The sequence below is a fragment of the Callorhinchus milii genome, unplaced genomic scaffold (genome assembly GCF_018977255.1).
Source record: "Callorhinchus milii isolate IMCB2004 unplaced genomic scaffold, IMCB_Cmil_1.0 Scaffold4, whole genome shotgun sequence".
NCBI lineage: Eukaryota > Metazoa > Chordata > Chondrichthyes > Chimaeriformes > Callorhinchidae > Callorhinchus > Callorhinchus milii.
This window is the reverse complement of record NW_024704745.1, coordinates 27,045,398-27,117,486: the sequence shown is the minus strand read 5'-3', so window position 1 is coordinate 27,117,486 and position 72,089 is coordinate 27,045,398. Positions and strand designations below refer to the sequence as shown.

Sequence of the window (72,089 nt, the reverse complement as noted above, 5' to 3'; positions counted from 1 at the left end):
ATTCTGTGAAGGGTTTTGAGACATCTAGAAGACGTGAAAAGCACTATATCAAATGCAAGGATTATTATTATGACCCTCTCTGACTTCCCCCACCTCCGCAACGTCGCCCAGCTCTTCCACTGCCTCATACCGCAGGCCGCCGAAACACGCATACACGCTTTCAATACATCGAGGCTTGACTATGCAAACTCCTTGCTTGTCGGCCTCTCCAACTCCTCCCTCCATAGGCTGCAGATCATCCAGAACTCTGCAGCCGATGCCCTCTCCCGCACCAGGCTCCGTGACCCTATCACCCCCATCCTCGCCCAACTCCACTGGCTTCCCATCACACAGAAGTTACAATTCAAGATCCTCACCTTCAAAGCCCTCCACGGTCTTGCTTCCCCCAACCATTCTGCTTGCTCCCTCCGCTCAGTGGGCTCCAGCCTGCTTCAAATCCCCCACCTCGCTTGCCCCACTATTGGCGGGTGGGCCTTCTGCTGCTCTGCCCCCACCCTCTGGAACTCCATCCTACAGTCCCTCTGCCTGGCCCCCTCCCTTGCTTGCTTCAAGACCCATCTCAAGAACCTCCTCTTTGACCGTGCCTTCAATCTCCCTGCTCCACCCCCACCTCCACCCTCCCCACTCGGGTCCAAAACTCTGTCCAGCGCCTCGGGACGTCCTCCTGACCTGAAAGGTGCTATACAAATGTAATTTTGTTGTTGTTGTTGAATCCTGTTGTATTTCACGCCTGATCAGTCAGTCGTAGCACCCTGTTTGCACAGAGTAATATATTGCTGTCACTGTTCAGTTTTACAATCCCAAAAGCAAGATGCTTCCTGATTCAGGTGAGATGAAAGATAGGAATGCAGAATTATTTGCATATGAAAGGTCTCTTGGCATTTGTCATTGATGTCTAATAAAAAAAATTCTCTCCTTTGTTTCTCCTCCAAATTAATAGACATTGAGTTCAGGATTTCTTTAAAGGTTCATGAAACCGTTATTCAATGGTAGCTACCACTCTTGATATTATAGAAATGACCATGGTTATATTTTTCAGTTTGTTCAAAACTTTTAAAGTGACAAAGTCCACATATTAAAAGTATTCAAGGAGCAGGTACAGTGAGTTAGTTATTGGTGTAACATGGAGCCCTGCTCACAATACTTTAATATCCATCTGACTTAACATTATCTTTAATGTACTCCATTCCTCTGATATTGGTATAGTATGCTTTGACTGCTTCAAGGACAACACGTCCCAAATAGCCTCAATTCTTCAGTGCTGTGCATTTCTGTCATGGGCTGAGCATTCAACTTTAGGTTAATTTTGGAAGCAAAAAATTTGTCTTAGAATCGAACACACGACTACATTTTCATTTCACCTTTTGAAGAACATCTAGGATCACTCGACCAACTCCTTTTATATTGGTTCCAAATATTACTTGTGTTTTTCATGTATATAGTTGTTTACTTTTAATCATTGTAATTTACAGGCTGAGGAGCAATTGAAAATAGTTGAAGAGCAAAGAAAAATCCATGAAGAAAGGATGAAGCTAGAGCAAGAACGACAGCGTCAACAAAAGGAAGAACAAAAACTGATCCTGGGCAAGGGGAAGTCCAGGCCAAAGCTGTCCTTCTCATTGAAAAGCTCTGTTGGATAACTTTGTGCTTGTATTCATTTTCTCTTTTTTTTACCTTGTAGCTTCATGTTGAAGTGTTTTTGGGAAAGAACAACAAAGTTAGAATGGTCAAATGTGGGCTGTGCTCTACAACATTTCTTAACAGAATGAGAAATGTGATTTTAAAACTGAACTTCAAACATCCTGTTTATCAATACAATGGAACCCTGTATAGAGCATCTCTGATTTGCGAATCTAAACATTCTCCTAAGCAAAAATTCTCATCAGTTTTCAAAACAAATTGCCAGAAATAATAATAGATTGGCACGAAAAGATTACTGGGATCTTCATAGAGATGATCTTAAGATGGGTTCCGCTGTAGTTTATCTTAGCAAAACCCAATGTGATGTAAATGTTTAGTAGTATTGGGATGATGTAGTAATATCAACTGTAAATTAAACAATTTACTAACGGTGCCCATTTTAAACAGTTATGTTTAAAGTTTGATCTTTAATCAAATTGGTTGCCCCCCCAAAAACTGAAGTAAATATGCAGTCTGTCTGATGTGTTAACAAATACAATGCTGTTGTCGGCAGAATGGCTCCAAACATTCACAGGTAAGGGAAAATTTAACCCACCGATTTTGGGAAGGGGGGGGAATTGCCGTTTTGGATTTGCAGTACATATTACCTCTTCATGTTCTAATTTTGTTTTTATCATCTAGCACACATTAACCTGCTTTTTTCCCCATACTGTAAATGTACAAACTTCACAGAATAAAATACAGTCTTAAACGCATTCCAAAGCTGGTGACTGTGTGTTTATTAAATAAGCTTTCCGAGGTACCTTCACATGCCATGACTAATGATTATGTTGCATAACTGAGTGTAAGAAGTAAAGAATACTTGCAGGATACTAGAAGGGATTCTATTGAAAATATTTATAGAATAAGTGGTCATGACTAAAAAAAAAGTGACAATGTTGTGAGGGAGTTTTGTCAGATATACAAATATATTTGGTGGGAATTTTATAATCCTTGCATTTAATATAGCTCCTTATCGCATCATTGAGACGCCTCAAAGCGCTTCGCAAAATATTCTGTAAAGTGTAGTGGCTATTATTGCAGTGTGCACTTGCAGTGTTTTCTATTAATTCCATAGTTTGGTGACTCCTGGTGATAATCGTTGCTGTAATATGGTTTTCATATAGTTTGTGGAGGACTTCTGAAAGCTGTTCTAGATCTAGAAGAAAGAAAAAAAAATGTGTGGATAGGATTTCACCATATGTACCAAATATTTTGGTAGTGGTGGGGGAGATGGACTGAACCAATTGAAAAGACTAATGCAATGGATCAATACCTTTAATGAGCAGCTGGAATGTGTTCAGTTAAACTTGTGCGGGAGATTTGCAAATTTGTGCTCTCGAAGAATCTTGATGGCAAGCTGCTGAATCTGGAAATTACACAAGCATTACAAGTGATTTGTGTACGTCTCATTGTTGAGTTAATGGTTTGCCATTGAGTATTCTGTTCAAGCACAGTAGCGATATAAAATTTAATTGAATTCAATTTTATTACTGTACCATTTAATTTTAGTCTGGCCTGTTACAAATATGAAGGACCCTTTTTAATATATCCCATATTTTAATGTGAAACAGATCTTATCTCATCAAAGTATTTAATCTGCTGTCTTAAATTCCATTAGTAGGAAGTAAAATAAGAATTTATTAGCAGGTATCGTTCAAACTCATGTTTTAATAACTAGTTAAAATTTCTAGTTTCAAGACTTTGGGGCACTAGATATTAGGCCTAAATGTTATCCATGCCCACAATGCGGCAATACAACTGAGGATTGATTAAGTGGAACAATTTTGTTGCTTCAGTTCTTTCTCAACTTTATGAACTTCAACTGTCTTTGTAATTTCCATTCCAGTGAGTCACAGACAGGAAATTAGGCAAGTCTCTGTGACTTTAAAACATACTTTTTTGGGGGAACACTGAATGATTGGAATATAAGGAAGTTTGTCCTTGTACTAATGCTGTATAAGTTGCGAATTATTTGATTAAAAATAGTAAGAATTGTACTGCCCCAAAGGTGCTGTTAACTGGTTATCCAATGACTTCCTTGATTAGAAGCATGGTTTAAATGTTGATATGTATTTGCTCTGAAAAGATGGCCTCCTGTATTGGTTGTAGCATGTGGAAATCTGTAATGCATACTAACCTTGTTCATGCCTGCCAAATTACTTGACATTTGCTAGTATTATGTTCTCCGCTTTTAAGTATTTAATCATTTTTAACGAAATTAGTTAGCATTTTATTAACTGTTTCTTTTTAACAATTGCTCTTTGAGAGGATGCATTGAATAAAGTTTGTGATATACCATAATGCAACATTGTTATTTTATTTTTCCTGAATCTTAAAATTTCAACCTGGAATAGGTGGTCCCACACCTGCTGCAGTATAAAAGCAGTTTGTGCAAAGCTTTGTGTTGAGAAGTGCTTTCCTCAAGTGATAATTAACTTTACCAGTATCCTGTATTGTAATTTCCGTTTCATGGATTTAAAAGTAGATTAGCTCCCCAAATTTTAATTATCAAAAGACATACTTGTCAGAAGTGCTTACTAAAATCAGCAAAAGAGGAATGAACAATACTACATTATCCTATGGGAAAATATGCCTGGAATTACAACTTCCACCATTGTGAATGTGCAGTCGGTGAGTAATGGGGTTATAAGTAATGAAGATATATTGCATGTGTTTACTGTGGGGGAAAGGGGGAGAAATAACATAAAATAGTTGGATATTGTGTCCAGTTTTGGGCTCCTTACTGCAGAAAGGATATCGAGGCCGTAGAGCAGGAAGGATATTTATTTGGATGACAACCATTAATTCAATTTTATATATGACTGGAGAATATTGGGCTATTTTCTCCGTAATGGAGAAGATGACTGGGGTTATTGCAAATGAGGAGTTTTGATAATATAGATGTAGAAATTCTTTCCACTTGTCAGTGAGTCGCAGAAAACATCCGCCTTGCAGCCTCATCCTCCTTCCCCGTGTCCCCTACCACCCCCCACTCCATCTCCATCACCTACCCCGACACGTCAGCTCCTACCATGAACCCCATCCTACATTTATTGATCCCCATCTCTCTTTCCTCCCTCTCATCCTCCATCACTCTGATGAAATACACCACCTGCTGCCTTGACCCCCTGCCCACCCAGCTGCTGAATACCCAGTTCCCCCTCTTCTGCCTACTGCTGGCAGACAGCATTAATCAGTCTCTCTCAGGATCAGTCCCACTCCCCCTCAAAACTGCTGTCATCACCCCCCTCCTTAAAACCAACCTACCCTCGATCCCTGCAACTTCATGCACTACCTCCCTATCTCAAACCTGCCCTTCCTGGCCAAAGCTTTGGAATGTGTTGTTGCCAACCAACTTCGCTCACAGCTCTCCCTCCACTTCCTGCTCGAACCCCTCCAGTCTGGTTTCCTCCCTGTCCACAGAACAGTGACAGCGCTCATGAAAGTCACAAACTATGTCTTCTATCTGTGAAGAGGGCTCCCTCTGCCTCCTTGTTCTCCTGGATCTCCGCTGCTTTCGACACAAACAATCACGCCATCCTTCTCCACCGCCTCTCCATCATCCACCTCAGTGGGACCGCACTTGCTTGGTTCGAGTCCTACCTTAACCGCCAGCACTGAATTTCCGCAAAATGTTTTTTTTCTCGCCCCCGCCCAGTCATCTGCAGGGTACCGCAAAGCTCCATCCTTGGCCCCCTTCAATTCCTCATCTATATGCTCCCTCTCAGTGATGTAATCCGTAGGCACGGGGTTAACTTCCACATGTATGCAGATGACACTCAACTGTATTTCTCCAGCTGCGACCCTACCCCCTCACCCCCCCCCAGTCCTCTGATGTCAGCTTGATGGACAGACATCAAGGCCTGGATGAGCGCAAACTTCTAGCAGTTAAGCGCCAACAGGACAGAAGCCATACTCTGGCTCCTCTCAACGTCTTCCGTCCTGCAGTTTAGACCTCAACCTACCCGATCTGTCCTTGAAGTCCTTGAAGAGTTTGAATACTAAAATGCCCTTGTCACCGGTCTCTCCTCCACTATTCACAAAATTAACTCATCCAAAACTCTGCCCCCCGCATTCTCACCTGCACTAAACTATGCCCCCCGATTACTCCAGTCCTTGCCAAACTCCATTGGCTCCCTGTCACAGAGCGGATCGACTTCAAGATTTCACTCTAGTGTTTAAATCCCTCCACGGCTTGGCACCGCCCTATCTCTCCAATTTCCTCTATCCTCAAGGCACTACCTGCAGCCTCCGCTCTACTGGCTCCGGCTTCCTCAGCCCTCGAATCCTTCGCTCCACCATCGGCGACCGCACCTTCAGCCATTAAGCCCCGAAGCTATGGAACTCCCTCCTTCAATCCCTTTGCTTTGGCCCCTCTCCCCATTTTCAGGTTGAGCCTGAAAACCTTCCTCTTCGCGCATGCCTATAGTCACCTTCCCCTCCCCCTGGCTCAGCATGAGCTCCGGCATTGTTTAGCACTCTGGGATGTTGCCTGGCGTGGAGAGCACTATATGTAAATGCAAGTTGTTCAGTAAATAATGAAAGCATAGATTTAAAGTTATTACTAAAAGAGCAAGGGAAAGTTTAGGAGAAATTTATTAACACAGATCGTGAGGAAGGTCTTGGAATTATATGTGCGTTTCCCATTGGAAGGATATCTCAAAGTGCTTCACAGATTTACTATAACGTATGACTGTATAGTATTTTATTGGTGAACTTTGCCAACTAATTTGTGCATAGAAGTGTCTGACAAGCAGTTATAAAATGAATAACCAAATTTATCTGGGGGATTGTTGGCCAGAATGCTGGAATAAGTTCCCTTTTTTAAATAATGCCCTCGGATCTTTAACCTCCACCTGAACAGGAAGAGAGGATCTTGGTTAGTGTCTTATTCAGGGCAGCGTGTCAAACAATGCAATGCTCTCCCAGCACTGCACTGCAGTTTCAGCCTACATAATGAGCTCAAAGACTTGACATGGGTCTAGAACTTGTAACCTTCTGACCCACACGCGAGACTGCTATCAGCTGATCCAGTCTGAAACGCTTAGCTTTAGCTTTTAAGAGGGAAGTTGGTAAATATCTGTAAAAGGAGAAATAATAAAAGGGTTGGAGGTGAGTGGGGCGGGGGGTTCCAGGAGAATGGGACTAAACAGCTCTTTCAGAGAACTAGAACTGGCAAGATGGGCCAAATGGCCTGTGCTGTGCGGTATAAGTAATTTTTGTGAGGTATAAGTAATTTGTACACCAAACTGATCACAATTTTAGGCTTAATTTTACTAACTACTATTTTCCTTAATCAATTAAATTACACAGAAACCATAATTATCCCATTGAGGGAGAGTCATGTGGGAATACTATATCTTTAAAAGCGTTGCACCATGTGTGTCTGGTCAGTTGATGAAAGTACTCTTCAACCACTAAATTAGTTCTCAGTAATGAAGGTTTTTTTTTGCAGTTTTAGTTAGTGCAAGTCATCCAAACACTCAGCACACAAATTATGGTTTGAGAAAGTACTGTTGTGAAATTTTGGAAATGAGCTAAAAAGACAGACTTATTAAACATCACAAAGGCTTAGTATATCTACTAAAGCAAAGAGATCAGAGAAACTCAACATGAAGAACATCTGATGAAACCAACAGGATTTCAGTGTCTGGAACATTGAGAATATATGCAGAACTCTGAGAGAAACTGACAGTGAAATGGCAAAGAAGCAGCTGACGTAGAAAGAGAAGCTAAGACAACACAATAAATGAATTTGAACTGTGAGAGAAATGGTAAGTCAGCCAAAGAGAGATTATAAGCAGGAGAGATCTGGAATAACTTGCTTGTATTCATCATGTGGGAGTTGTATGAATTTGTTTGTGGGATTGTATCCTCAATTGTCATATATCCTATCCTTGGACATGGAATAAACTGCTTTCATTGGAGAAAGTTATCAGATCTGTAGTCTTATTCGTGTTTAGGCCTTTGCTCTGCTGAGTCAACAGAAATTGGAGATTTATGTATATTTGATGAGACTTATTTGGGTGAGGTAGTGAAAGTTCCAGATGAGATTGGAATTTAGGTGAAATTTAGGTGTCAATTTGGTAACATTCTCAATAGCCAGGCTGACTTCCAGTCCAGTGCTTGGGAGAATGCTGGAATTCTCAGAGGTGGCCTACTTTGGGTGAGGTATGAAAATTGAGCCCCTGTTTGCCTGTGCAATTGGAACATAGAAGCAGGAGTTGGCCATTCAGCCTCTTGAGGCTGTTCTGCCATTCTATAAGATCATGGATGATCTGTATCTCAACTCCAATTACCTGTCCTTGCTTCATAACCATTGATACGCTTACCTAACAAATATCTATCCACCTCAGTCTTGAAAATTTGAATGGATCCAGCATTCCACTATACTAACAGAGTTAAGACTGTACTAGTGTCCTGATGAACAAACCTTTAGATAAATTGGTTGTTCACTAAATGGATATTTGTCGGACATTGCTGTGGGCAAAATGATGGACTTGTTTGCCTGCAGATTCAGTCACTACACTGAAATAGTTGTGAAGCATTTTGAGATATTTCATCACTGAGATATTTCATTATTATAGGGTTTATATCAAATTAATAATTTAATAAATGATAATTTGGCAGGAAAGTAAACAAGAGAGGTAACCATGTATCCAATACAATACAAATTTACATTTATATAGTGCCTTTCACATTGAGAGGACATCCTAAGGTGCTTGATAATCCTGGCTTAGCACACGAGTTGGGCATGGAAGCGGAAAGGATGGGATGAAAAATGGACCAAAGATGTGGTTGAAAAGAAAAGTCTTGAGATGGGGAAATATCTTTCTTTCAGTGGAAGAACAGAACTGATGGTTGAGACAGTTTTCATTATTGGTTTACGGATGTGTTGCAAGGCAAACTGTTGGAATAGGAGGCACAAAGTATTGCAGTGGTAGGCGATGTTACCTAGACTTTATTAATAATTGAATGTCTTCTTTTATGAAATTCAAAGAGCAATAATTAATATAATTGTGTCAATAGTCCCAGCCTGGCTAAGTTGGTCCCACTCTGCCTATGGGTCAGATGGGTGTAGATGTAAGCCCCATGTCAGGACTGGAACTCTCAAAGTCTAAGATGACACTCCAGTGCAGTGTTAGAGGTGTGCTGCATAAATGCCCAATTGTGTCTGAGATTCACATGTACTACATCATTTTTTATATATATGTCAATTAATTTTATATATATATATGATTCAATAAAAGTATTTGCCTTTGATAGTGTCCAGAGATATTGGGCTGAATTTCCAACCGTCGTAAGAACGGTGATCATCCAGGAGGCTAGGATAAAGAAAGGGAAGAAAAATAAAGTCTTTAAAAGACGCACAGATCCAAGTGCTTGAAGTAATTTGGGCGCCCTTCTTCAACATAAAGCTCATAAGGGAGAAAAGTCAATGCTGTTTTATTTCACACTTGGATCGTAACACGCAACCTTGTTTCAAAGGTGACTTATTGATTCTGAGAGCCAGATGCTTATTATGTTTTCAATGAGTGCTCTGACCTTTTATCCATTTCTTATTGAGGTGCAAAGCCATATTATTGCTTCATCTCTCCAGGTGGATGAAAATACATTTTCGTTTAGATATTTTTGTGTTCTTAAAACGATACTGTTCATTTGGAAGGCACAAATATTATTATTTCCTTAGTTGATGATCACAATAATGCATACTATTATTTTGCACTTATAAATCCTGCAGTGATCACATCACCATTATTAACAACAACAACAAGATTCCATTTATAGAGCGCCTTTCACGTCAGGAGGACGTGAAAGGCACTGTACAGTTGAGTCAGGACCCGAGCAGGGGGGAAATGGTCAGGGTGAGGGAAGGGAAGGGAGGGAGTGAGGAGGGGGCAGAGAGTCAAGAGGGGAGCCGAAGGCTCGGTCAAAGAGAAAGGTCTTGAGACCGGCCTTGAAGGAGGAAAGGGAGGAGGCGGCGAAGGCACTGGGGGATAGAGTTCCAAAGCCTAGGGGCTGAGAGGCTGAAGGCCCGGCCACCGATGGTAGGGCGGTTGGGCCGGGGGATGTGGAGCAGACTGGAGCCAGAGGAAAGGAGGGTATGGGCAGGTAGGTAGGGGGATAGTAGGTCAGAGAGGTAGGAGGGAGCAAGGCCGTGAATGGCCTTGTAGGTGAGGATGAGGATCTTGAAATTGATCCTCTGGGGGATGGGGAGCCAGTGGAGGCGAGCGAGGGTGGGAGTGATGTGGTCGCGAAGCCTGGTGCGGGACAGTACACGAGCTGCAGAGTTCTGAATGTCCTGCCGCTTGTGGATGGAGGTGCCGGGAGGGCCGGCGAGGAGAGAGTTCCCATAGTCCAGCCTTGAGGTGATAAAGGCGTGGACCAGAGTTTCAGCAGCGTGAGGGGTGAGGTAGTGTAGTGCCGTAGTCTGGCAATATTCCGGAGGTGATGGAAGGCGGTGCCAGTTGTGGTGCGGATATGAGGGAGAAAGGACAGCTCAGGGTCGAACAGAACCCCGAGGTTCCTGACTGGGTTTGAGAGGTGGAGAGTGCAGCCTTGGATGCTGATGCTGTCAGCGCCTGAGGTGCGGAGGCGCTGACGTGAGCCAATCAGGAGGGCCTCAGTTTTACACACGTTGAGCTGAAGAAAGTTATCTCTCGTCCAGGACTCGATGTCGGACAGGCAGGCTGTCAGGACATCGGTGGTCGTGGAGTTGAGGGTAGAGGAGGAAAGGTAGAGTTGGGTGTCATCCGCATACATGTGGAAGTTAACCCCATGTCTGCGGATGATGTCACCAAGGGGGAGCATATAGAGGATGAAGAGGAAGGGACCGAGGACAGAGCCCTGAGGGACACCATACGAGACAGTGCTTTTCATTGACAAGGCATGGAGTACATTTACCATTGGTATTCAGTGTGCAAGTTATGATCAACAGATCGTTCAAACCAATTCTAATTAAAAACACCCCTGAAAACCTCACAGCACTATCCGTGCTCACACAGCCACACACAGATGTATATAATCTATCCTGGAGTTGAAAGCTGTGATTTGCATCCGAACTATAATTCAATTGAGTTTCAATTCTATGGTTTATTTATGACATGATCAAAATATGCTGCCTATTGACTCAGATATTTTTAAAATCTATATCCTGAATGTATCATGTCTGACAGTCAACTCTACACCATTATTTGGTAAACTTGCAGTGACTATTTCTGTAAGATACTGTGATGCATTTGTGGCATGGAATGAGCAGTACTGTTTGCTAATGACTGCCTCAATAACGTCTGACACAATATACAACACAAAAAAATCGGAATAATTCAAGCAGTTCCATTTTTCTTTAAAAAATCATAACAGTTCCAAGCTACAGTCTCACCTCAATGTCCAGATGCCATTTTCTTATGATGTGTTCTTATTTGCTTTTTCTTTATAATTTAAGATTATTATTGTTATAATTATAGTATTATTATTATTTGTATTCTGTTGCAGGGCATTGCTGTCTAGCAATCATGTCCAGGTAGAATGTAACTCACAGTTATAGATGAGAGCTGTGGACTGCTTGCTAATAAATGATGCTCCATCTGTTAAGTCGAGTTTTTTCGGTGTCTTAAAACCCGGGTTGTTAGTTAGTGAACGATCAATTTGTAAGATAATAAATTTCAGGTCGTCTGGTTTAGGCTCAAACCAATCCGTTACTTCTACGTGAAGGAAATTGGGTCGTTGGTAATAGATTCGGTCGCTCAAATAATAACACGTGCAAAAGAAAATGACCACAGCATGTAAAAGGGAGTTAGTGGATATTCTTTGTTGCAATCGATATGTGGCCCAACATATAATAAACTCGTTGTGGTTTTGAAATACTGGTCTTTCAAAACTGCGTTGCCTTTTTATCTGAGTAACTAATTTACAGTCTGGCGTCTGTCCTGCGCTCCTCGTCGGGAATTATTTTGTTGTTCCGAAGCAAATCATTTACTTGAAGGATGTCCAAGAAACCAGATAATCCTCGCTCTGAAATAATGTGCAATAATAACATCACCGGCGCGATCATATCTGGTGCTGACAAAAGTCTGTGATGCAGTATATACATTTATATGATAATATATTTTTAAAAAATCATTCATTAAAGGATTCACGCCGCCCTTATCCAATTGGTGCTGATGATCATTTTCATACTGAAAATCGAGCTGTGCGTTTTCTTACACCTTTTGCACAGCTTTTGGTGGAATAAATCACAGTCCAGAGTATTGCTATCATCTTCTTTTCATTACTTATCTTGTCTGTGAAACTTACAGTCAGCCTCTCGCAGACTTGTTTGTAAAAGGATGATGTAAAAGGGTGTAAACTTTACCGACCCATTATTTTTCTATGATTTTATCAGCTGTTTTTTTTTTAAAAATCCTGCATTACTTTCTGGTTGAAGAGTTTCATCACCAAGGAAAGGAGAATTGTAGGATCGAGGTTAAAAAAAAATTCAATAAATTAAAATTAGGCATTTGATGAACAACTTTAATAATCAGTCGCTGCATAACAATCTTTAGAATATATTTAGTCCGAGTTACAAGAAATGTTCAAACAAATTTTGCGATTAAGATCCATTTTATTCGTTCTATTTTGGACTACAGAAACTGAGACATGATAGGTATCTATCTCACTCTGTAAGTATCCCTGATTCCAGACTATGGACGACTTTCTTATTTTGTTAATAGAATTTACCTGTTTGTTAGCAAATCCACGATTTCAATACAATCCTCAAAATCGGCGTCTTTGTTCACATGATTTCGTTATTATTTTCTGTGATTTACTATCTATATGTTTACGAATAATAAAAATGCGCAGGCAAAGTTATTAAATACGAAAATCATTTATATTTTAATGCACAAACGCCCCAACGCACATACATGATCAAATGTGTTACAAAGGCATACTATTATTTGAACCAGTAGAAATAAATCACCCCACATTTGAGGCCTGTGTATCTTTTACTATAACCTTTATAAACACGCGTGGTGTAATTATATTTCCAACTTAATGACTATCAACTCTTAAAAGATATTGTTCTATTAACCTGCTAGCTTCCTTCCCACACAGTACCTCTTCATTCAATCACTTGCTTTACACTTTACATACAGGGAGAGGTCCAAAAGGGAAAATAATTCAATGGAGTTGACCAAAATGAAATCAAGATATCCAAAATAATCGCATTGGAAAATGTTGAACTGTCCTGGCAATTTACAGCCATAAAAGCGAATATTTTAGTACCTGGCCAATTGGAACTGTAAACCGAGCTGATCTGCTCATCACATCTCAAAATGCGATCTTTTGAATTGGTTTTGAATTGTTCAAAGTGAGAATCTAACTCCCCTACAATTGTAAAACTTGAATTAATAATAACTTTACCGCTGCTTTGAATTCGGCCACCAAGGGCATCGCAAAATCCCGGAAAGGTGCTTTAAAGAAGCTGTTAACTCTTACCAGCAACATAACCTGAAGTCATTCTGGTTATTACGACAGGCAATAAAAATATTAATTTGTTGCACTCTGCTCTGCAGAAGGAAAACGAGGAGGGAGATTGGGATTCCTGTTTGTGGATTTGTTTTTTGTTTCTGATCCTGGCGCTATATGTAACCGATACACTCCTTGTTTCTGACAATGTAAGTTACATTACTCGGGATCACACACCATGCAATCTCAATTGTTGGGTAATTTTTAACAGTTTTACAAGGTTTACAGGCTTTCTTGTATTTGTGATGCATCACAAGCTACAAAGTGCAAATAGGGCTTCATTGTGTTCACAGATTATGTACAGAGAAGGTCAGGATATTTTTTTAAATAGAGAAAACCAAGTTATTTCACAATGTTGTCAAGTCCTCTCGTTAGCTGAGGGCACAACAAAGGAAAGGTTCAGACACTTATCAAATTCACTATTTCCTGCCAACCATTCAACAATCAGATCCGAAACGTAAACGGTGGTCGGAAACCAGATAAAAGTAACATTTTATTCCAGCAATTTATGGCAGAAAAAATAAATCAGTGACTTTGTGTGTAAACGTGTCCCTTTTTTTTTCAGGGAGTCTTGTTTTGAAAATGTAACAGCTGAATTGGATAAAATAAAAGCTGTTCCTGAGTTTACAGGGCAGACGGGCAATGATACATCTGCGAGCACTTTCTCGCTTGAGAATAGGTATCTCGGTATTGGAAAGAGTGATGTTGAAGCGATTCAAAGTGTATTATGATGCACTGCAGAGTGAATGCACTGATGAATGCATCGTCCCACGAACACATGTATTATCGACGTTCATTGTGAGAGGGAAGTTTCTTGGTATTTCATGCTATTGACTGAAGTCAAACGGCGATGTGAGCCCGAGTATAACTCAATTCTCTGCAATCCCCACCTCTGCGTAATATTGTGTGGTCGAGTAATCGGATAACTTTACACTCTCTAAATGCACGTTTCCACATCTATACTCTTAATTATCAAAGGGCAGAGCGATTTACGGCCTTGATGATTACTGTGATATTGTCGCATAACATTTTGTAATAAACATGTCGACAGTTGCAGTATTTAGGGGGTATGTTGAAAGGCTTTACGATCGTTCCTAATGCCTTACCGGTGTGAGGAGACACGCGTGACGATTTCTGTTTAACCCATTTCTTCTCCATTCAGAGAATTGAGCGGAATAAATAAAATAAAGCCTGGAATAATAATAATAATAATGGCAAAGATTGCGGTATTTTGCAATAAGAGTGAAAACAATCCACACTATCTGTAGTCCATTCTTGCTTTAGGAGGAATCTATATTATTTGACTATGTATTTAATACCCGTCCATTGAGATAGCGTTGTAATTTGACAATGTCATGTTGTTCGGCTCTAAATGCAATGTAAACGATTGTTCAAATTGATTTTCCTCAATAAGAGAAAATCTAAATTTCTTATTAAGAGAAGATCAAAGTCTTATGAAAATGTGACTGAGGACTCATCCGTGCATTAAAGCATCTGATGGAGAACAAAATAAGGTGGCACAAATTCCTGCCTACCGAGAAGTGTAGCAAATCTAATATTACAGTAAACATTAGAGGCTTTAACTTCTAAAATATGCCAAAGAAATGTTATGTTGAATCTTTTATCTATGCTGTGAACACTGATAAGGGCGGCTCCTGTGCAAACTCGCCTCAATCATGATTTTGATAACGATAATGTCTTCTCTCCACAGTTTGCTCCTTTTGAGCTCTTTCGATAGGGTTTATGTTTATTGATAAAATTCATACATTGTCGTTTCATTGTTGGTGTTTTAACTGAAGTGGATTGTTTCAATGAGAGCGAACAGAGTTTATCAGTCTGGATGGGTTAGGCTAGAAAAATGAGCTTTATTAAACAGAAACCAAACGCTTTATTCTGAACACAATTGTTACAGTTCCGTACAATGATTACATCGCTATAAATAATAATCATTTGCAACAGATTCGGAATGAGCGAGTCTTCCCGTTTGGTTTTTTTATTTTTCCCACTGTGAATTTTGACTGAATGTCACAGCAGAAATTCACCATTACATTTGGGAGACAAACCCGTTTAAAACAAATTGGGATTCATTGCAAAAGGTTCCGCATATCCCGACTTGTGTAACTGTAAATTAAATCGCGTTTATTAAGGTGGAAACTTGTTTGACGTTGAATATCAAAAAAACCCGAACAAACAGCTTATTGCTACTTTTTTTTTAGTATTCATCCGTTATTTTAAAGGTGCCTTTGCAAATTGATATACACTGCCGTTCAGGTTCGGTATTTATTGACTCTTTGTTAATAGTCTTCATTCAACTCCACTGTACTTTAATTGTATTAACTCGGAATGCGGACTTGTTGTTTCACGCAGTGTTTGAAGCAAATATCACGGCGTTAAAAAGGGAATCGGTGCGGATCTCCGAACAAAACCTCTGGTGAATTTGCTGAAACATTGGCTCGGTCTCACCCGGGTGTTAAGCGTTGGCTGTTTCGGGTCAAACCTAAGTTTAACACAAACCAGACATACCGGTACTCCAGATGTAAGGTGTGTGTGTTGTGTGTGTGTCTGTCTGTCTGTCTGTCTGTGCCCTCAGTACAGCGTTCAGAGAGAATATCCGGACCACAGCGCAAAGTCACCAGGACCTCCTGCACCGTTTCACAGCTCTGTCCGGAGTCGTGTGGCGGTGCCGTTCAGACTTCGCGCCGTTTCTAATTCCTCTCCCCCCCCCCCCCCCCCCCCTACGATAACGATTCCTGTTACCATTTATTTTTGCGCCGCTCTCGAAGAACTTCGAAAGTTTAGAGCGCGTCATCTCCCGAAGAGCTGTCAAACCCCATCGCGGGGCGTCTGTCTCTGGCAATGCAGTGAAGGCGAAATGCGACCGTGTCCGGGGTGGGGGGGGGGAGGGAGGAGGGAGGAGGGGGGAGGGGGGAGGGGGGCATTGCCGGTGATAGTCGGAATTCCGAAAAAATATATATTAAACGAAGCAATCGGTTTTTGTTTGATGTGTTTTTTTTCCTCTCTTACTGGGCGACAGACGCGGGATTGTCGGGCAATTGGCAGAGCGGTCAGACCCAGTGCGATGCACTGTGAGACTGTGGAGGTTTGAAACGTGAGCTCTAGTGGGCGCTGTTGATCCACGGAAGGAATACGGTACCATACACTGGACCGACCGACCCGGCCTTAGCTGTCACATACCATACCTTTACACCACTGCATTTCACGTCCGGCCCACATCACAGCCTCTATTACCCGATTCTGATCTCTTGACGTGCACTGTGTGGAATTGCAGCCGAGGCCAGCGGTTGCCACACGTATCCGTGGTTAACGTTAACTGTAACAACGTTGTATCTCGTTCACAAGAAAAAAAAACGTTGCACTTGCAATGGTTGCATCCACCCTCCCATGACATGCTGGAGAAATCAGTTGTTCATTAAAAGGGGTCTCGTTAATAATATACCTTCATGGAAACGCATTGGCGTTTTTGATCTTTCCTGTGATAAATGAGAAAGCTGTTATTTAAGCGGTGCCAAGTCACTGCAAGGGTTGGGGTGAACTGCGGTCCTTTTGTAAATTAAATCTTCATCAGGCGGTAATGTGATTTGCGCCAGAGATGGGTTCCTCCCAGTTATCAGGTGCAAACGATGCATCCTTCGAAATTGCGTGAGGATCTGCCAACGCAGACCTCGAATTGCATCGGTTTATTTATTTGCGTGAATGTATTTGTGTGTGTGTGTGTGTGTGTGTTTTTTTCGCGCGGGGATTACCTGTGCGGTGGGGGCTCGCTGTTCAAGGCACTAACCAGCGAGGCGCCGTTTAGGGTAAACTCGATGAGAGCAATAACAGGGAGAGCGGGGGATATGGACGGCGCCTGCAACCAACAGGAGAGGCGATGCGGCTGTCAGTCAGGAGAATGGTTGGTACAGGTGGCGCCTCGGCCCAATGAGGACTGCGAGGGGGGGAGGCGGGCGATGCCGTGCTCTGACGGTAGGTTGTCCGGAGGTATATAGCTTTATTGCAAAGCGCTGGCTCATCACGTCCTGGATCGTGAAAGTCAGCAAGTAGATCAGGGAGAGAGAGAGAGAGACTCTCACACACACTCACACACAGAGTGAGAGAGTGCGCTGAGTGCACACACAGCGCATCGCTCTGCACAGCGCATCCACAGCCCAGCACAGCCAGTCCACGGCACAGCCCGGCACAGCCCAGCACAGCCCGGCACAGCCAGTCCACGGCACAGCCCGGCACAGCCCAGCACAGCCCATCCACAGCCCAGCACAGCCCGGCACAGCCCAGCACAGCCCGGCACAGCCCAGCACAGCCCGGCAGACTGGCTTCTTGGCCGTCGCAAGAGAGAGTGAGAGGGGCTGCGATTGAAATGTAAAGCTGATTCTGTCCCTGGTTGGTTTGGATGCGGACTCGGGTCTGGATCGGCGGTGCCCGTGATCTCCACACACCACTGAGAGGGGCTTGAGAGCAAACGGCGGAGTGTGAGCCCTCTGATTGATTGCCTCCTCCACACCAGGAGGGACCACCACACACGTCCCTCTCCCTCCCTCCCTCCCTCTCCCCCCCTCTCCAGCCCAACAGCCGACCAGGCGATCTCAACTTCCAGCTGTAAGCCGAGCCGGACTCAGCCTTGGATCAAAAGTGCGTCTTTGTGGCCAAAAAGGATATCGCTTTTCAGACAGTTTCGCACAGAGAAGACGCACCGACACCACCGAGACGAGAGCCGCGACGTCGCTCTGTATTTGTAGTCAGTACCTTTGCTGTCCGAGAGCAAAGTGATCGGCGATGATGGCGACGAGGAACTCAGTTTGGAAATACTATTTGGGAGTTGTTTTCGTTATATGCGAAGCGGCGATATCGGACTGTGAAATACTGGAACCTATATATTGGAATTCCTCAAATTCTAAGTAAGTGAAACTAGTTGTCAGTCTCTCTCTCTGTCTGTCTCTGTGTGTGTGTGTGTGTGTGTCTGTCCTCAACTTGAGGTTTTTTTTAAAAAAATACAATATATAGTCCCAGTGACTCCAACGCCAACAATAACCATATAACGATGTCGGAGCCCGAGATAATTCACATGTATAATAACTCCGGCTCCACCACAACCTGCACCTCGGGGTACAGGAGAGGAGGGGGAGAGGGGGAGAGGAGAGGAGGAGGGGATCTCTTTAAACTGTTCCAAGACTTAATCGCAGTTGGCGAGGGTTAAGATACGGTGTTCACGTTGAGGGGTTGGGGTTGGGTGGGGGGGTGGCTCGGTATTCCGGGGGTTGGTGTTTACTCGCTGTCTCACACGGGTTGGTTTACAGTCGCTTTTGATGCACTGAGAAGGGAATCGTATTTCGCGGATAGACGCGGAGGAGGAATAAAATGGTACCGATCCCCGGGGTCCCTGTCTGTCTCGGGGCTCCGGCTGGGAAATCGGCAAGGACCGAGGGAGGGAGGGAGGGAGGAGAAGAGGAAAGGAGGGAAGGAGGGAGAGGAGGAAAGGAAGGAAGGAGGGAAGGAGGGAGAGGAGGAAAGGAAGGAGGGAAGGAGGGAGGGAGAGAAGCAAAATCTCAGAAATCGCGATTTATTCCCGACACCAATCCACAGAGAAACCTCAGCCCCACAGCGATCTGTGATTTCAGGATCAGCCTCAACAGATGGGAGAGATGGCGGTGATGGTGATGGTGATGTGATGGTGGTGTTGATCTTGCGGGGTTGAGCTGCTAATGTTTGGGAGGATAACGCCAATATGACCTTCCCTGGCTGGGACTTTCAAAGAGAGATAGAGAGAGAGAGAGAGATCGCACATCACTCACTCACTCACTCACTCACTCACTCACTCACTCACTCACTCACTCACTCACTGGGATTTGCAGAATCCCTCGCGATGAGAGTCTCTCTCACAGAGAGAGAGAGAGAGAGGGGAAAAAATACCGTGAGAGCAGTTCTCCCTCAAATTGTGAAGCAAAAAAAAAAAAAAATTAATGAAAAGGCTATCTAGAAAGTTGTTCTCTCCAGCAAGTACCGCACACACATGTTTTCTCCCAAACTTGTGCTGCTTCTGCTGAGAAAGAGAGAGAGAGAGAGAGAGAGAAAAAAACAACGAGACTCCCACCTTCTCGGCTGCCGAACAGCTGCTGTGCGTCTTCAAACACAATCTTATTCCAAAAGTGACCGCTTTCCCCCCCACACCCCACCCCACTCACCACCCCCCCCACTCAACCCCCCCACTCACCCCCCCCCCACACACACACCCCCACTCACCCCCACACACACACACCCACACACACACACCCCACACACTCACTCACCCCCCCCACTCACCCCCCCCACACACACACACCCCCACCCCACACACTCACTCACCCCCCCCACTCACCCCCCCACACCACACACACACACCCACACACACACACCCCCCACACACTCACCCCCCCCCCCCACTCACCCCCCCCCACTCACCCCCCCACACACACACACACCCACACACACACACCCCACACACACACCCACACACACACACCCCACACACTCACCCCCCCCCCCCCCCCCCCCCCCACACTCACCCCCCCCCCCCCCCCCCCCCCCCAACACACATATTCTCGGGTGTGTTTTCTTCAGAACCATCACATACAACAACACAATCTCCAAAAGTGCATCCGGTAATCAGGTTAAAAGGAGACGGAGAGAGAGAGAGAGAGAGAGAGAGAGAAAAAAAGAGAATTCTTTTTATAACGAAAAGCTTTGAACCGCGAGTTGATGGTGAAGTGTTTCTGTGGACTCTCAGGGCTTCCCCTTTCCTCTCCCGCGACTTAATGGCGACGTGAACTGTTGGTCAACAACTTCAGCCGCTTCACTTGAAGCCCCAAAAACTGGCGAACAGTGCAACTGTTTGGCTTTGTGAACCGTTTTGCCTGAGTCCCCCCCGACCCCCCCCCTCCCCATCCCCACCCCCACCCCCACCACCGGCCTCTGGTCAGAGATGGGTTCAATCTTTTCGTTGGGAACTGAATGAGCAAATGTTTGTTCAAAGTGTTCAGAGCAAATGGTGTGTCCCCGACACCGAAAACACAGCCAAAGGTAAAGGAACTCGAATGACACATCTAAATAAACTTTGGTGCATATTCTCCCTCCTCACCCCCCCCCCCACCCCCCAACCCCCCGAAATCCTTCAGCTCACGGTTTAAAGGTGACTTATTTGCTGAGCTCCACGTCCAAAACACTTGGCTGTTTTTCTCTCTCTCTCTCTCTCTCTCTCGGGACCATCTTAAACCATCTTTACAAACCCGAGTGGAGTGCGAGAGCAAATTTTCAGATTCCACCGCAGTTCCCAATAACTGTTACGCCGAGAGCGTAAAAAGGCGTCGTTATATTCTTAAGAAAAAAATAACTTATTTTAGTAAATTCCCAAAATATTGTGCGTTGTGAAGCGCAGCTGTGTATTTCTTTTTTTAATATATATATATATATATATATATATTAAAAAAAGCAAATGTGTTTCGGTGTTATTCTGCCATCTCGGTCTGTGTGAGTGCGAAGGACACTTTGGCTCATCGGAGAGACATCGATCACATTGGAAAGCAAACGGGGAGATTTCTGGTGAAGCCATTTGCGGGGAATAAGGACTTGAGGTGTAACTTTTTTTTCGCATCTGAGCTGTGTCTCTGTGAGAAACTGCGAGTCGTCTCCATAGACTGTTGTGAGAGAAACACACACACACACACACACACACATACATACACACACACACACATACACACACACATACACACACACACACACACACATACACACACACACACATACACACACACAAGGACGGGGCTGCATGTCACTGAGTGCGGAGTCAGTTGTTGGCTCAAGTCGCTCGTTCTTGTAAGCGAAGGGTCGATGAAGTTTGATCGAAACTAACCAGGTTTGGATCACATTTGGGAGAGCAAAAAAAAAATCAGAAAAATCGATTGAGAAATCACATTACAGCTTCACCATTTATCTCGAGTCCAAGTGACAATTCGTTCAATACCTCGCGTCAAAGTCCTCTCTCCCCCCCTAACACTCAAAAGAAAGTTGCGAAACTTGTTTTTAACACGTCTAACAATAATAATAATAGTAATAAAAATAAGTGAATGTGGAAAAAGATCCGAGAAGGGGGAGCAGGACTTGGAGGAAACGACCCCTTTTTGCCATTTCGGAACTGCTCGGCAGGTGATAAACTTTTCTCTGGTGCAGTTGGGTTGAACGTCAAACTTTGCACGAGAAAGAATTCGGATCAGAATTTTTTTTGTTGCAAAGAAAAAAAATAGATGTTCAAAGAGGCACGAAAAGGGGCGATTGGAAAATCGATCTCTGGAGGAGGGGGGGGAAAAAAAAGCAGCAGCAAAAAATATATATATTTCCCCGCAGTTACTGCTACATCCCGCCCGCTGCTGGTCTCCTAATATATGGACTGCCTGAGCACTGTATCCTCGCTACCATTTACTGGAGGCACTGTGATTGCTGCGAAGATGTCCCATCAGAGATTAGGCAAGAAGTTTGTGGTTCATTTTTTAATGTTATTTGCTCCAAATAAACACCACATTCCCATCAGAGGGTGGGGTGGTTTAGGCAAACAGTAGCCGTTGGATACACTAATTGGTCAAATAAATACTTGTTCCTCAATGCACAAACAAACAAAAAAAAGTCTGCAAACAGGGAAGTGAGAATGAAACTTCTGAGAAGTAATTGGAATCAGCATAAATGCAAGCGCCGCCAGTTCCTATATGAAGTTCAGTATTTATTTACGGTCTGTCCCTGGACTTTATTTTTTTTTTGGGGGGGGCATCCATTTAAAATTAGCGAGCGCATTAAATTGGCCAACTCCAAAAAAATGGAAAATTATATTTCGCCAATTTGTTTTAGGAATTGACAATTTAAATATTGTAGCAAGACATTTTTCTGAGGGATGTAGATAATTTTAAGGAAATCTTGTTAGTTACTTGGTGATATTTAAAGTACCGTCTGAATTGATCTGCAATATTGAACTGATTGGCTAAAAAAAACATTCTTGCGGACAGTACATGAATGCAGCTCAACAGTTCCCCTAATAAGAGGCAATATTGTAGTGTTCAACATGCAACTGAATACAAATCATAGTGATACAAATATTTTTATATCCATCTATAAAATAAATGCCCTGTAATGAATCTCCATCTCAGAAAAATCAACCAGGGATTACTTTGTTGTTTGCGTTTTCTAAATCGTGTGATGAAGGAAAAAATTACATTCAAAGAAGATTGTTATTTAGAAAGGTTGAAATCAGTTATTAAATAATATTAATGAACCTACAGTAATTGTAATGCAAATACATTTTGAAGTGGAAATTTGTGTTGGATTTTTAAGATTTCTTTTTTTAAAAAAATTGCAGTTACACAAGGGCATAAATAGGAGAGGTGTATATATATTATTTTCCACACAGCACAATCCTACAGAGGTCACTCTTTAGATACTCAACACAGCCAGCCTCTCAGACACATGATTTCTCATTCAGTAGCTGTCTGCAGCCATTTTCATTCCCGGCAATTATTGGTATCTTCTCAGCTCCTGGGCACAATACTTCCCTTAACCAAAAATTAAAGAACACATAATTACTGCCTTACTGTATATTCAACAACCTTACTTTATAGTGCAAAATATTCCAGAAGGTTTTTAAAATCTAATCTGAGTATTGCCACTAACATAAATAAAATGAGTGGCGCTGATGATGGTATTTTACCAAGGTTCTTTTGCTTGCAAGAAAGACCTTGAGCACTTTTGAGTTATGGATCTTTTTTAATAGTCAGAGAACAGTGCTGATGCACCATCACTGACCCATCTGTTAATGCCATGATGTAGGTAAAGAGGCGTAGATTCCATGTTGTGTTTGATGTACTTTCACTGCACAGTTACATCTGTCTTAAGGGCCTGCTTTATGATGGCTCCAAAGCTGCCTGACAGAATGAGCCGTTCAGAGGTGTGCAGGGATGTGTGAGCACGCAATGTCGGCTCCGTGATGCACCAAAGCACTTCCATTCGTTACACTAGAGTCTTGTGCATTCGGTACAGCGCGTAAGTTAGGCGCAGCAAAAACACGCCAGAAAAAAATTGAATGTGACATCTTAAAAATTAATGAGCATCTTGTTGATGGGGACATTAGCTTAAATGGAGCATTTGCTCAGGCACGGCTTCATTGTCTGCAGTGTGAGCCCGATACTAAGGAAATAAAGCTTCTGCTTGCTTGTTGAAATATTGCTTCAAAGAGGCTCCTTATGTGTCACAAGAAGTGAAGAGAAGTCATTGTGAAATTCATTAACGCATATAAATCGATTCATCTGTCCCAGAATCTGTGGGCCCAGCTGGATAGTTTACTGTCTTTGTAACACTTGAAGCTTAAGAGATTGGTAATAAAATATTACTAAATTATTAATGCCACTGAATGGGTAACTCTGGTTTTCTATGTGAAAATACTGAATTCTCTCCCCCAAACACACATACACACAGACATACAAATAAAATAAAATTCTGCTTGTAGTAGTAGCACAATATTTAATTTTACTTGTGAGGCCCTTGCTAAGTGAAACATCACTTCATTATATTTTTTTTCTTAAAGAAAAAAATGAATCAGTTTATCTCAGTGCAAAAAGTACATCTTCCCACTTATTCATCAGTGCTGATAGTGTTGCATTGTTAATAACTGTTAAAAATAAGGAATTGTGTAGTATTGGTTGTTTGGTAGTCTTTTTGTAGGGAGACTGCACACATTTGCTGTTTTCTACTGGCCGCTGTTTGTTTGTCCACTTTTATAACCATTCACTGTATTGATCTGAAACATCAAGTAAGCTACAACATATTATTGGGACTATTTGACCCATTAACATTTTATAGATGTGGATTTGCGAGTGAAAAATGTTCAGTAACAAACACTGTAATGTGATGATCTGGATCTGCAAGTATCAGTAGATTGACTAATTATAAGGAGCTGAAGCAAGAATAATTTACATATATAGTATACAGGATCTTTCATACTGGGAGGGTGTCTCAAAGTGTTTCATATAGTTGACTGATTGAGCCCAAGATGGGGAGTTGAGGAGAGTAAGGGGTTGAAAAGGTGGTCAAAAAGATAGAACTTAAAGTGGACGTTAAAATGATTGGGGGGACGGGGGGGGGGTGGGGGTGGGGGTGAAGGGATATTCCAGAGAGTGGGGCTGGAATAACTAAAAACATACCCACTGATCCTCCAAAACTTCACATCTTCTAGCATTGCCCATAAGAAAATGATTCAAATCCTAGCAATAAAGATTGGTTATTCAATAAAATCTCATTCATTAATACACTGAAATGGACCATACTCTAACTGTAATAAAGTGGAAGCAACTCAGTATCAGGAAGACTGATTTCTTTCAGACATCGTAAATTATATTCTGCCTCATTATTCATGATTGCAGGAAATAAAAATAAAATGTTAAACCATTTCCATCTTTAAAATTTATAGTGTTTTTAACATTGCATTTGTAGCAGCCATACAAATGACAGTCCTGATATTGTTTCTGGTTTGATTGCTGTTATCAGCAGTTAAATGTGATATTTTTTCTAATTCCTGTCAAGAGTTGTTTGCCTGGAGGAGGCTGTGTAATTTGTAGGGAAAGGTTGTCCTTCTCCATGTTGCAGCTTGATGCCACTTTGAAAAATTACAAAAATGTTGTCCTCTGCCTGAAGGATATTAGAGCAGCCTGGAGTTGAAGATCATTTCCACAAACTGCCTGTTCATTTTATCTCAGTCAGAACTCTAGTTATTTACTACAAGGTGTAGATCGGCAGTAGTAGAGGGGAGCAACCTTAATACTTTTAAATTTAATATAGATTTGGGGCATGGTTCTGGTTTTGCTCATAATCTGTCTTGACCACAGAAAGGTATGGGCAATCATTATTTTAACCAATATCCTCACCATTCTCTCTTTAGAGATTGGGACAACAAGCAGGCAGGAACAGTTCACGGAGCATGAGGAATGCAAACTGTTGACACCAGTGTTGAGTCAAGAGCTCTGTGTTCCACACTCCTATACTGTGAATGGCCAGGCAATGGCTTCAACTTCATTAAAAAGCATGCCACTTTTCAGATGGAGGACAGCATTCAGATGACAAATTGTTCTATTTGCATTTTGAAGATGCATCATCTTCTGAGTTATTGAGATCTTCAAAATTCAGAAACATAATTTAAAAAGCAATGTATCCTGTGCTTATTTCCAGTTGGACTGAGCAAGATTTAATAGTGGGTCAATGAACATAATTTCAGTTCATGATAACGACCTCAAATAAAACAAATGATTAATTCCCAGAGGGAACGTATATATTCTTCACTCTGAGCACAAAAAGACTTATGACTTGTTCTGTTTATCGAAACTGTCAGGATCCTCTCGTGACTCTGAGTAAACATGTGCGTGTGGTGAGGTATTAAGTTTACAGAGTGGGAAGGTTTCAGGTTCACTCTCTGCTCCATGCTAGGGTAGCTGATGTCTCTTGGGGCATCAGTGGGTGGTGGAGTGGGGCGCTGCAATTGCTTTGACTTCCCTGGAGAGGGAAAACCAGCTTCTGTCTCACCCCTGATTGCTATCTAGCAACCGCTCTTGAAAAGTGCACTCCTAATATGCAGACATCAGAAGGATAATTTGTCTGGTTGTCAGTAAAATTACACACCTTGCAGCCTGAGAACATTATATTGTCCTTTGGTCTGTAAATTTACATACCTTGACTGTGTCTGTTAATAATGTGATTTTCCATTTTAAATACACAGCTCCAAGAAACACAAATTTACACAACAGCAGAGAATACAGTGTTCTCATCCAGTAAGGTTTATCAACAACCACAGAATTATCTTCCCAGTGAGACCGAAGCTTGACTCTTCTGTGATTCCATCCTATAATTAAATAGCCTGTTAACACGGGATAGCCTGTTCACACCTGATAAATCCTCCCTTTCGTCAGATGCTGTATTCCTTGTTACATCAAGTAGACCTATATTGCTTTATATGTCACTACCTTTAGAAAGGGAGAGGTTTTGAGAGAAAATGAAAATGAATAACCCAGAAAGGTTATTGGGCTATCTAGGCATCTGTTTTCCACATCAATTTCTATGTCTTACGCATGACAAACAAAGGATAGGGTTACTTCTATGGTGGAGATGTGAAAACTGGCTTTGCTAATTTATGATAAATATGTGAAGAAGTAGTTGAATTCAGTCTTACCTGATGTTGTTAGAAGAAAATCAGCTTCACAAATATTCAAGAAATTGTCAAATTTGGCATTCTAAAATGCTGCATAAATAGAGCAAATCTGGACCCAGTTTGAATTTGTCTCCATGGATGGTTTTGGAGCTTGTAAATGGTTTATGATTATAAACTATAATATACATTTGTTTCTCATTACCTAAGAATGATCCACTTGTAAACCCTTAGATTCATAAGTCCCAGTTCTGAAATAGATTGCTTCACTCAACATTTTTCTTAGTTAATTAAACCTAGTTTTTCTGTTTAAATAAAAAAAATTAGGGTTGCGTACAATGACGCCACTTCATAGGAAGCGCATTCTTACTCAGTTGGTAGTACACTCACCTCTGGGTCAGAGGTTGTGGGTTTAAGCCCAGTACTAAGATTTGAGTTTGTAATCTAGGTTGACACTCCAGTGTAATTCTAAGGGAGTGCTGCATTGTTGGAAATGTTGGCCTTCAGGTAAGGTTAAATTGAAGTTCTGTTTGAATCTTAACATCAAGCAGACATTAATGTCTCACAGAACAACAGTGTTTTGAAGAAATGCGTTTTCCCATTTTACAGTTAATATTATTCCCCCTTCTCAGTTCACCCAAATATATCTATTTATTGGTTATTGATCTAATTGCTATTTGTGGAGTGTTGTGGATGTTGATTAGCTGCCACATTTTCCTATTCAGCAAAGTTTACTACACCTTAAAGTAAATTTGTATGAAGCAGCTTAAATGTTTTGATCTGATAAGATGCTGTCTCAAGTGCAAGAGTTATTATGCATATCTTAATCAGATTTTAGGCCAATCTTTGATGGTTAGCCCAAAGGATTAAATCCTGTGTGACAAAAGTTTTAATTTAAACAGGTTAATGATCCTTTCAAGTAGAAAGTGTGTTTTTTGATGAGATAATTATCATGTTGCATGCCACATTTCCCCATTGAGTTAGTCGCCTTCTAAGTGGATGAAGACATTCCTATATGAAGAAAGAAAAGCACATATTGACTGTGTATTTTGTAGGCCCCAGAACTAAGCACTATTATGTTTGCGTTTCTAGGTTAAGCACACGTTTTAATATTTTGAAAAAAAACACATACCAAGACAACATTTGAATAATTAAAAAATCTATTAGCATGTTGACCCCCTCCCACTCTCTCTTCCCATTCCCCCCCCCCCCCCATTTGAGTCTGTAGAATCAGGAAACTAGCTTGTTAAAATACTGAAAGATTTAGTCATTAACTGGGGTATGCAGCTTATGCATAGTAATTGTGCAATTTTTTTCCCTTGTCACAACAGCATGTGATAGGATGGGCATGTGATTAGACTTAAACAGTGTGCAATTGTCTTAGTGCTATTAGTGCCTAGACTGAATGACAAGTCCCTGATTCTTTGGTGCATTCTGCCTGGTCCGGGAAGTGCTACTCTGCTTATTAAATTCGGGCTATTGTATGGTAACATTATGAGAATTTTAAGTTGTACCCTCATAAGGAAAAACAATTTAATTTCAAATAATTACTGCAAAGTACCTCTGTGTACAATTTACGGGCATCAGTAGGAAACATAAAAAATATAGTAAACGTCAATTAATGAGGTATGGCCTTGCTAGCAATAATTGTATTTTTGTGCCATTTATCCTGTGTCTCTGCCTCAAAAATCACATGAAATACATAATTTTTTCTGCCTTAGAGTAAAACATTTTCAAGAGTGCACTTGCAGGCTGCGCACCCCACCCTCATGCCAAACAGCTGAGCAATAACAATTTAAATTTTTGCAAATTATGCAAACCTATTTCTCAGCTCTACCTCCATATTAATTGTGGGAATGTTAGTGCATTGAATTGCGTATAGTACCTCAGGGTGTACCTGTCTACCTTGAGGGAAGAAAACAAGTCCATAGGGAGATTAGATTGTAAAACGTTCAGTGAAACGGAGAACCTGTTTGTCAACTCTTTTGCCGAACTACATAAATCTGCAGTTTTTGCCTGCCGGACTTTCTAAAAGCCCCCCCAAAAAAACTCTTGATATTTACAATCTACCGTGTGTAGTAGACCTGTTGTAGTTCTGGGTATGAGGAAATAGCCTAGGTTTTATTCTCCTTAGGTAAGAATTTCTGCAAAATGCAGCACTTGTATATGGAATTGTCAATCAAAATCGGACAGTAATAGGACAATAGAAGAATGCAGAGTGAAGTGGCTTGTGTAGGGTGCGGATTGCCTTGTCATTTTTCTTGTAGCATACAGAGAGAAGAGAGTAGAACCTCTAGGAAAAAGCAAATCCTATGACTCCATTGTATTATGGAGCCATTCCCTTATTACTTGTATTGAAGCATGTATTTGTAGATATTGATGTGGTTGCCTTGTCTGCCGTGTTAAGTGGTTTGTTTGCAGATGTGACGGTCTGTTTTCCTCAGCCAGACTTGCTCATAGCATTGCAGGCAAAATTAGGAAAAAATCAAAACACAGTTTTCGTCTTTTTAAAAGGAAATCAGCTCTAGGTTATTGACAATAAAGGATTACAATGCAGATTGGAGCCGGGCTTTGCAGAGCTAATGTAAATCAAGGGGCAGAATAGAAAGAGTCAGATCTGCCATGATTGAAATAAATAGACACAAAGAAATCAGATGCAGTAATCCGATCGTTTTGAAATGAAACCACCAGTCTACCTCTTTCTGATAAATTGTACAGCAAATCCATTCATTTTATACAAAATATAAGCAGGGACCAGGGGTTGCCAAGGCAACATATAGATTTAGTTCATGTCTAAAATGACACATCTATCATTGTAATTTGAAAGAGTCGGAAGGGCAGCAATGCTCAGAGCTGTTGATTCGACTAGATGAGAACAGGTTAGGATTAGGATGTATAAAAGGCCTGCTTTTTTGGCTTGGGTTGGAGGATGGTGAAGAAAAGCTGCTCAGTTCTTGTTCATTCATTATGTGTAATATGAAAAAGGTAGATTTAATTTGCTCTTTATTGAAGTCCTGTATGCCTAAAGCTGCAGATTGTACCATGGGTTAGTTAGGAGATTTTTTTTTAACTCCTGGCCCAGCAGTAGCTATTCGGTAGGATTAAGCTTACTTTGAGATTGTTTCTTTCATCTATTTGTGCCATAGACAGGAACATGCTGGGAAGGAACAGAGTGCAGGAGGATTGGTGTGGCTGAGGTTATCTTTAAAGGAAACAGAGAGCTTTTGATTCAGCCATCTTTCAGGAATAGGCTTTGGTCTCACACTCCATGAGAGAAGCAAAGATAAACACATCACATTGTTCCTGCACTGCTCTGTTAACTATGTTCCTCCACAGTCCTGCTTCTTACCCAACAGACTTGGACTGATCTTCAGTGTCCAAGCCAGTCATTTCTCACCATGATTCCAATAAGTATATCCAGCTGGCCTCCTCTCAGTCTCAGGAAATGGGAAAAAGACAAAATGAAGTCTCAGATACCAAATACACAAGCTTTATTCAAAGGAATTTGAATTCTCTACAGAGGAGAGTGTGTGGAGGGTGACTGATGAAAAATTCCAGCACAGAGCAAATCGGTTCTCTTTCTGCTTTTCAAGAGGCTGTTGTATTCGTAAAAGGGTTAAACCGTCGCCCTGTGCTAAATCCCTGAAAAAGGCTTTGACACAAAGGGCAAGTGGAACACAGCTCTGGGGGTATCTTGGGACAGTTGCAAGATCCTGCAGGTGCAAGCGCCTGACCATTGTTTCATTGGCTGCTAATTTGTATATCAGCGGGACAGACTCGTTCTGCGTCATATAGAGGCGAGGGTTTGATATCCAGATTCCAGGAGGAGAACACAAGTCAGCTGCTCAAGGAAGATAGATTTTCGTTTACAGAGCAGGTTTCAAATCACTTCTGTCAGCGAGGGTTTTAATGATGTTCAAAGGGAATGCAGTCCGAGTAGGTTTTGGGTTTTCTCTGTCACTTTATACACGCAGGAAAAGGTCAAGGAAAATCAGGCAAATGTTCTTGATCAAAAACAATGCCCACCTCAAAGGTTTTAAACTCTACTCCCTTTGTTTAAATTGCAAACATCAGTGTGTAGACCAAATCATTTTTCAGATTAAACTTTTTTTTACATAAGGTTATACTGCAGTTTGAAATTTAAACACGAAGTATAAAACAACTCTGCATACCGAATACTGTATACCGCAAGTTAAACATTTCTGAAGAGATTGTCCACTTGGGTCTAGATTTACTCTATTTAGTAATGTTGAGCATCCAGAATTTGCAGATTTTTTCAGTAGAGCCTTAATTTGTAAAGCTGTTATTTGTAATTTATTCTAAGAACCAGAGAACTTCAAGAGTTAAGAGTGAATTCAACAATTTGTCAAATTCTACAAGTTCTGAAGTGTGACATGGGTAAAGCTAGACCCTGGTGGAATTTCTCCCTACTTATTTGTTGAAAGCAGCAACTGATATGTAACTATTGAAAATTCTCTGTGTTGAACAAGATCCAAGGTGTGCAAAAGCATGGAAGTGAAGGCTGCAAATACTGTAATTGAAGTACTAGCAAAACAGATTGAAGAATTCATGTTGTGTGAAAACGCTGTGTAGATTCCTGAATTCTTCAGTCTTAGTGAATCTACATCTAAGGTCACTTTTCTTTATTTGATATTTGATAACATTGGATCAGTTCTACATCTTTAAGTGAAACACATTTAGGTTCTTATATGATTCTTACTGACTATGATTCTCATGGGGAGTTTGACAAATATTAACCGGGAGCATCCACGCCAAGTATCATTTGCCAATCTTGCCTCTTCAACTGCAGCTATATATGCACATATTCATAACCAGCAAAATACACACGCCAAGCTTGAATTAGCCTGACCCTAATGAATAGCCTTAGAGCAGAGGTCACCGTGAATTACAAACAAAATAATCCGGAGGCTTTGTTTGCTTTTCTTCATCAAACATACCATTCCAAATGAATACTCCAAAGCCTTGTAGGAAAATAAAAACTGTTTGTGCCAGTGCCTTCAGTGATGTTAATCTCAATCCAATGGGCAATTTGGGCGCAATGTTTAAATAACACAGGTTAATCAATAGTTTCTGCATGTTAAGCTTAAAGATATGTTAAGCTTGGTATTTATTAAAAGTAAAGCCCATAAGTATTATTTATGACCAGTTTCAGTTAAGATTTGACGGAGATTTGACTGGAGATCCATCATTCGGATGAGTCGTTTAACCAAGACGTTTGCTCTTTTTAGGTAAACTTTAAAGATCCTAACGCACTATTTGAAAAGAAAAGGGTGTTTCTCCCTGTTCCTGGCCAACAATCTCTCAGATGAATTTGGTCATTACCTCATGAGTCATGGGTGTTTGTGAACATTGTTGTGTGCAAATTGGCAACCCGTGCTCACCTACAAAAGACACAGTCGCAACAATTTAGAGTAAATTCTGTGAAGTTCTTGAGGCATTTTGATGGCAAGTTAAGGTGCTATAACAATTGCAAGAATTATTATTGACAAAATACATTATATATGAAAGCACAGTGACTCTGTAAAGACAGTAGAATAGCTTTTTATCTTGTTTACATTTCTTTTTCCAACAGAGATGCTATTTCTATGTTGGGATTAAATGGTTATTTAATAAGATTAGTAATGCATAAATGCATCATCAAACAGAAATTCCTTCTATAGATACTCACCCTACTGTTTAGAGACTAAGGAAAACTACATTCTGACTCAGCCATTTAACTCTCTTAAAAGCTTGCACTTTTAAACATTATTCATTATTAGGAAAATAAACACCCCAAAATAAACAGTTTACTTTGTTGTAGGAATTTGAGAAAGTGGCCTGTGGGATTTTACAAGAAGTGATGTCTGTGTTTATGGAGAAATGTAACAGTTTTGTTTAACTTTGTTAGCTGTAAGAAATTGATTTTTGAAATGCCCCTGAAGAAAAGATGGATGCTTTTAATAACCACTGTAATCTCCCTACATACAAATGTTTTGCTCGATATATTACATTATTTGCGTTCTGCATTATTTTTGTCTTGTGACTGGAAGTTTATATTTTATGCCATTGAAAGTCAATGCATGGAATAATTGTGCTATAATTCAAGAAGGTGAACGGAGAGTCATTTCATAAGTTTAGCCACGCTACAGTCGAGGGACCAATGCCAGATTGCTGCTTGTAGGAATTGAAAGTGCTGGAATCATGTCCGGACCCATTTCCATGTCGGAGCAAGATGCTGGCTGTATGCCTGTGTAATATTTTCATGACCATCCATCTGGCTTTCCTTGTCCTAGATGTTTAAGGCAGTTTGTTTAAGGAAGCTACCTCAAAGTCCTTGTGGAGCTGTTTGCCCCACTCTGCAGTTAGTTAGAAGCTGATTGTGAGTTCTGCTAGTGAGTCTCCATCTATTTACATTTTATAGGAGCCTACCATCTGCTGCCTTTCAGTAAAGCAGCAGTTGGTCTACCTGCCTGGATCAGAACTTTCGCTCAGAGTATCCAGCCCTCCTCAGAGCCTATTCATTCACTGCAAACCCACAGCAATTAATTAGCCTTTTGGAATGTGGTCTGATGGCAGTTTTGGAGACTCTATTAATTATAATGTATTATATTATCATCTGTATACTATAGTTTCAAACTAAAACAGAGCAATAACTAGGGTGTTAGATGGCAAAATGATGAGTAGATACTTTTGATTTGTTTCCCAACAGGACCATAAATTTGCTAAATCAAAACAACACCTTAGATGAAAGCTGCAAATAGACTTGTTGGAATTTAGTTTCCCTCAGGAATAGTGAAGCAATCCAGCTGCTTTCTGTTATAATAAAAAAAAGTTTCCCAACTCTTTCTGCTGGCTTCTGGCAAGATGTATAGCTAACAACAAGACTGCACAAGTGTAAGAATACTATAGTAGTGGGGATCTCTTCATCTGCTTCCTCTCTTACTGGTTTTAAAAGATTTTCATTGGAAGTAAGGGTGACACACCATGCGGCAAACAACACTTTGTTGTTTGTTGCGTTTTGCTATCAGCCTAATCTCACCATTTACCTTCTCCAACTCAGTCCAGCTATTTCTGCAGATGCTTACAACTGTCAGTTAAATTACTTCTTCGCTTGGTTGTGGACTTGCTCTAATGGCTCATTGATTTAGGCTGCAAAATTGACTATTAAAATCACTTTTAAACATAGGACCACAGAAAGTAAACGATTTAAGAGAAATATTCTTAAATGACTGAACAGCAGAGATTGGCATTTGCCAGAAATGGGATAGTGGAACTCTTTGAGTTCATCAGTGTGAATTTGTAATTTGAATTTGTATACTGTAACTAGTGGCTTGTGTCAGTGGAGAGTTTGCTAATCCTTTTTGGTTCCATGTAGCCTTTTGATGGACCTTGCAGTTGTTTAAGCATTGGGTTCTTCAATTGGAAAATATTTACCTTCATACTTAATGGCTGCCCACTGTACAAAAAAATCATAGATTCAGCTAATCTTTTGTCATACTGCTCTTTGTCCTTAATAAGAACCACTTAGTAAAAACATTATCCCTGGGATCAGTGCTGAAGTATGTATTGGTTACCCTGAAGAGAGGGCACCTGATCCCATGAATGTAAAATGCAGAACACAGTAAGATTTCAAGAAGGATATTGCACACTTTTTTGGCATCATTACACACACTCGGTACTTGGGAACCCCCCAAAAATGTTGTAATCATTGGTCTAGGGTGACATTCTGGAAGAGACTTACTGAAATGATTGCTAATGGCTTATTTATCTGTAACAACAGCTTGATATCTTTTTAAGTTGCATAGTTTGGCTTCAGTTGCTCTCCCACTATTCTTTAGGAACACACACGCCATAATCAGCAATTTGTTAATTTATTCAATGATTTAAAAAAAACTAGAAAAAAATATCTTATTCATCCTCAAAGATTAGCAAAGTTTTTTTGCAAAACAAAGTTGGCAGCCGAAACGATGGTTCTTAAAGATTAGAATAATTAGTATAACAGAATGATCACAGATGTTTTCAGTATCCAGCCCCTAAGGAACACTGATCTATGATTGCTGATAAGACATCTGCTCTAAAAATAGTGCTGGTTTCCTTCCCGACTTCAAAATTTGATCCAAATATGAGAGGAAAATACCTACGTGCAAATCATATGCCAATTGGTAGATTATCACAACTAGGTCATGGTCACTACTAATAAACCTGGAACCACCAGTGTTAAGTATCATCCAGGCAACCAGTTTCATGTTTCATTGCTCCAGACCGAAGTAAAGTATCGGCACAACTAAAACCTTAGCCAACACCTGACAAAACCTGGATATTTTTTCTATCTGCTGTTACAGTGATGCAAATAAAATTGCCTGCGATCCTACTTTCCAAATCAAGATGTCACTTGACGACTTTAGTGGTTTTCAGTGTGTGTTAGTGACAACTAGTGGCAGGTTAAGAACACTATTCTACTCTTGAACTTGAATGTATGAATCGACTACTAATCAGACAATTAAAACTGCTGTACTATGAATTGACACAACACCTCGGAAACAGATCGATGTAGAAACCAATCTATATACCTGCTGAGCAAGTACAATCCAACTTCTGTTAACCTGGACTTACATTCATGAGTAGATGTCAGTGCAGCTGACAGAGTTCCAATAAAAATAAATGCAAATATTGCCTATCTACAAAACACGTTTCATCATTTTCAGTTTTAATGTAAGATCCTAGCCTTCCTGCCCTGGGATCTGTGGTCAGCTGAAGTGAACCACAAGCCTGTTTTTTGCTGAATCTTGGAACACTGCTACACTTGTGCAAGCACAGTATGGAAATTTGCATACTCAGTGCTGTTCCAAGCTTCATTATTATAGATGTATTGCTCACAAGTTTGAGTGAATCAAGTGTTATTTAATGTAGCTTGTTTGCAGTTATGCCTGTTCTGCTGCTCTCAGGACAACAGAAGGTTCATGATAACAGACTTAACTTCAGCAAAATGTTTTGCAAATTCACTTTGCAATGAGTTTCTTTGATCATCAAGAGGAGGGGAAATGGAATAGTGTTAATTTTGTCACCCAGTATCAAACATAGGTAAACACAGAACAACGTTTTCTACTCACTACCAACAATTAAGTGCTTTAAACACAACCTCCAAAAAAAATCTTTCTGAATATTTCCATTTTCCACACCAGACTCTCATTTGAATGCAATAACCAGTTCCGATTTAATCACACTTTATATGCTGTGGGCTCAACCCAATGTGGGCTCAACCCACACTGATGAAATTTATTTCGCATGAGGGCTTTTACAGTCGGCAGAGAGAGGAGACTTTCACCCCATCAATCTGGACTGGATTTGAACCCATTTTGCTGAGATGAAAGGAAATTATTTGAGCTGCCTGCACCATTCAATCCCTAAAACATTTTTGATGTTGTGAAATAGTCAGTAAAGAATAATGATTATCAGCAACAATTTACTAGTTGTAATCTAATCAGGTAGTTTAGATTACCTTAAAAACCATAAGAGCCGTTTTTAAAATGTTATCTGAACACCTCAGATTAGATTACTGCTTTAGCAGATTAGTTTATAGGAGCTGGACAGACTGATGTACTCTTATTTTCTGGTTTCCATTGTTGAAAATAGTTGCATTGAAAATGGAATATAGCTTATTGTTAATTCCATACTCAAACACTATTATTGGGCAGGGCACATCTCTTAAAGCACATTCGCCAGTGACTGTCAATGTCTTAGGGTATCTTCAGTGCACCAGAAATGCTTTGTAGTTTGTAGATGTTTATCAGATTGACAAGCTTCAGTGAATAATTGTTAAGGAATTGACTAACACATATACGAGATGTAGGGAGGAAAGGCAATTTGAATTGTTTTTCTTTCTCTGAAAATGTACTAACTCTTGCTGGGCTTCAGCCAACTGGTAATTTGCCCAATTGGTCATTCTTCATGTGTGAGCCCAGACAGTGAGTTTCTGCTGATGATTCAACTGTGGAGAGGATTACAACCAAGGCCTATCCTGATCCCATTTTATATCCACAAGCATACACTTTGCAGTAGAGGGTCACTGGATAGTGATCAGCCAAAGTTAGAAGCGCGGTTTGATTTTCCTTTTCCTCATCCGTGGTAGTAATACAAATTGCACTGTCCAAAGCTTGGTTGATCCCCAGAATTAAATATGTGATCTTTGGATCTGCAAAGCTGAGCCTTGGACTAATAGTAGGTGGGACCTATCGCCACTAGGCTATAGAGGAACCATTGAGTCTCATAATACAGTATAGAAATAAGATTGAAAAGAGGAGCTGAAAAAACAAATTAAGGTAAGAAGATGATGAAGGGTTCTATTTAATTGTGATTAACGTAATTGTAAAAACATAAGATACAACTAAAATAACATTATCGATGTGAAACCACTGATAACTGTTTTTGAAGAATTGATATTTTTATCTATATTTTTGTTTGAAGGTTGGTACACTTCTGTAGGTTTTTTTCATGGGTTTGCATACCAAGCACACAGTCACTCCATTTTACTGTATATCCAGTGAAGCACTCTGAGACATCCTCCAGACATGAGAGTTATTATATCAAATGCAAGGATTATTATGAGCCAAACAGATTATATTTTGCATATTGATGATCACTTGACCACCTTAGGATCAATGCTTCAAATGTGGAGCCTGAGATTAATTCTCTGTTAAAACTCAGGGTTAGATTGTATTAAACGATCACTATATAGTTAAAAGTTAAATGATATAACGTTAATTTGACAAAATCTCCCAAGTGCAACAAATGAACAATGCACCTTAAAGTGTGAGGTGAAACATTTAATGTTATTGACCCTATACACATCTCTCTAACTTAGAGTCATTGAGCATTAATAAGAATCCTTAAAATGCAAACAAACTTACAAGATTGCTAACCAAGATTCTGAGGTGTGCACTGAATAAAGGAATGAAGATGTGCATCCGTGTTCCTTTATTTCAGGAGCTCTGCAGTTGAATTTTGATCTTGTGCAAACTCTATAAAGTCTACCAGGTTCATGCAGACAAGGGCACTTTGCTTTGGGCCTTGGGGATATTGTATCAGAAGCTGTGAATTTAAGGAGCTGCTTCTGGGTGTTAACGGTAACCAATACATCAGAGAACAAGGATTAGTGCCGCACTTTAGATATGAGAACAGCAAGTCCAGTTAAAAACAGTCACCTTCGGTACCAGGAATGTATTTTTTGTATTGAAATGGACTTTGTGCACAAATGTCTTCATTGTCATTGTAAAATCCTTTGAGGTGGGCCTTTTATAGAATATAACCAAATAGACCAAATGAGAGGCACTGTCAAATTCTAATGTAACGAGAGAAGTGTTCTACCAAAAATGCACCTTTAGCCTTTTGACTGCTGAATTTATCATGTATGTGCTGCAAGGACATGTTTCCATCTCTGCATGTGGACTGTCTTTCAAATTGGAACATTGTGCATTACCAGGGAAATTAACTGACACAAAATAAAATTAATATTATTCTCTGACAAAAAGGAAGATTTTTTGTACATGTATTTGTTTTGAATTATTCAGGGAAGCACAAGTGTTTTTTTTTGACAAACATTCTTAAAACAATAGAATCTTAAGCTTGGCTTACACAACACAAGGAAGGCATTTGTTAGACTTTCCACCTATCTATTTTAGTGGAGGATTATCAAAAGGAGGCAAACAGAAAATACTGAAACTGCCTGAGAATTAATATTTCCTCCCATCCGACTTACATTGTTATTCCAGCTAGTTGCTTACAGAGTTACAAATTCTTTCAAAGAAAACTTTTTTTTGTGAAGGGTGGCACACTTATTCACCAATTCTTTTGTTCTTATTTACAGATTCCTACCCAATAAAGGCCTGGTAATGTACCCACAGATAGGAGACAAGATGGATATAATCTGTCCCAAGGTGGACTCTAGGATCACAGGACAGTATGAATACTATAAGCTCTACATGGTATCAAAAGAAGACGCTGACAACTGCAATGCTGTTCCCAGCCCCTCACCATTACTGAACTGCAACAAACCAGATCAAGACGTCATATATACCATCAAGTTTCAGGAATTCAGCCCCAACTTGTGGGGACTGGAGTTTCAAAAAAATAAGGACTATTTCATTATTTGTAAGTATTAACTTTTTTCTTATCTTAACTTGCTGGGATACCGTTTGAATTGATTGTAAGCATTTAGCAATAAAGTCAAGGATACCATTTCAGATAAGCTAAGAGTCACAGTGGTTTGTATTTTTGTTTCAATGGATTTTTCCTAACTTTTGTCGAATGGTGCATCGCCTGAATTGCTTTGCCCCTCTTCTTCAATGTTGCTGTAAATCACTGTGTATGGGCAGTGTGACTGTATGCATGCCTGGAGGTCACAAGAACTCTTAGTAAATGAAGTGGCCATTGACTGTTTTCTTACACCCAAAGTACGTTATGGGAATAAAACAGGCTGGAATGCCAAGATGGATGGCAGCCTATTTCACGCATTAATCACTTAAAGTGCTAATGTCGTCTCTGGGTAATGCGGCACGCTGAATTTCAATCATTGTTAAAATGTGAACAGAATTTTCTTCTGTCTACAATTCAGGCACTAATTGTAAAGGAAAAGCCTGGTTATTGCCTCAGGCCTTGACAAGTATTAAAAAGAAAAGTCCACACAGGCGAAATACAAAGAAAATTAACATATATTTATAATCCATAGCAACCAAATAAAAAAAAGGAAGATAAAAATAAATCGACTCTTTCTGGCTGTTTATTTTTATTTATTGACTGAATAAAATGAATTGTTTTAATATTTTAGTGTATCTACCTGCAAGATTACATTTTTTTTCTTCTAACATTAGTTTGCTTTTAGACAGAATAAAATAAAATGTTTGTTAGCTTTTTATTTGATGACTTGGGCTAACATATCTGGAATAGATCAGTTTTTTTTGGTAAAATTAGCCATAATCAGTACTTTAAAACACTGTTTTACAATATGTAATGTAATCCAAGTGGAATCCATTAACTAGCCTTGAATCGTTTATAAACACTTCTTCAAATAGGTAATATTGATAAATTAAATAAGTTACATTTTCAGATTTCATTTGGGGGTTTGCGTGATGTCTTAGCCATCAATCTGGCAGATTAAATTGATCATTCACTTCACGGCTGTTTGCAGATATTGCTGTGCGTAAATTGGCAGCTGTATTGGCCTACAATTACACAATCACCAAACACATTTTAAGATGTTTCAATGTTCTAGGTAGTACAATATACACAAGGATTATTATTATTTACTTTAACGTTTGGATCCCTATACCTGAGAACATTAAAACGTTTGGAATGAGAAGCAACCACTTGACCCCCACAAACTCAACATGAAAGGCGCTATACAAATATAATTTTGTTATTGTTGTTATTCTTCCACAGTAGATGCAGAGCTTTATCTTTATTATGGACATACATTCAATAAACTGAGGTAAAGCTCTTCATCAATACAACTAAACTCTAATTCCCAGACACAATGAAGTAGAATTGCAGAATATCTATCCTCGCTATTGCTTGAATACCTTCCAAAAATCGCACGTGTGCACACCAGCCTCAGTAGCTCAGGAACTATGATGTCTGTCGGATAGCTGATGAAGGAACTCTGAGGTTTGGGGTGACAGCTGCTGGAAGGCGTTACCTGGAGGCCGATTTTGTAAACACGTGTTCTTGCATCCAGCGCCTGGAATCCGCCTTGATTGGCCTGCAGAGGGAAAGCTTGTCAGGCAGTGCTCTCGATGGCAAGCTATGCAATTTTAGCTGGTTTGTCTCCGGCAGGATCCCAACGCACACTCTGGGGTCCCCAAGCCTTGGTTTTTGCTAACCTGCACCTAATACTTTCTGGAATTAGGTATGCAGGATGTGTCCCTCCAGGGGGAGAGTGCGCATTCCATCCCAGCAAACATATCTAGAATTTCCGTTTGAAGTGGGATACATGGAATTCTCAGTTTGGTTTGGATACTCTTAAGCATGCTGATGGTTTCCACATGTGTCAGACACCCGGCTAACAAAAATAAATTGTGTCCTACTGAATACTTGGACATCCCAGTCTTTGCTTATCACTATACCCTATAACTATCAACCTGTTTTATATAGAGGTCAATCTTGATGGTTACACCTACATTTTTTTAAAAAAAACACTAGGTTGATCAGGACTGAACCATAAAGTAAGGTTCTCATATGAACACAACATTAAATCCTGCTTGAAACACCTCAAGCCCAAAGAACTATCAACTCTTAGCTAGTAAGATCATTTTGTCTTAAAGCTTCTCGAGTAGAATTGTGGAAAATTATTAAATCCTTTTAAATCCTTAAATTTGGAAGTCAGTTCTTTCTTAAAACTATAGAACATCAGTTTACAAACTCAGGCAATATTAAAGAAATTTACCACAATTCTACACAAATGTGAATTTTAGGTCAAGACTAGGTGGAATTTCAGGCCTCTTTTTAACTTTCAGGCAAAAAATCAAATCCACCCTCTCCGAAGTTTGTAATCCTAATGTTAAGATTCCTTTATTTATTTGGCAAGAACTAACGTTTAAATTTGCTTCCATTTTATTTCACCAATTCAATCTTTAAAAGGATATTAATTTTGTGGTTGCACAACTTTAATTGAAGAAGAGTGGGTTAGTGAAGAGGTGGATACAAGAGTTAACTTCATTGTAGTTTTCTGTGTTGCGGATGCCTATTTGTAGTTTGTAAGCATCACTATTCACTTTTTCTTGACTACCTTTATGTGATGCAAAGTGTAAATTCCCATGCTGTCTGAGTTGTTTGTTTTTCCAATCAGATCCGAATATACAGAGTGACCAAAAAGTTGTGATAACTACCCTATCATCAAAAATATATTTATTATAATATATATATCATCATTTCTTTAAGACTTATTAGACACTGCAATGATAGCTGTGCGCAATTGGCTGCCGCATTCGCCCACAAATATACAGTCAATTCACATTACAGTTATTCTGTGAAGCGCTTTGAGACTCTCGAAGACATGAAAAGCGCTATATCAAATACAAGGATTATTATTATATTATTATCTCAACTTTTTGGTCACGTTATACATATATAAAATAATCTTGGAACAATTTGAATTTAACAAGCTGAGTCCGAGTTTTTTTTTCGGTTCACCAATCTCTAAGGTGAAATTGTGAAATTGTGAAATCTGTGAAATTGGTCTTTAGAGTTTTCCCCAAGCTTGGCTCAGCCTCCAGTTGCAGCATCTTCATTAATTTAGTCTTTTCCTTGCTCCAAAAGGCCACATTTCTGACTCAGGGACTAGAAAAGAGCGAGCACGTAAATTCTTTGGGTCAGCAAGTTGACCTCATTAGTTCAGCTTACAGTGGAATGATGATTACTTGGTATGACAGTGTTCAGAACGTGTAACGTTAGTTTGAAGTGCTGTCTGTAAATATACCCTAGATGGTGTCTGACTTAATTAATGAATCCCAGTGGCTGAACTAACAAAACCACACCCTGGAGCTAAAACCCATGCTAAAATTGGAAATTCATTGTTTGGTGATAGATGTTGGTGGAAGGGAGATATCCAAAAACAATTACAACAGTTTGATTTATATAAGTCCTTGCTTTGGCATCTGGCAAAAGCATTTAATACTTAGCTTATGATAAAACCTAAAAGCCGTCCTCTTACTTGGTTCCGTATGAGAAGTCTAAGCCATGGATTTGGGCACCACAGTGCTAAGCGTTGACCTTTACAATATGTGTTGAACCTTAGTTATTTTCTATGTGAAAAAACAGTCACAGGAAATTGTATTAGGCATGGGTAGGAAGCTTTAAGTAGAAACTGCTGTACTACTGTAAAGTTCATGAAGAACTGATAATTAAAACAATGTGAGTATTATTTGATGCATAAAATTGCTTTGCTTAAGTGTATTTTAATGTAACCTGGGAGATTTTACACAACAGATATTTAACAGAAGCAGTCAGATTGTTTAAGGCCTGATAGTGGACATTAAAGCAAGTCAATGAAAAGTTATATATAAGATAGACAAAGTTTATGACAACACCTGAGGCCTATAGTTTTAGGTATTTTAGAAAATGGGTTCAGGCAGACAAACCATAATCATCTTTTCCGGTCTTGTACATTCCTCTGTTCTTATGTACAAGATTTAATAGGGTTATGTCCTAGTGGGATTTAGGGGTTTTGACCAGATGGAACTTGTAAGACAAGTGATTATTTTTGTTCCAAACCATTGCCTTATGCTGGTTCATCTTCCTTATGACCAAAGACTACTGCTAAAAGCTGTAGAGTGCCACTTCTGCATTCCACTGGCTTGAAAGAGCAGGATTAATGTGGTGCGTAGAAAACAGTGGAATTGTAGGGGGCGGGGATTAATGACTGACAGCATGTACATATGTGAACTGACAACAAAATGAGAACTAAACACTTCAAAGAAATTGGTCTTGAAGAAAATGATTGTAAAAGTACTCTGAAGCAATTCTTTGCTTTCCTCTTATCCTCCCTTCATGTCTTTGAGATATCATTGGTTCTGTCTAGGTTTTACATTGATGCTAATGGATTTCATTGGTTCACAAGCATAGATGGCACGGTCAGTACAAGAGTTCTGCACTGATCTCTAGATCGGGACATTGAATAATGGAGGAGATATCAGACACAGACAGCCCTAGTAGCACAAAACACTGTACAGAAACCCCTGGCTTCCGGAGATCTGGAATTCGGACCTAGCTGCATCGGGACAGAAATGGAAAATGGAAAAAATGTCTGCATGCCCTCAAGTGGGTAGATTCCTGCTGGCCCGTTCTCCTAGCATGCGCCCCACCTCACCATGCTCTCTGGCTTGTGGAGTCCTGTAGCTCAGTGGTTAGAGCACTCGCTTTGCAAGCGCGAGACCAGAGTTCAATTCCAGGCAGGGCGAAACCTTGGGCAAGTTTCCTTACTCCACACGCCTAATAATAATCCCTCCAAAACCAAAAACAATGATAAAAATTGGTCATTTTCAATCTACGACTGTTTGTGGGACATTGCTGTGCGCAATTGGCTGCCGCGTTCGCCCACAAATATACAGTCAATTCACTTTACAGTGTGTTCTGTGAAGTGCTTTGGGACGTCTTCCCAACGTGAAAAGCACTATATCAAATGCAAGGATTATTATTATTATTATTAATCGCTGTCTTCTGCTCACAGGAATCAAACAATTACAATTCTGGTGCAATTAGATTTACTAGAATTTTCAGCACTGAAAAATGCTGGGTCAAAAAAACCCAGTAAATGCCAGAACTGGCATTGTAATTACACTTAGGTGGGAGTAGTTACGGCTTCCTGGAACTTTCAAACTCTCGGCAGTGGGAAAGATCCTCTGAGGCAGTGGGAGAGTCTCCGAGACTCTACCCCGTGTGAAGAGTGCTATATAAATGCAAGTTGTTGGTATTGTAGCAGAAGCTAATGATCATCCAACCCAACCATAAAAAATTCTGCATGATTTTTACAAATATAAACATAATCCTGTTAAATACAGTGGAAAGCATTCTCATTATATCAGTTGCTGTTGGTGTTTTATAAACACTATATTGTTGTCCGTGATCTAAAAACGTGAAGCAAATCTAAGTTTTATTGAAGCAGACAAGTGGAAAATTGCTCCAGATTCCTACACAGTGAAGATTCTCCTTGTAAAGCAATAAGGTTCATCAGTGGGGCACGCCCTGACTGTGGCATTTTATTGAGTTTACAGGAGGACCGTTTGTACTCAAAGCAAATAGCTTCATGCACATCAAACTATTGTGCTAGAGAGTGGTGTGCTTTCTCATTAGTTATGTTGTATTCCAAGCTGTCAGTCGATATTAACTCAGTGAGTTTTGATGTCGACTAACCAAGGGATGAACTCCAGTTTAAAGCGTACATTCTCCCTCACTGAAGCCTACAGGGCAATCATTGGGTCATTAATATCATTGCTTGCATTAGTCTTTGGACGGTTTTCAAAGCTGAAACCATTGGATGGAAATAGACTGATTTAATGCTTCAAAGTAGCTTTCTGATTAACCCCTTGAATACTACTGTAACACTTCTGATCATGAATCCCAAATGATTGATGATTTAGCTTATTTATTCTGGCAATAAATGAATAAATCCAGATTGTATGGCCATGCAGATTGCCTTGATTTGACTCCTAGTCATTTACCATTTGAAAATTCCATTAAAGTTTGGATGATTGAATACAAATGAAAATATATCAAATTGAAAACCTTTATGGCACGAAGTATACATAGAGCTGTTATACAGCATTACTTGATTATGAGTTAACAACTGTTGAAATCTAATCCAACACGTCCACCCCCCCATCCTCTTTGTTGGGACTGGTGTATAAACCCTGGTAATACTCCAATCGGCCAACAGGAGGCATGCTTGCAGCAAGGCTAGTGATCCATATCAGTTCTTTCCTCTTCCGAGGTGGCGGGGCTGCTTTTGTGAAAAGTTTCAGAAGACAACCCAACCAAGAACTGACTGAACTCAACATGACTGTGGCAGGCAGATTTGAGTGAAAGGCAAAGGCACCCCCAACCATGGCCTAGATTGATGACCATTTGGCAGGAATGGAATGTAAATGTCCTGGGGTGAAATTTACACCAACCAACTGCTGATAGCAATCTAAAGTAATCTCAAACTAGGCCATTTGTGTGAAGTGAGCATTTATTCTACTTTGCCTTCTTACTCTTAAGTCCCAAAATGTAAAGTTTGAGGAAGGACATTTAAACATGTCATTTTATTGCACAGTAATGACCATGTACTGTTTAACCATCATCCATGACAATTTCAAGTGGCTTGTACAAAAAAGCTGGCTGGCTATTTACCTCATTAGTTTTTCCTTTAAATGGCAAGGAGGTAGATGAAAATAAAAGCAAAATTCACAAGCTTATTCACTGAGTAAATAATTCTTCTTGACGCATGACTGCAACCTAAAAATGCTTATAATCCTTCATAAATTCTGAAGTTAGAATGTTGCGAGCTAAAAAGCTACTGGAAATAATTAAGTGCGATTTGATTACTTGAAGTGGAAAAGTAAGAAATGAAAGCAACCAGTATAAAGTGCCTCCCTTTTTGGGCTAAGTTGTTTCTCAGCCACAGTCTTAGAAAAATATTTTAATTTTGACCAACGGCTTGTAAAAATCCTTATTTTTTTCTCTTTGAAGTCAATGCTATTTACAACTCAACAACACAGAAAGAAAAATAAACAGTAGCATGTTTCTGAGCTGTGAAGTGCTGCTGCTTTTTAATTTCAAAAGTCAAGTCTCTTCGCCACACTGAAATTGCTGGCAATTTATAACTGCTTGTACCATTTGATCCTTCCTGAGAGCTACAGCATATATAGGCGTGTTGTAACAGGCATGGGAAGTGGCTGGTGTCCTTGTCACACACTTTCTCTTTGCCATGGGCAACGTTTGAAGCTCGCATTTTAGAAGACAATCGTGGCCCCTAGAATCTGTGCTCATTAAATCGAGACACTCGAGTTTAAAGAATTCCTTGTGGTCCTTGAAGGACCTGAGCATAATGTGAGACAATTACAGCGGAGCTTGTTGCTTCCATTTCAGATAAGTGGTCTTATTGATGAAGGGGTGGGGGAGGTGAGCCCGATATTCTCATGCTACCAATAGAAGGTTGGTCTTTGTGAGATGATTAAAAAAAAACTTGCCTGCATTAGGAATATTCATAGGCACCTACCATGCTTTTGTTTGACAGTAAAGGGAAATCCCCCAGATGGAGAAAGAGGACTGCATAAAACTTGACATGGCAGTGACCTTTCCTGTTAGCTAGACAAATCAAGTTGCCCCTGTCAAGCGACCCACTGTGTAAAGGCACTGTGGTGTCTCGTGAAATAATGACACATACAGCAGTTATAGAAGTTGGAAAATTTTCAATTCTTTTTGTTTTTTAAAGAACTTATATACATTTCTTTTGACCTATAAGAAACTTTCCTTACCTAATAACGAAAGCTCCCACAGGACCCTCCGTTAAAGGCAGTTCTCATAATGTTTTGTATTGTTTTATTGTCAGTGAATTTTTAAAAAAATGTGTGAGTGAAATAGTTATTAAATATAAGTCACGTAGACTTATAAAAATAAAACTGGAATTTCATTTGTCAGGGAAAAATCATTGGATCCACCACTGGTCATTCTTGATTGGATATAGACTAATTGGCTGCAGACTAATTAAACTAGAAAAGTCTCATTTGGGGCTTGCTCAGACTGGAAGGCAACGAATACGAGCCCTTTCGTTTAGATGCCAATTGGGCTTGGTTTGCTACAACAGTATGTTCTATTCAGCAATTCATCAGCAGTGTGTAATCCAGTTACTCTATGTCTAGCCCTGGTTCCTATAAAATTATTTTTACATCACCTAGAACCGAATAGGACTGCATTTTGTGCTACACACAGAAGAAACATGTTTTCTTTTATTCATCAGAAAAAAAGTGAAAAGGGATTACAAGTAGTGCAGCTCAATGGATCTTTTTTCCACAATCTGCTTCACAAAGGATCAGTTTTAAGGTGGGTGGGGGGCTTGTAGTTCCTATTTCTATAGCTAGTTCTATTTGATTTTTTTCAGCCTCTAAGAATAACTGATGTACAGACAATATTATCTGTTCATAAAGCTGAGGTTTATTGTCCTTGAGATACTATAAAGTAGTTGATGTGAGATAAGGAAATGTAGCTTTTGTAAGCTATATTTGATCTGTGATCAATAAGTCAATTTGATAAATTCAGCAATCTATCAACCAGTCTTCTTTGTCTCCTCAGCCTGATTACAAGCAAGATTAATGGTTCGGAGAGTTTTTGTAGCAGTACAGCAGCTTTAAAATATTACAATGGAAAAAAATGTCTAAAATTAAAAAAGAGACCTAATATTTTTAATTTTTTGTATGAGTGTAAAATGTACCCCAAAATGCTTTTAATAATGATTATTTTCTTTCTGGCAGTTGTTCATTTAAATTCAAGTCTAATAATACTGTATCTACAATTCACTCTTCTCTTAATCAATTTTATCTCAGTGTTATTTGAAAAGCATTTTTCTAAATTTTTTTCATTTGTTGAGTTCTGCAGTAGTTTGACAGAAGGGAAGCTGCATACTGTGAGTTTAACATCTCTACTTTGTGACTTTAAGGACAGCATTTATTTGTTATGATTTTCTCAGCTCCCCGTTTGCGTCCAGAGTCAGGGGCCGTTTGCATGAGATGCTGTGAGCCTGTGCCCCTGTCAAGGGTGTAGAGACTTAAACTTGCTCAGAACCAGAGGTTGATAAGTGAGCATCACAGCTGGCATTCCACTGTTCTTGGTCGTTCACTGTTCTATCTTTTGCAAGAGCTAACAATGGAAAATAGCCTAAAGTGCTTGTTTAAATATTTAAGCAATAACGGACACATATGCGTGATGCGGAGTGTTTGCCCTGACTGTGGATAGATAGAACAGTCCACTGATTAATCTGAAGGTCAAGTCTTCCTGTCTGCCTTCTATTGGATAACACTGCTTTTGCAGTAACACATTTAGAACAAGTTGAGGTTGTATTTTAAAGAATAGTCTATTAATGTGCTGGCTTAATAACCCAGGTTCAAAATTCAAATCGGAACCCCCAATTTAGATCATTTGATCTTATACACTGGGCTGCATTGATATCAGTTGGAGCAGGTCTGACTTTGGTTGAATGTTATAGGTCAGACAGTATGTGAACATTTTGACAAAGAACAGCGATTTTTCCCACTCAGTTCCTATTAATGCGGCAAGCCAAAGCCCTAATGAGTAGTGTGGATCAAGCTGGATAAGCAGTGGGAACCTTTACTCTGGGGTTGCTAAGCTTCAGCATCCACCAATCTGTGCTGTATATTCTGCATGATGTGTTCTTTCTGGGAAAGAGTTACAAGACTCTCTATTTACCAGAAATCTACATGTGTAGGTGCCATACATACATATGTGGGACTCTGTCCATTTTGATGATCTTAAACATGGTGATGGGTTTCCTCGTGTCATGGATGACCAAAAAAAAATAACCTCTATCAGGTTCCCCTACTTTGAGATGAGGATATATTTCATGATATCAATATTCAGTACTTAAGGGGAAAGAGTTTGACAGATATATATAGAGGGCCTTCACAGAGAACCTATGAGTAAAGCATCGAGTTGTATTTTATACCGTACAACTATGGGTGCTACTTTCAACCATCTGGCTTCTGAATTGTCTTGTGCTTTGCCAGTGGATTTTCTTTTAAAATGAGACCATGTGCTCCATAATCCTGTATGGGAACAAAGGATCAAGTACCAGCTTCAGATCACCACAGTTGAGCAAGGATTTCTGAACGTCTGGGTTGAGTGCACTTTCACTTTTCTGATAAATGTTAACGTTGTACAGACTCTGTTCCATACATAGTGTCAGCAGAGAATTGACTTGAGCAAATTAGAGTTAAAAATAGGATAATTACTGCATGCCTACTTACCAGACAGTCACTTGCAAATTTATTATAATAAAAACATAAATCTTTTGTTGTGCTAAACATTTCAGTTGATTATTCATTTCTTTCTCCTGTAGATTAAGACTTTTTATGTTGTAAATGATCTGAGCTGGATAAAACTACTGAGTTTTTTTAATGAAAGAGAATTACAATTTTCTGCTTTTGTTTCAGGCAATAATTCATTCATGCTCATTAATGTGTCTAATCATCCATTTATTTAAAAACAAAAACAAATTAATAAATCTAAAATAGGGGTTGTTGAAGTCATTTTCCTAAATTGACCATTCAAGTTATTTGGAATTAGATACTAGTTTACAATGTATTTTGGTAAAGTATAAACGAGAGTACAAAATGCTGTTGATGCGAGTCAAACAGAAAAAGTCAAGAGCATCACCTGCTCAGGGATTGACTCCAATAATCAGGGCTATTGGAGGATGAGGCAGTTTGCATCTGTTACTACTCTAATCACTGCGAAATGAAAACTATGATATAGGCACAAATCCAGCAGCTTAGTTCATCATCTGATTAAAGCAGTGTAACTGACCTGATAGACCAGAGCTGGTCAGGATCCAGGGTACATGTAACCAAAGCCGACGCCTGGGAATGTGGTATAATCATGATATATTAAAATGTAATATTACTTCCCCTCCTGGAATTGAGAAATAACCATCCAGAAGCTATGCTTGTACAACTTCACTCCTCTTTTACTCATTAATTCATGTTGTCTGCCTTGTTTAAAATTGTGAATACCTCGATGAGAAGCGTGTAGAAGCAGTTATAGTTCTGTTTTTCTGACAGGTGCACCATACAGATAAATATTAAGCAGCCAGTGTTGATATTCTTCTTTCTGTCATTTTAATGTAAATTATTCCCCCCACCCCTCTCACCAAATGAAAATTTTGGTCGTTTTTCTTCATTGTTATTCATTCCTCATGTGCATGACTATCAGCATGAAAGAAAAAGTGAAGACATAAAACACACGAGCAAAAGCAGAATTAGCTGTTATCAGTTTAGGTTACTTGCAGCATGCCTAAGAGTAGCCCATTGAACCCTGCTGCTTTAATGTAGTCATGATTCAGACTGTTAGATTCAGCTGTAGCCTTGTCTATTGCCTGTCAGATTACCTTCAATCTATAGTTGCAAGCTATTGCCATCCAATTCCACTTCCCTTCATAAATTATTACAGTAGATTTGGTGCATCGATTACCTTTAAAAAAAGTAAACGCCAATTTTCCTGCAAATTATTATCTCTTACCCTTATCCCCCATCTCCCATGAAAATCTATTGAAATTTGGTTAGCTGAAGGGTTAAATCTTGAACCTTCAAAATTCTGCAAATCGACTATTTTGTGTCATTACTTTGGACTTGAACAATACCATGAGCTAGCATTCATCTGCTATTTTCTACTGTTGCATTGGCGTGAGTCCATAGCACTCATGGGAACAGTAATTTAAGGGAGTAAAAGTAATCACTGCATTTAGTTCATTTTGATGATAAGAATAATGCAAACTGTAAACTACGGATTCATCCTGTAACTTCTACAATCTCTGTGGATTCTGATTACTCGGTCGTTGTAAAGTGCTACCTCATACAGATAAATACCATGGAAGCATAGATATTCAAAACCCCAAAACACAAGAGTATTTATTTGCTCCATTTATTTTCAAATCTTATTCCAAACAATGTGATATGGTAAATAGTGGACATGTGAGAGTTTGCAGTTCAAAGGTATCCTCAAGTTTTAAAAACAACTTCAAAAGGGGGGGTGCAGCTCATGTTTGCTCATTGATCAGTGTCTCAGACAGCTGCAGTCTGTTGAGAATACTTTGCATTTGCTTCTGTGTTTGACTTACACACACAGCTTTCAACAGGTACTAATGGAACGATGCTCTGGTATCCTGAGCTTCACCAGCTGATTTCTCTCTTTTACCAAAAACTGGGCTTTGCAAGCGGAAGCTTTGTTTACAGGCTAATTCCCTATGTAGTGGGATGTGAGATAATAGTTTGACAGCTCGAATGAATTTTTTAAATAGTTTTCTCAAGTATCCTTGGCCAATTGTCAGATTAATTACGTAGGCATAGTATTGTGATGTGGTTCCAGCAAGGTCTGTCAGAATACCTTCAGACAACACTGTTAATTCTTTATCTGCCTTGTGGTTTAAACTCGTAATGTGCTTTGAAAGCCCTCCCTAAAGTTCAGATTGAAAACAGACTGAGAAACTAAACGTTTTAACAGAAATAAATTTAAAAGAGCTGTGCCTTTCTAAGTGCTAGTGCTGGATATGCAAATTGCTATTATTCTGTNAAAAACACTTGGACATGTTATATTGTGCCTTCACAAAGGAATATTTCAGTGCATATAAAACAAGTCACATACAATCAATGTATTGCAAAACAAAATAGCTTCTTAAATCAAAATGGCCAAGTTCTCAGATGACCCTGTTGGGATTGTCTCTCTGCATGCAGGCAGTCTGAGCTGATTCATAACTTTGTGTACTGCCTGATGCCCATTTCACAATCAGTATGTATGTGTGTGGAAGAGTGACTGTTGCGTTGGATTTATTATCAGCTCTGTAAACTTAAGCCAGCATGAAAGGAGGTGGGATTGACTGTATTTTGAGATCTACTGTCAAATTGTGAGGAAACAATTAGAATTAATTAAAATATAAAGCAGGTGGAGAGGGGATAGCTCAAGAATCGTGAATAGATAGAAATTGGCTTTCAAAATGAGTGAGGAACGCAAATTGTCTGAATTGCATTGCTTGTCAGCTTTCCTTATTTTTCCTCTTGTTAATGAGTTCTGTTGCAAGGTGTTCCATCAAAACTGTGGTTCTTGCATTCTTTTGTATTGCTGCAGGGAGCTCTTTCTGTCAAGGTCTGTGGGAGAATGCTGGAAATGAGTTTTTGTCATTAAATCTTAATTGAGGTTCTTGCGGTCACATTCTTAGAGGAGCCCGAGAGTGGCTCAGTTAATTAATCAACCTCTCACAACTGGCCTCAATTAAGAGCTTATCCCTTCCAACCTGCTGTAGATGTCCCAGTACCTCTGAATCCAGCTTTTACCCTCTGTCCATATTGGCAGGGGTTGGCAGCATTGGCAGGGATCCCCCACATTGGGGAGTAATGTATCTCTTTATATGTGGGATAATTTTTGGGCTTGTTCCATATTAGAAGGTGCAATTAACACTTTGATGGAGTCTGTCATTTTGTTACATTTGTATGTTTGTGTGCCTCTTACAGGCGGTTAAAAAGGAAATAGAATTGATTCTCTATTTAAAATCCAAAGTTAAAAGAAACTCTGGATTGTGTTTCTCCAGTCTTTATGTATTTTTTCAAACAATGAACAGTAGATGACTTGAAGGAGCTGCTGGATTGAAAGGGAGGTGAATTAACATCAGCAGATATACATATTAACCCCAGTACTTAAGTGAACTTATCATTTCAACTGTGTACATTAATTCATCGACGCCTCACACTGACACGCTCAGCAACTAATATGATTTCCTTCACCACAACCCCAGTGAAATCATCCATACTCACCATTTTATAAAAGATTTTTAAAAAAATACCTCATACATGGGGAAAGAACTCTTAGTTGAATTACATAATAGTCATTCTCTTTAAATAATTGTTGTGTAGTAGGTTTCATGCTTCTGTTAGCTTTTTTCATTAACATTGCAGTGCTCGGTGTTACACTCCTACGTTCCTACATTCCAATTGTTGTCTTTAGAGGCTCTCAATGGGAAACCAAAGTCTAGTTTACCAGGTTACCCTTACCTCAAGCATTTTATTAGTAAAATTCTAAGGACTGAAATACAATCTGATCGCGTTGTGATAAATAATGAGCATTTACCAGAATAAACAAAGAGCTACTTATATTTGGATGGGATTAAATTAGTTCCAAAGTTGAATTTTATACTGCTATTTGTAAAAGTACACCTGTAACCAAATGACCAGATAATATCTTTATTAGCCATTCCAATCCCCCTGTGCTTGCCACTCTGCACATGGTTGCTGTTAGATTAACAGTGATGTCCTTGCTGTTGTAGTCTAATAGGCCATAAAAACACTTCCAACATTGACAGACATGATTTACACACAGAATCACTTCATGCTATTGATTTTTCCATCTAAATGTTATATGTCTCCACTATTCTTGAACCCTGTTGACGTGGTGCTATGTTACAGGCTTATCGTTCCCTGTCTTTTAGAAGATTTGATTTCAATAGCTGATAAGTTGCTATGTTACCTTAAGTGCATGGGAGGTGGAGGAAATTAATGGATTGAATATATATATATATACTTATTTGTCTGAATTATCACTTGTCTGTGTATTTTATTTATTCACAAATTCTGTTCAGATAATAGAAATATCCCTTGGGAGATGTTTGTTGAGATGAATTTGAGTTTTCACATTTTTAAATATTGTGTGTTTCAGCAACATCAAATGGGTCTAAAGAAGGCCTGGATAACCGTGAAGGAGGAGTATGTCAAACCAAAGCCATGAAACTTATTGTGAAAGTTGGACAAGGTAAGGGCCATCTGCTGTTTATTGGATTCAAAACCGATCGTCTCTGTCTCCCACTTAGCTATAAGCTGCTCTTAATCAAGAAGGACATTATAACAATTAGTGCCAATTCTCACAGTAATGAATTCTCTTCATTACTGTGAAAATCAGCACATTCTTTGCAGGTTTCGATTTGAGGAACGTTGACCATCTTGTCTGGTCCAGTCATGTTCTGCAGTTCTATGTATCATCACTGTTATATAAAAGGATTAGAAGTAATGCAAAAGCTTGTCCTAAATTCAATCTCATTCATTGTGCTTAAAATTAATTAAAATAATCTGACTGCGGTCCTCCTTAAAGGTTGTGGAGGCCAAGGCAAGACTTAAGCTTGCATGTTTTTAAATCATGGAAAGAATCACAATGTAGTGTTCAGTTATCTTGTGCTTTGAAAAATTGAATTAACAGTTCCAAATTCAGATACAAAATCCCACAGTAATTAGACAATGCAGGCTTCTGCTTATCTGTATTTTTCATAATATTGGTTTAATAAGAAACAGATTTTTTTCTCAAGACTGGAGGCTTATTCTGGTTACCGTTTTTAATATGGTTATTATCAAATGAGAGAACCCTTAATAGATTATTCCTTTCCTTGTAATGCCATTAGTTGAAAGTAAAAGGAAATTAACTCTGTTTCATTTAACACCATTTCAATTTTGAAATGTAATCTGTGTTGACGTCAAAGTACTCCCTTGTATTTTTGAAGCAGTGACTGACTGGAGTTTACTAAGTGAAAACTCATTATGTTTACTTTCTACATTGGCGTAAAGTCAGTTGAACAATCTGTCGGCTTGATTTATTTGATTGAAATGTCATTTGCCAAACTCTCGCCTGCCAGTTGTAGGCTTCCCTACGGCTGCTGCAGATGGTCCTAATGTCTGAGTGGTCAAGTCTGCCATGTTTGCAGTACCATCCGATTTAGCGTTAGGTAGGTTCCAGTTAGAAGGCTGTTATCTCTCTGCCAAGGATACCAGATAAAAGGCAATGCTCTGCAAACCTGATAAATAACCAAGCAGAGCTTTAGTGATGGCTTTTAATCACATTTGTTATATTACAAAGTAACCAGGAATTTAAATGAAATACCGACCACTCAGATTTAAACAGCAGCAAAATGCAGAGCTTACACTTAACACGGAACCATTGTTTCACTGATTGTGTTTTTAAAAGAAAAATAGGAGTTATTGTCAACCCATTTATAAAGATTATTTAAAGTTCATCAAAATGACTTGTGCAATGTTAAACCAATGAAGCTGAATGAAGGCAACAGACTTTGATCCAAACATAGCCTCAGTGTTTTGTCCATGAAGTAAATCATCAGTGCTCAGGGATGTCCCTTTATCTGGATGGTGAAGATATCTTAGAGTGACGGTTTGTAACTCAAACACCCTTTTTAAAAACTTTTTAGATCCAAGTTATGTGGGACCAAAAGAAACTACAACCAGAGCTCCTGGAAAAGATCGGGATGGCACCACAAACAAGCCCACCCAAAAGAACGTGAATGAAGGTAACCATCTAGTAGAGCTGATTAACTTGAGGATTCCTCACCGTAACCTGCCTTTGTGGTGCTCCTTTCATATGCCGGAAAGACCCATAATAACTGCTGCACTGAGGATGCAAGCAAGACACGAGGGTCTTTGACATGAGTCAGCAAATAGCTGGAAGACCTTGTATCTAGGAAGAGATTCTTTTTATTCTATCTGAGCCTCACTCTCACTAGATTCTTGAGTGGATCTTTATATGAGCTGCAACCGGTCACTGCTTCTGACAGTTTGCTTCTTTTTCACACGTGTGTGAAATTCTAATCATGTGGGCAATGAAATTGCTACTCACGTTTATAAGATAAAAAGGTTCCATAGCCACATAGGATATGTGGACTGAATATGTGAGTGATTCTCATTGTCCATGTGCACCCTCGTATCCTGCAAAGCTGAACCACAGGCTCTCTGTGTCTTACGAGTTCCTAATTGTATTCGCTCTGTTTTAAGCAGTATTAACACAAAGTTAAACCATCTAGGAATAAATATTTTATACAATTTGCCGAAGTCTGAACTTCTGCAACACAGCTGATCTTTCAGAATAGGCTGATTCGGGTTGATCCAAGATCTGAGGCTGCAGAAAAGCGCCTTAATGAAGTAATCAGGTCCTTTCAACATGAAGCAATGGAGGTGAGGCATGAAATGTGTGGGTGATCAAGAAGTTTAAAATAGGCACCTTTCTTACTGCTCAGTGCATCTTAAATTAGAAACAAAATTATGTTTTGCAATGGTTTTTTTTAACAAACCTAAACTAGGGACATGAAAATCAATAGGGTTCCTCCGTCCTCATAAAAGAGAAAACTTCTGGTCTTAAACATTGTCAGGATCATGTTTTCGCAGCATTTAGAAATTGGTTACAATCACTGCAGTTCTTCCTCTACTTTGAATCAGCTTTGTTACTTGCTGCTCATCGAAAATTGACCAGCTCCTTTGCTCCTAATCCTTTTATTAAAAAAATATTCTCTTTCTTTCTGCCTTTGTTGGAAAGTGAGCAGTAATGTGCATCCGTGATACAGCTAGACTAAATGCTAGCTAGTAATGGTCTAATTTGTTTCTTAGCGGGTCTTGGATAATATTGATTCCAGATGTTTGTTAGCTAATGATAGTTTCTATGCACTGTCTCATCCTTTAATTTCTTCCTCCGTTTCTTCCTCAGGATAGCTCTCAGCTGATTTTTGCAAGGAGTCTTATGTAAATGTGATGAATTTCATTGTTCTATTAGCATGCCATGCTCTGCCTGAGCATGGAGAGAGTCTATTATTGGCTTGCTAATCGCAATTTGTTTCAGAAGGGCTCATTTTGCTGTCTTTGTCTTGTCAATTGTTCAAGTGGCAAAAGTGAGTGCTAGGTGCATGTGTTGCGATTTTCAAGCCACGAATCCCCACGGCAACCTGTTTTATTATTTTGAGGATCGAAATCTGTGTTTTGGATGTGGCAGACCCCCTGAACTTGCTTTAAATAATTGGTCAACCAGTAAATTATCTGCGTTTGTGAGTAATACCATAATTTCTGTGACAAACCAGAGCACCAGCATGTGTTTAATATCTGTGTAGCAGATGCGAGTGTTGAGCAGATATAAGATCAAAAACATGTACTGTTAAATCCATTTTTCTAGTCATGTTATTAATGAGAATAGGGGCAAGCTTTTCTCAGGATTGCTCTCATTTCTCACTGCAAATCCATTTTATTCATTTTTTTTGTATGCTCCACTCCAGCAACACAATTGTGTGCCTTTATTGGTTTTCTGCTGGTACCTCATTAACTGACTGCACTGTCTGTCTGACAATGCACAAGTTGCCAATTATTATTCCACAAGAGGAACCATAAGCAAACAATGGCTTCAAGTTCCAGTAGCCTCTTGGCTGTTACAATTCTACAGTTTGAATAATAAGCTGAAATAAGCAGAAGAAGCTTAAGCACCATGTACTAAGAAAAAGTGCACCGTTGCTTTTTCCTTGCAAGTTCACCCACAGTGATCCTGATCTTAGAAGGAGGATGGCAGACAGAATGGTGGAAGACCATTTGGTCCATTAAGCCTATTTCTTCATCAACTTTGTAATGCCTCTTTATAATGGACTCTACCCCACTCATTCTCTCGAGTGGGGAAATCTGCATACTCACTAACAGATCTCTGAAGTTGATTGAGCAAAACTCCACAAACAACATCCCCATCTCCCCCAGCCTTGTCCCAGCAGTACAGAGATTGTGTCCCATGGAGTATTTGTTCATGTCAGTCCTTACCTCACAGGGAGGGAACATCAGAGGGCAAGCAACCCTTGGGCCCGTCTCATGCACCTCCTGCCAGCTGGTCACAGAGTGGTATTGGATGTGGCCTGGAGCCAGGTTACATAACTGTCTTAGAACCCATGGCACACGGCCAAGCTCTAAGAGATCTATAGAAGGGAAATTAAGAAAATATTTGCTGGAAAATTGCCCTCCCGCCAAGATAAAATATAGACTCGGGGGAGTGGGGGGAGGTTGTGGTAGTTCGAGTCTGGGAGAAAATCAAAAATTCTGGGCAACAGGATCTACCAAGCCTTTTTAGATAAACTTCATTGCAGTATGTGAAGTTTGGATTTGGGAAGGAGAGATTGCCATGTAAATTAATTTTATGGTCAGTCGGATATGAAATTGTAAGCTGCATAAATACAGCATGGCTCATGAGTTTAAAAAAAATGCTCAGGAATATCGCTTCATTTCTGAGTGAATGGTGTGGCTTGTTTCTAGGTGCAAGGAAGACCTAATACATTCAGCAGAGGGCTTCAACCAGTCGCTATGACTGGGGATAATTGTCTTGCAAATTTGCATTTTCTTACTTTCTTTGCTGCAGCCCCAGGCGGGTTTGCATCTGTTTTAAGTGAAGCTGTCATATGCATTCTGAGCTAGTGTCTGACGAAGATTTATTAAAGAAAAAGTGGTCAAAGAGTAGCCTATAAGCAGATGTCACTTTAAATATTCATTGATGACTACGACCACTTGTACTGGTTAACCAATAGATAAATTTGTGTGTCAAAGCCAATCCTTTTATTGAAGGTGCCGTATCATTTCATTCATCCCCTCCTGTCCAAGAGTTTGTTCAGGGCCAATCAGTGTATTACAAGAAATGTCACATAATCATTTTGTATTTATTTAATGCTGATTTACTTTCTTTGAAGTCATTTTCCTCCAGTAACATGTTGAATGGCCTCAATAAATCAGCCCGAGTGTATAGAGATGGCTGGCTCGTTAGTTTATAATATATCAAAATGAGCGCTCTAAAATCCTACAGCTTGATTTGTCTTAGATTCTGTTCCTTAATAAAAAGTCGATTTTTTTTAAAACTAGAAACCCTTAATCCTTCAAGAGAAATGGTGCTTTGATAGATTATTGTAAAGGCCTTTATTGCTTTTGTTAGCTTGGTTGTGGTTGGTTTATTCTAACAAATCCTCTTTGCTTTTAGGTGGGACAAAGTCAATGACTGTCATCAATAAACCCTCATTGCCTCCGAACGATTCAGGCGGGGGTAAGATCTTCAGTAACGACGTGGCCTTGTTTACAGGCATCGGATCAGGCTGCGTAATTTTCATCATAATCATCATCATGTTAGTGGTTCTTCTGCTGAAGTACAAGAGGCGGCACAGAAAGCACTCCCCGCAGCACACGGCCACCCTTTCCCTTAGCACACTGGCCACCCCCAAACGGGGCGGCAACAACAACGGCTCGGAGCCCAGTGACATTATCATTCCGCTAAGGACTGCAGACAGCGCCTTCTGCCCGCATTACGAGAAAGTCAGTGGAGACTATGGACATCCTGTCTATATAGTGCAAGAGATGCCACCACAGAGCCCAGCGAACATATACTACAAAGTCTGAATGGAGAAGACTGAGGCTAGTTTGAGATACTGAAGAGAATTCTTGGTCTGTTGCATACTTGGGCCTTCTGCTGAAATTAGTGGTGACTCTTTGTGCACCAGGATTGACTTTGAAGCGTAGGAGAATTAAGAACAAAAAAGCTGTGCAGAAATTCAGCTGAAGAAAGGGCTGGTTAGCACGAATGGTCTGTGTAGGAATCTGCTGAAAGCAAAATAACACGTAGCTGTAAGCAGAAGGACAGTTGAGTCAGGGACTCAACCAGACTATTTCACCCTTTACTCTCACCATTAATTTCTGGACCATATGCTAAAAACATACCAGGAAGCAAGAAGCAAAGAGATGTTTGAACTATCCGTCACTCTATTTATAGCCAGTACAGTTTCACGCTTCGGATATTCAGCAATAGAAAATAGTCAGTCTCCACTTTCCCTGAACTGTTAGCTTTTATATTGACTGGATTTTATAAATCCACTTCTGTCTTTGCTCTTGTGCTGATAATTTTTTTCCCTGTTTCCCTCAATTCTTTGTTACTTTTATTTCTGTCACTAGTTCTACTGTTAACCTGAAGGCAACTCTTGCCTTCCAAAACCATCACTGACACCTTTAGGATCTTTGTAAATGTGCCACGACATTAACCATAATCAGAGATCCTGGTCACTATGGTTTGACTTCATTCAGCAGCCACACATTAATTAGTCACACAGAAGTGACAGTCATACCACATGCACAGGGGGGATCCTCCACCTAGATGTTGAATAGTCGCTAATGAACAGGAGACCAGGAGTTCCCACAGATTTAAATGCATTTGCAGTTGTTTGCTGCTGCCTTCTGAATTAGCAAAGGAAGTCTACGGATATAGATCATTTAGGAGCACTTTCGTATTGACCGTTCCAAGGTGCAGGGCTTGTAGACATGGTGTTGAGCACAATGCTGTAGGGGTGCACTTTAGATGAATTATTCCGAGCAAAACTGAGTTAAAATCAAAAAAAGGCCCACCTTCCGCATGGTGCTTTACTAATGTATTAAAGGGAGGGGTACACACTAGTGGCAGATGACTACATTCACAAGTAGGGCTGATGATGATACTCGTTTATGAAGTGCTTGACATTGGTAGCGACACACTAAGGAAATATGCTGCCTTACAGTTTGAATCCTCTTAATACTTTGTATGAATAGACTGTAGAGCAGTCTGAGTATTACACGGTACAGCTTTTCTTACTGTAGCTGGCAGACCACTGCTGCTTTAATGACCTTTGAGGTAATATTCTTGAAGTGATCATGAGACATAAAAAGAAGACACTCTACATTTAAACATAGACTAGGGAGAAGAAAACAGTAAGTGATCGAACAGCAGGCCCGGAGAGCAGATTATTATGATTCACATTTTGTTATCAAACCTTCTCTGTATATATGCATAGTAGAACAGTGAATATGTTTGAAATATTAGACTATGTGGACAGCCATAACACAGCCATAAAACTGTTGGACATTTGCCTCTGGGAGCAGAATCCTGTTTCCCAAAATAATAAATAGAGCAGCATTTACAAAAATAGAGTCCTCCTAACAGTTCTTAAATGGCAGGAGAATTATGCGAATCTGAGACAGTGAGAGCTGGGAAATCAGTGCTACATCATATCTGCAGAGAGCACATGGTTAGTTTCGGCCTTCCTTCATTTGTTTACACACGGGCTAGTTTTTTTTAAACAAAAATGATTTCTTATTTTATATACAGGTAAATGAGAAACGTTGCAGCCTAACACCAGGATCTGCTGTCTAAAATGGACTTTACCACCGGGGTGGCCTCCAGTGTAGGTTGCGTTATTAGCTACTGCATGGTGCTGTCAAAACTGATGTCTTAGAGACTGAAATTAAAAGAGCACACAGTAATAGCTGTGTAAAATGGCTGGGTTCAAAAATCCCACTGGGGACCCGACAAAACAGTTACTCTGTCTACTCCTTGAACCTGAAAATTACGCTGGACACGAGAATGAGACATTATGCATATACTTAGATGGTTACTATGGTGATGAAGTACATTACATGTGCAAAATGGTCTTGTGAGTCTACAGGCAGGGGGAGAGAGAGGAAGAGGAAGAGTTTGGGGCATGTTTGCAGAGGCATTTCTCAGTTAGGTTGGAACTGTTTGTTCCATGTGAAATGCTTCATGTATTTCCTGGCCAATTGGGTTATAGTTTTGAACCAGTCTGCCATGGTTATGGACCAGGATTTGGACAATGTCAGGTCAGTTTCAGACTTTGTAAAAGCCCAGTGTGAGAATTCCAGTGATATCTGGTTTACAACTAAGCAGTAGTTATGTGTCCCATGTCAGGAAAACAAGTCAACTGTTCCCTTGTGGTTCATCTTACTCCTAAAATGTCACTGTAAATGCCTTGGAGATATGATAATCCCTGTCACCTGGCTTTAGAATTTGCACCATACCGGAAACTGACGCTAATTGTGAAGAAGCTGTAAATATGTGGAATACTTTAATGTACTTGGATTTTTTGGGGGGAGGGAGGGAAGTTAAAAATAGCCTTATTCACCTTTTTAGTAAAAGAAATACACAGCAGAGCATGATCTAATTTTCCTTAAAGTAAAATGTTTTGTGTAAATAGAAGATTTTTTTAAACAAATTCTAAGGAGGATGTTTTGTATAAAATTAAGAATTTTTTGCAATGTATTTTTAGCTATAGCTTGTTTTTGAGGCAGTGTCATTCCCCTTTGCACTGTTAAAATGGAGGTTAAAAAAAATTGGTAACGTTGCCAAATTGACCGCTGCATATTTGTGCCATGAATATTTATTTAAATGTTTCTTTGTCCAGTTTGTATACACAGTATTATGCTTGCTTTATAAATATTGAATGTTGCTTTCTTTTTTTTGTTTGCTCTCTCTAGTCATGGTTTTTAGCTGGTTGGGTTTTCACGTTGCAGTTCATGCCCTGCAGTACAAAAAAAACGAAATGAAAATCACATTCCATAAGTCTGTTACAAACTGAAATTGTTCTTAAATAAAAGACTTTTTTTCCTATGGAAACTTGCCTGGGGTTCAGATTATTTTCCTTTTTTCTTATATTTCCTGAAATCTGTTTTTCTAAGAGGGTCTTTAAAATAGTTGGACACAATTTAAATAAAATACAGCAGATGAAATTGTTGAATTTAAGATTGTCCTTGCATAAGGAAAAAAATACCCGGTTTAAACAAAACTGGAATTGCTTTTAATACACTGCAGGTTAAACAGCATCTAATATACAATATTGGATTGATGATTTGGGTGTATAAGAAGAAGATTTACATCAGATTGTTTTGATTTTCGTTGAAAGAGCAGTTTCACTGAAAGCAGAAACAAGATCTTGGATTAAATTGTCACAAAATACTGAGAAGCATGTTTTAATATAGTTTCAGTTTGGACAGGGCAGGAAAGCATGTAGAGAGTGGGTTAATCAATCATGAATTTTTGGTATGCTATGCCGAATGCATTTAGTCAGTAAAGTAAATGCAGGAGTTCATTCAGAGTCAATGGCTCAGTTCCATAAATTGGGAGTATTCTGCAGTATTTGATTCACAGTATGTAATTTTAGCAGAGCTGGGAAAGAGTGTTTTAAAGAAAATTAGGAGCCTCATAAAGTTATAAAGGTAGATTGAGCAAGGTCCTGCCAGCACCAATAGAACTGCACCAGCACAGGCCAATCTATGCCCTCAGGGGAAAATGAAGCAATTTATAAGCACGCAACATGATGGCAACACTCGCCGTGCAAGGAGATCATTTGCATCCTGGAAATCTCATTTGCCTTTCATAACTGCCATTGTGATGCTTGGAATGACATTAGAGTGACCAAAAATGGCCCTGGTCTTCTACAAGAAAGAAATGATTGGAGCTCCCTCACTGAAACAACAATTCCACTTCAGGGCTACAGAACTGTGGCTCTCAAATTTCATCTCCTCTTCCATTTTACTCTTGAGTTGCAAGATACTTGTCTCCCAAGGAGTAAGTTGTAATGGAGGTTCCTGGTCTTGTATGAAATTACTCCAGAGGCAACAATGAGAGCAAAATACTGCTTCAGTGCTTAAAAAGTGTTATAAAATTCCACAAATCGATTTAACAGAAAAATAATCGCTCACAAAAGATTTTAATTGCAGGATATAAAAGTTACCATAGCATTCTGAATATTGGAATGACGGGACAATTCAAAGGCATGTCTGACAGTAATTTATCACTGCAAGGTATTCTGTTGAAAACATTTGTCTTTTGGTTCCCAGGACTACTGCTGTACATTTCTTCATTCAGAAAACAGTAGGCAAAGGAAACTCGAGAATAGTCTCAATGGCAGAGACTTCTTTTCAGAAGTCTGTACAATCAGTGCCAGATCTTCCAGTCCCACTTGTTCGTTTGAGCTGATCAGTATCAGTACTGCAGATGGTTGATGATAATTAGAGTAACTCCAAGGGGATTGATTCTCTGATTATGGTTCATTGTTTTCTCCAATACATTGTTCTTCAAACCATTCTGTTCAAATTGTTAAAATTGTTTATGGATAGGGCTGATTTTTCTATATAAAAGGAGGAATTCTCAACAGTGGTACTATGGTAAGCAGTTGGTGTTGTTTGCTGGAGATTGAAAGAGGAAAGAACTTGTATCTTTAAAGCTCCTGAGATGCTGAATTTCTGCAAAGTACCTAAACTCCCTAAACAGCACTGAAATGCTGGGATCAGCATGGCAGCAGGGGGTGGTGTTAAAGGAAGATCAAATGGTTGTAGTTACCAGCTTCCGGGGCAACCATTTAAATAACATCAAGGGAAATGCACTAGCACAGGACAATCAATGCCCTCAGAATAATGTGGAGGAAATTTATAAGCAGGCAACATGATGGCAACACCCGCAGTGCAAGCATCCAAGCGAAGTGCTCCAAGACGCTACCCTGTGTGAAGGGCGCTATATAAATGCAAGCTGTTGTTGTGTCCACATTTTCAAACCTGTCTCCCCTTCCTCTCTCATCACTACCATGTGCAGCATGAAACACACCACCTGCTCCCTTGACCCCATCCCCAACTCTCTCCTTACCTCCCAGCTCCACCTCCTCGCCCCTCTGCTCTCCGACAGCATCAATTTCTCCCTTTAGCTGGCACCATTCCCACCCCACTTAAAACAGCTACAATCACCCTCATCCTGAAAAAACCTTCCCTGGACCCGTCCCTGCCTTCTAACTACCGGCCGATCTCCAACCTCCCTTTTCTTTTGAAGGTCCTTGAAAGAGTTGTTGCTTCGCTCATTCCTGTCCTATTACTTGCTTCACGAGCCCCTCAAATCGGGTTTCCGTGCTGCTCACAGCAGAGAAACTGCTCTGGTCAAGGTGACAAATGACATTTTGTCCATCTGTGACCAGTGCTCCCTCTGCCTCCTTGTCCTCCTTGACCTCTCTGCTACCTCGATACCGCGGACTACTCCATTCTCATTCACTGCCTCTCCTTTCACCTCAATCTTCAAGGTTCTGCCCTTGAATGGTTCAGGTCTTATCTCTCACACCGTCTCCAATTTGTCTCCGCCAACGGTTTCTCTTCCAGCCCCCGCACAGTCTTGTGTGGTGTTCCTCAGGGCTCTGTCCTCTTCAACCTGTACATGCTCCCCCTTGGTGAAGTCAACTTCCACATGTACACAGATAACACCCAACTCTATCTCTACCTCCACCCTTGATTCCAGGACAACTGACGTCCTTATAGACTCTCTGTCTGACATCAAATCCTGGATCAGAGGCAACTTATCACAGCTGAATGTCAACAAAGCTGAGGCTCTCCTGATTGGTTTGCCTCAACACCTCAGGCACTGGCAGCATCAGCATCCACGGTTGCATACTCCACTCACCAAGTCAGTTAGAAAGCTAGGGGTCTTGTTCGACCCTCAACTGTCCTTTCTCCTCCACAGGTGGAGTCCTGTAGCTCAGTGGTTAGAGCGCTCGCTTTGCAAGCGAGAGACCTGAGTTCAATTCCAGGCAGGGCGAAACCTTGGGCAAGTTTCCTTACACCACACGCCTAATAATAATCCCTCCAAAAACAAAACAATAATAAATTGGTCATTTTCAATCTACGACTGTTTGTGGGACATTGCTGTGCGCAATTGGCTGCCGCGTTCGCCCACAAATATACAGTCAATTCACCTTACAGTGTATTCTGTGAAGCGCTTTGGGACGTCCTCCCGACGTGAAAAGCGCTATATCAAATGCAAGGATTATTATTATTATTATTATCTGTGCCACGACCCATTCTGCCATCCCCCTCCTCCGCAACATTGCCAGACTCCACTACTGCCTTATCTCTCAGGCTGCCATGACCCTTATGCACGCATTTGTCACCTTATGGCTCCACTACTGAAACTACCTCCTTGTTGGTCTTCCCAACCCTTCCCTCCACAAGCTGCGATCAGCCAGGAATCTGAAGCTCGTGTCCTCTCCCGCACCAGGCTCCGTGACCTGATCACCCCCACCCACGCCCGGCTCCACTGGCTCCCCATCTCTCAGAGGACAGAATTCAAAATCCTCGTCCTCACTTTCAAGGCCCTCCACGGCCTTGCTCCCTCCTAAATCTCTGACCTATTAACCTGTCTACTCCCTCCACTCATGAACTTCCCTTTGTTCCTCCTCAGCAAGTTTTCTTAAAGGCAATCTTAGAATAACATTCCTCACGACAGGAGCAAGATATTTGGGTTTAATACATCAGTTACTCTTATGCACTTTCTGAATGAGATGGCACAGTTCTGTAACATCAAGAGGTGAATTATGCGCAATTTGTTGCTGGGGAGTCTGACTGCATGGAGTGGAATGACACTGACTCAACTCATTCCATTCAGCTCCATTCCTGTCATCAGAGAAAGGAGACTTTGACACAATTCAACTGGTCTGAGTTAACAAAAGCATCCACTGCACTAAAAGACACCCATCCTTCAACCTCTCCAAAAATATTATTGATCCTTGCCGCTAATATGTTGGTTCAATTTTCAAATATGAATATGCTGATTATATGTTAAAAATATATGTGTATTTTCAAAAGAAAAGGATAAAACTTGGGTTAGAAGTATCAAAGTAAGATAGGTCATCCATAAAACACAAGAATGGAGTAATTTGATAAAACATAAGCTTTACTTTGAATTATGTACATCATAAGTGCTTTGATGAAACTGCTAAATTAATCTTCTGGCTAATAATAAGCTTCAAATTCAATACACTGATCACTGGAAACATAAAATGAACAAATGTTACATGGAGGTAATAAATCTCAGAAGCCTTGTACAATTATTATCTTCTCAGTTTAAATCCATACTGCATCTTATTATTTTTTAGTTCCTGTGTTCCTCAATTTGCCATTCCTTGGGGTAACATTTTTAGTATTACAATTTAACCGTTTGCAAGCAACATGTATATTGAAAATGGTTTTGAAACATTTAAAGATAGGGAGACTGGGCAGCACAATGAGTGAGACACTGCTTTCAACTCTGTGATATGGATTTCTACCCAGCTCAGACTGAAAGGAAGAAAACAATTTCTATCTGTTAACTGAAAAATCTTACGTGAAGTGAGTTTGGACTGTTCTAATTTCATGTGGTCTCACAGCACAAAATGATTTTAATTTGGCATTAAATTGATAACCTCGCTCAAGAAACATCATAGGAAGGCTGGTTTAAATTGAAAATACCACGCTGACACAATTGGGATTGTTCTTCTGAGGTTCAGGCAGAGGATAGGCAGCGTTACCATGCATTAACCTGTACATGAGTTAGGATTGCTTGGTGTTGGCATGAGCGTCTAATTGAGTGGTGGGTAACCTCTTATGTCATAAATCAAGAACTATGCAATCAAGGAAAAAATAGGAAACAATTTAAAACAGATTCACCTAGACGAATGTGAATGTTTGGCAGACCACTTTCTGATGGCCCCACAGGTTACTTCTGGTCCAATGACCATGGGTTGGCCACCACTGGTCTAATTTGTGGGTTGGGTTAATCATTTGCTAACATATGTATCTAGAAGCAATTATAGGTATCTTAATAATTTGCAACTTGCACTTATTCAGCAACTTTAATGTGGAATACACATCTTGAAGAGCATAATATTGATGAAAGGGATTGGAAAGGCGTGGATCAGGGTGAATGGATTTGGGAGAGATTTCTAGAGAGTGGGAGCATAGTGGCCGAAAACTTGGCTACCAGTGATGATGGAGGGACAGATGAAGTGAGGACTGAGCAGTCACAGGTGTCAGTCTGGCACATTTGGTAGCATTTTCACCTTTGAGTCAGAAGGTTGTGGGTTCAAGCCTCATGTTGGTCTGACATTACAATATGGTGCTGGGAGTGTGTTTCATTGTACGAGATGCCTTCCTTTGAATTAAATGTTAAACTGATGTCCTATCTGCCTGTTCAGGTGGATGTTAAAGATCCCATGGTACAACTCAAAAAGTGAAGGGAGTTTCTCCTGCAGTGGTGTCACAATTAGTTTTTTGTAAATTGTAAATTATTCTGAGAATTCTAGGTTTATTTTCTTGACATTTACATTGGAAAATATTGGAAGTTAATTGAAGGTAATTCAGATTAATCTAGGTTTGCATACTTAATATTATGCACCTGACCTTTAGATAGCATTCAATAAGTCCTTCATGTGAAACTTGTAACAAAATGGAAGTTTACAAGTCAAAATGGGACATTGTAATTTGGATAGAAAAATAGGAAATGGAAGATCAAGTGGTAAAACTTTTGGATTGGACAACTAAGAACAGGAAATTTATTGGGGACTGCTCTTCATAGTTATTAGTAAATTTAATAAGAGTCATTAGTAGACAAGACTTTTACAGATAGTTGACTATCATATTTATGATCACAACTTGGCTGCTTTATCACCAGAGTATGTATTTGGATGCCTTTGAACTTCCTACCTTGTGTTCAGTTTTCCATTATTCTAACGTTGTACAATGCAGGAGCAAGTTCAAAATAATAATTCTGCAACAGTAAATTGCTAGTAAGATTTCGTAGTGAATTCCTGATAAGTGAGTATAATTTTGTGCCAAAGCAGGTTAACCAGGAACTGAGTGTATAATATCTTCCAGGTTTGTTTGATGTATTACTTGGCATTCCCAATAATGATTTGTTGTTCCAGTTTGTGGTTTCTTTTGGCTAGATAGTAGATGTCTATCAGGTACCATTGTTCTATTTGATGGTACAGATACCTTCCTGAAGCAAATGTTGTACTCATGTATTCACTGTACTCATGTTCTTGTTCTTGAATCAGGCTGAACAATCTTTTATTGCTGTTGAATTGATCATGTACCTCTTACCATTGTTATGTATACATCTACTGCTTCCAACATTTATTTTTGCATGTTTCTCTCTTTTCGATCGAGCAGTAACCAAAAGCAATGATCTCTTTTCAATCGAGCAGTAACCAAAAGCAATGATCATTAAGAATCATAATGTGTATAAATTGAATCACAATGGACATTTCAATATTGGTTTGGGATTATTGCATATTTTCCCGCTATAGTGATACCAAGTACTATCTACCTATGAGATGTATTCTCAGGAATTTTTTTAGCTTTAATACAGAACATTATCTTCTGACATGGAAACATGTGAGCACTTCTGATTCTTCCTTATTCGCTTCAGTTAAAGAAACATTTTGAAAATGTTGGTAAAGGTTCTGCTTCAGTGAGCAATTTGCAACATTGAATTCTCACTTGTTTAAACTCTCATAGATGGAATGGTCATGCAATCTGACCCAAATATGCTGTTAGAAATACCCAAATACACTCTTTGGTATAGATTTTTAAAAGACTTAAATGGAGACAATTTGTAAACAATCAACTGTAAAACTGAGTTGCAGCAAACACCTGATAACAAGACATTGGCTTAACTACTTATTACCACTATCTGTCAATATTCCCACTGCTTTCCATGCAAAATGTTAATAAGGGACTCTGCTTTACTTGTTACTGTGCTTAACACGTAAGTTACATTCTAGAAATTCTTGTGTACAGTGTAAAATTGATTGGATAACTCGTCCTACATGATGGTATGTTGCATCGCAGAGGCCTCCCGTCCTATCCTGTGACTGTGTGAGCCAAGAGTATTGTAATATGCATGCACATTTAGAAGTGGACCCTGTCCCTCCCCCCCAGCCTTGAGGTCAGACTCCACCACAGTTAAGCAGTCCGGGATACGATCCAATGTACATCCCCCACCCCAACCGCCCTACCATCGGTGGCCGGACCTTCAGCCTCTCAGCCCCTAGGCTCTGGAACTCTATCCCCCAGTGCCTTCGCCGCCTCCTCCCTTTCCTCCTTCAAGGCCGGTCTCAAGACCTTTCTCTTTGACCGTGCCTTCAGCTCCCCTCTCGACTCTCTACCCCCTCCTCACTCCTTCCCTTCCCTTCCCTCACCCTGACCTTTTCCCCCCTGCTCGGGTCCTGACCCAACTGTACAGCGCCTTGGGACGTCCTCCCGACGTGAAAGGTGCTCAATAAATGGAATCTTGTTGTTGTTGTAAAGGGTGCTATATAAATGCAAGTATTTGTTGTTGGGTTGTTGTTCAGTGCTCAGCGGAGGTTGGGCGGGTGCTCAGATGGATCACAGAGGCCGCTGGTCTATTAGAGAAACCCACTCTGGCCATTTGTTTTATTTTTCGCTCTGTCCTGTGACAGGATAGGGCAGGAAGCCACACAGTTTGAATTGTTTTGGTCATTACAAATCAAATAGAGCACTTTGTTTTGCTTTATTGTTTACAAAATGTGCCTGATGATTTTTATCAAGTAATAAACAGGTCATAAAATTAAGATGAAAGCAATGAGCTTCAATGAAAAGGATACCACTTTAAAAATAAATGTTTAAAGTCAATCTTTTTAAAGCTCTATTTTAAGGAGTTGCTTTTTAGTGGTTCATCAAGTCAAAAAGCTCTGAATTTACTTGTTGAAGTATTACAACACTTTCTGAATTGCACAGGACATAAGTTTAAATGGATACCCTTAACCTGACAGTTTTTTGGCAGATACAAATACACAGTTTCTTTAACTAATCTCACTTTAAACTGAACTCTTCATCCCATTCACTGAGTCTTTATACTCACAGAAAAACTCCTGGAATACATTAAATAGTCAGTGACATTTTAGTAAGTGTTGGATTACCATTCAGGTACACATTTCTTTGTTATACAAATTGTTTTTATTGAAGCCTGAATAGGTTTGCTGCTATATGACCATGTGTATTTGTGTATGCACATGTAAATGTAAATATGCACATGTTCCTATGCTACAAACGTGCAGGTGCACATTGCAAGTGTGTGTTTGTGATTATACAGTATTTTAATATTCATGCACATTTAGAAGTAGACTCTGTCTTCTGGACATGTCTTCATTTGTTTAAACAGTTCATTTCACAGAAATTTTATGATGAAAAAATCACAGAATAGTCTGGCAGTCATGTTGTTGACTAGTTTAGTGGGTAGCATTCTTGCTTCTAAATCAGAAGGTTATGGATTCTAATCCCATGTCAGGACATGAGCTCACAATCTATCTGGCCATTCCAGTACAGTTATGGTGGGGCACTGCATTATTAGAGGTGCCTTCCTTCCAATAAGATGTTAAACTAAGGCCTGTCATTCTGTTCTTGAGGTGGATATTTCCATGAGATTATTTTGAAAATAAAAGAGTGTTTATCCTGTTGGCCTGACCAATGTCTCTCATGTGTATAGGATAAATCTTGTGCAAAATGTCTGTTGTATTTGCCTAAAAAAACAATCATTACCTTACCATGAAGTACTTTTGATATGTTTCAGTGTAATATAAAAAAAGTCTGTCTTTCTATTGGCTGTATTATAACATTAATAACTAACACTAATTAATTATGCAGCTCAGAGCTGTCCTCATCCCAGGGTGAGAGCAATTGAGCAAAATATTTAAATCCTGTTTTGAGCTTATTCCTCTGCTCTTGGGATTGATGTTGCACTGATTTCCATCAGGACAGTCAAATTGTCTTTTGGGAGGAATTTTTCCTACCTTGTACGCTGCTCCTCTTTACCTTATTTTTAAGTGTTGGTGCTGATAAACTCTGTCAGGGTATTGCAGCAGTCAGATTCTAACCGAGTGTTACGTGAGTACACAAAAGAAAAAAAACATACATTTATAAGAAAAATGTATCTTTCAGCCATTGCTGTGGTGCCCACTATTATTAATTAATCATTAGTCAAATAATAATATCGTGCATAGACTCGTTCTGATCATCAACCATTAATTAGTTCTAACTCAATACCTTTGAGTCTTTACATCATGTGATCTGCCTTTGGCCTCCAAACACCATTCCATCCCACAGGGATGAAAATAAATGTGATATAATTGTTCTAAAAATGACTAATATATATTTCAAAGCTGCTGGATACATTGGAGAAAGGGACAAGACAATATGAATGTGCTTTCAAAGCGCTCTGTGTGCTAAAAGCAAAATAACTGCATTGATTGCCTTGCATAAGCCCCCACCCCCCACACATACACACGCAGATGTACGTATATATGTGTATATCTAAGCTCTGCAGGGCCTTTATTGCTGGAGGATAGCACATCTGAGCTGGCAACAGTGGGCAAAATGCGAAATGACAGACTTGCAATGTGTAAAGTTTTGCTGCTGCAAGGCTCTCTCTGCTTAATAATCTGGCCAGAAGGACTATAGCTGCTGAGGCTGTCAGGCCTCATCACTTGCCAGTTCTGTGAAGTGGGAACTGCAACCTTCCTGCTGCTGGGCTGCTTGTTCTATCACAGGCTTGAGAGAGTTTACAGTTCCCACCTTCTTTGTAGAAACACATTGCTTTAGTTCAGTTCTACAATGATTTATTTTATTTTGGCAACGTAACAAATGGATTGGACATACTTTTTAACAACAACAACAAGATTACATTTGTATCACGCCTTCACGTCAGGAGGATGTCCCAAGGCGCTGGACAGAGTACAGCATTTCATAAATTTTTCATTTTAAAAAAAAACAACAAGCACATACTTGTATCTGCAGGAATGTAGAGAGCTTGCTCACTCTGGGCAAGTTCTGAGACCATTATAGCTGTGGATGAGTGCTAACTTGTGTTGCTAACAGCTTTAGGAGGATCAAAATGGGCAATTTTAAGGAAATGTAATTTAATTTCTAATTTAAATAGCTGCTCTTCCACAGTGAGCACTGATTCATTAGTC

General features: G+C 39.8%; 2 protein-coding genes across 2 annotated transcripts in view; both read left to right on the top strand.

The window, feature by feature from the left end:
- The window catches only part of LOC103178652 (arginine and glutamate-rich protein 1), a 21,473-nt gene extending 19,077 nt beyond the window's left edge, over nucleotides 1-2,396 (top strand). Inside the window, exon 4 of the mRNA XM_007893502.2 lies at nucleotides 1,473-2,396. Within this exon, the coding sequence (XP_007891693.2) occupies nucleotides 1,473-1,640 (168 nt within the window). The 3' untranslated portion in view covers nucleotides 1,641-2,396. The remainder of the gene's footprint in view (nucleotides 1-1,472) is intronic.
- Nucleotides 2,397-17,534: 15,138 nt separating this feature from the next.
- On the top strand, nucleotides 17,535-61,894 carry LOC103178623 (ephrin-B2). The gene is made up of 5 exons (XM_007893469.2): nucleotides 17,535-18,104; nucleotides 38,277-38,560; nucleotides 53,375-53,467; nucleotides 54,906-55,004; nucleotides 58,475-61,894. Exons 1-5 carry the CDS (start codon nucleotides 17,983-17,985, stop codon nucleotides 58,885-58,887), a joined length of 1,011 nt encoding a protein of 336 aa, XP_007891660.1. The 5' UTR covers nucleotides 17,535-17,982; the 3' UTR covers nucleotides 58,888-61,894.
- Nucleotides 61,895-72,089: the final 10,195 nt, after the last annotated feature.

Coding starts and splice junctions, on each gene's coding strand:
- LOC103178623 (XM_007893469.2), top strand. CDS start 17,983: ATGATGGCGACGAGGAACTCAGTTTGGAAATACTATTTGGGAGTTGTT. Junction 18,105..38,276: donor TGGAATTCCTCAAATTCTAA/GTAAGTGAAACT, acceptor TCTTATTTACAG/ATTCCTACCCAATAAAGGCC. Junction 53,468..54,905: donor TATTGTGAAAGTTGGACAAG/GTAAGGGCCATC, acceptor AAAACTTTTTAG/ATCCAAGTTATGTGGGACCA.